This window comes from Papaver somniferum, unplaced genomic scaffold (genome assembly GCF_003573695.1).
Source record: "Papaver somniferum cultivar HN1 unplaced genomic scaffold, ASM357369v1 unplaced-scaffold_91, whole genome shotgun sequence".
In the NCBI taxonomy this organism is placed as follows: Eukaryota; Viridiplantae; Streptophyta; class Magnoliopsida; order Ranunculales; family Papaveraceae; genus Papaver; species Papaver somniferum.
In genome coordinates, this window is record NW_020652193.1 from 5,358 (window position 1) to 77,446 (window position 72,089).

The 72,089-nt window shown below is 37.1% G+C and overlaps 1 protein-coding gene and 2 long non-coding RNA genes across 4 annotated transcripts; 1 reads left to right on the forward strand and 2 right to left on the reverse strand.

Annotated features, from left to right (window-relative positions):
• Window positions 1-17,120: 17,120 nt before the first annotated feature.
• On the reverse strand, window positions 17,121-17,483 carry LOC113346062 (uncharacterized mitochondrial protein AtMg00810-like). Its single transcript, XM_026589660.1, has one exon. The coding sequence runs from the start codon at window positions 17,481-17,483 to the stop codon at window positions 17,121-17,123; it is 363 nt and encodes a 120-aa protein (XP_026445445.1).
• A 5,855-nt stretch (window positions 17,484-23,338) lies between these two features.
• LOC113346061 lies at window positions 23,339-24,135 on the reverse strand. Its single transcript, XR_003358381.1, has 3 exons — window positions 24,009-24,135; window positions 23,722-23,869; window positions 23,339-23,445 (listed from the first exon to the last, which is right to left on the reverse strand). It is a non-coding gene; the product is annotated as an uncharacterized LOC113346061 (long non-coding RNA).
• A 10,618-nt stretch (window positions 24,136-34,753) lies between these two features.
• Window positions 34,754-38,913, forward strand: LOC113346058. 2 transcript variants are annotated; one of them, XR_003358377.1, is made up of 3 exons: window positions 34,754-35,688; window positions 35,850-38,155; window positions 38,486-38,913. It is a non-coding gene; the product is annotated as an uncharacterized LOC113346058 (long non-coding RNA). The 2 variants fall into 2 exon arrangements; XR_003358376.1 differs by having other exon boundaries at window positions 35,850-38,913.
• The last annotated feature ends 33,176 nt before the right edge of the window (window positions 38,914-72,089 follow it).

A 72,089-nucleotide genomic window follows, 5' to 3' on the forward strand; every position in this document is an offset into this window, starting at 1 on the left:
TTCAGCAAGTTTGTGGATTCGGTTTTATTTTAGTTCTGGGAATGTTGTTTGGTTCTGTACTGCGTCATGTTGTTTCACTTGCTTCCTCTGTATTTTCTTGGCTGCAAATAACCTTTCTTTTTCTAGGCCTCCATAATTTTTGCCTAGCCATTGTTTGTTACGTATCAGCTGTATTTCTTTATGCAACATTCTGCTGAGTAAAAAGCAAAGCAATTATTCCTGTGATTGTTGATTATGATGTGTAGAAAGTAGAATTGGGTGAGTTCGGGAAAATATGATATTCTAAAAGGATACATGGTCATGCCATTTGAATATAATGGAGAAACTGGATGTTCCAGGTGATGTTGGACCATGAATGTTGCAAATTCTCTTTGTCGCGTCTGGCAATCACTTCCAGAGCGGAAATTATTAACTTCCCATGGGCCATGCCGTGAAGAGGGACTGTTAGAGAGAGGGTGGGTCCCACTCTTTAGCCTACTCCATCAAATCTGTCGGGTCACAAGGGACCTGCCCTTTCTTGCTGGACACACGGGATCCAGTCCAGTGTGGGGCTTTCCTCCAGTGACCTTTTTTACTGAATGGGGAGTTTCTCTTTCGGTTTTGTCTTTTACGAGGAAACTTCTAATTTGGTGCATGGGACCCAGTCACTTGAAGTAGTTGACGGTGTTGCGGTCTGAAATACAGAGACGGTACTGGGGGTGGCTTAGTGGTGCTCCAGCCACCCCCAAATCTCTAAAAAATCAAAAATCATATTTTCATGTATATTTTTTGGAAAAAAAATAAATAGCCCCTAGAAATCATATGTTTAGCCCGTAGTGTCATATTAGCCCACCTAGGCTTTGGATCCTGCTTCCGTGGCTGTCTGAATGTGACCGTCAACTCCCTGAAACCCTTGATAAGATATCCATTGATCGTATGAGGTTAATTATACATTTGTTTTTCACTTTCTAGTAGCATAACCGAAAAATATTGCTGTTGGCTCTCATGAAAGCAGATCCTCTTGAATTGATAGTGTCGATCTGCGATGTCATTTTTCTTAATCTATTGATAATTTCCAACTCAAAAATTAAGGATTGGAGTAACAAAATTGTGTTTAAGATGGAGTTCGAGATAAGTAGTAGTGAAAAATTTTGTTGGGTGAAAAGTAAACAGAGGAGAATCAACAGTGTTCTTTTGCTCCTCCCTCAACTACCTTTTTCAACACAAAATCGGTACATCCGACAACACTTTTTTCTGGGTATTACACCCAAGTTTTTGTCTTTTGTGTTGAGATTATTATTTCCACATTATTGGTCAATCTAAGATCCTGCAATTTATAATTTTTTGGGCATCTCCACTCATTGGCAATTGGTTTTGAGTTGGATGTTCGTATTCTAACTTGGTATCAGAGTAGGCTATTTATTCGACGAGTCTTTAACCACACCTTTACTCCGCGTCACCCGATTTAATTGTCCACGTGTTAGACCCAACGAGACTACACGTGAGAGACGTGTTGAGATTATTAGTCCCACATTATTGGATAATTTAAGATCCTGCGGTTTATAATCCATTAAACCTCTCTACTCATTGCCAATTGATTTTGAGTTGGATGTCCGTACTTTAACTTTTTTATAAAACTAATATTCAAGTTACAGACTAAAATGTCCGCATCTAGTTTAATTAAGAATCTCACTAGCTCTACCATATCAAGTAACTATAATGGACAAAGATGAACGAACCAAACTATTATGACATAAATAAAGTTGAATAACAGACATGGGTACACGTACTTCGAAATGCAAGTCTGCAACATAATATGACATGGACATAATTTGGAAATAGCTCGTGTTCCAGTAGAGGTAGGAGTGATCGTCATTTTCATGTAAATAGTAAAAAGGAAAGCGACAAAGGATTAAGGCTCAAAATTCAAATAACGGTAATAATCAATGGTTATGGAATCAGTCTCGTCCATTTACAAAACAATAATAAATAAACAAATGAAGATTAGTCAAAACCAAAGCTTAAAAAGAAAAACCAACTAAATAGGAAAAATAATCAAGCTAGCAGAAGCAAGAGAAGAAAAAGACTAATTCCCCTATGACAGATTTACATTTTTGTCAGAAAAAACTCGACGGTTCAATCATGTCTTATTCAGAATCAGCAGCAACTTCCATTGCGAATCACTATAATTTTTTGTATTTAATTTTCTTTAATTATTATTACTCTGATTAAGTTTTTAATTATCTAAAAAATTTCGCTTACTCGTATGATTCGTAATAATTGTTTTGGGTAGTTTTCAAGCTACTGATATTTTATAAGCGAAAGAATTTAGGTCTTACAATATCCACTTGAGTCGAATTTTTATTTCATCATTGATAAATTTCCCAACGCATGAGATTGGGTTCAAAATTACCCCGGGTAGTTTTGAAAGTTAATTAAATAAATTAATTATTGAATATACAACGGTTAGAAGTAGTGGAATCCGAAATCCTAGACCTATCTCTCTTTGGTCCACAAAATTAGTTTTCCTAAGTATTTTCTTTTATTAGTCTTAAAACCATATCTTCACAAGTTCGAGAATCGAATACTTTTCTTACCACTGTAAAAACTGCACCACGTCACCTTGGTCATTAGTCGTTTTCGATCTTCCCTATGTATTTAGAGTATCTTTACACCTTTGAACTGAAAAACTAACAATGACTTGCGTAATGTTAGAAAAGAACGATTAGCTATGCCAATTGTTTATCTCTTATGACTTCCATTTGCAGGTTCTTACTAATGTTTTTTTGTTTATTTTGAACCTTTAATAATTTGTTTCATTTCTTTGTTTATATATCTAGAAGGAGATTGTGGTGGATATAGTAATTACCAGGAAGGATTAAGAACTTGATCTCCAAAAAAATTTGACTTCCATAATTTATAACCACAAGTAAGTTTTTCATTATGACAAGCAAAGAAAACTGAGTAAATATTAGATTGATTTTATTTTTCTGGTCCGCAGCAAATTTTAGATTTTATATGGCATAGAAACCATAAATATGGCCTGCAAATCAGGATAAACAAACAGATAATAACAATAGTTTTAGATGAAACAACTATTGAAAATATCGATAATGAGGGTGCAGCTGTCACCAAAATCCACTTTTGTTTGGGTTAGCAACCTTCACATAATCTGCAGAGTTATAATGGCATTTAGGTTGTAACATAATCTGCAAAGTTAGTATGGCACGTGACAATGTAACTGCTTTTCAATGAATCTTATCCAAAAAATTATCTTTACAGACTCATCTTCAATAACACAGTTTGTCATATTAATTATAACCTTGCGACCTTTATCACAAATTTGACTTACTGAAAGAAGATTGACTTTCATTCCTTTGACATGATCAACATCATGAATTTCAGGTATACCTGATAGTTATAGTTCCTTTCTTGCTGATAAGACAACTACTTCCATCTCCAAAAATAACAGATCCTCCTTTGTATTCTTCAATTTTTATAAATCATGAAAGATCACTTGTCATATGCCTACTAAATCCATTATCCAAAAACCACTGGAATATTGGAGAGGTGGTTAAGGATAATTTTGGTTGCGATCATCCTTTATCCTAGGTTCACATCGCACGTTCTTATTATATAAATGGGTTTTAAGAATATACTTTGAGCATATAAACTAGTACAACTTGAAATATCGAATCCTATAATTATCTATTAATATTATGAAAAAATATGTTGTTGCCTTGCCCGCTTTGTAAGATACAAAGGAGTAGGTTCATAAATGTTGCAATTTTTTTTCTTTCTAGTGTTTGTAAACCATGACTAGGTCAATTATTTGATTAGTAAATAATACATGTAAAGTCAATAAAACATAGTTTCAATAATTCTATACTCATTATAATTTGATAGGCCATGCTTAGAAGACTTTTATGAGTTATATTTCCTAGGAAGTGCAAGCTCTATTATTGCAATCTATACTAATAATACCAATTGAAAAGAGAGATGGATGCAATTTTGGAACTCGAATTATAAATGGTAATAGAACCCGTAAACAATAATTACTAACTTAGGATTGTATTTATTTATTTTTATTTTTATTTTATATTTCTCATTATGAAAATCCCGAAATTATCTTTGGGTGGTTGATCAGTATTTGTGCTTTTCTTTGTTGTAGATGTTCCGATCCTACAGAAATTCAAGACTACGTACAAAAGCTACCAACTATTCAAGTATAATTTTACCATGCACCAAGCATATGCCGTAGTGAATCTTAATTTCAACTTATGCCAATTTATCTGCTAGTGAATCTCAAAAACAAAACAAAAAAACAACGTGGCAAAAAGGGTCCTTATTGAGATTGGTACCATATGAGCATGTCCTTACATATTGTCTGCCTACCGTGAAAATTTTGTATGAGTTTTTGCAACTTTAATTATCAAGATTTCGCAAACATTGTATTCAATGTCTTTCGGATAAATAATATATATATATATTCATAATTAAATAAAAGTTCGTACCAAACTTATTCTCAAATCTAATACATATGACAATAACAATAATATTGATATTTCTGGTTTTTAATTTGTCAAACTTAAGTATTTGTTTTTCAACTTAATTAAAAGTTAGTCAGTTGCCAAACTAACTTTCCAACTTCTCAAAAATAATTTCTAGTAACGCGTTTTAATATCATAAACAAAGTAAAAATATTTTATTCGCAAAAATTTGTTTTTCTTTGAAGTCGTTTTGAATATTTTTACTCATATTAACATTTACTTTTTGACTTTAAAAGCAAGAAAGCTAATTTTGCTTCTGGAATCCAAACAAGCCATAAATTTCATATAAGAAAGTATGTGGTAATCTTGATTGTGCTTTATTGAGCAAAGATGATTCATTGAAGCCATATTGCCACAATATTGTTTCATTCTCTCCTTCATACATTAACGACGACCTCCAGGAAGTCTAAGGTTGGTGAGATTTTATCTTAGTGTTTCTTTCCGGCGATTAAATTCATAAAATCTCTTTCAAATTTGTCTGCTAATTTTCATCTTTTAACTCACATCTTCATAAATTGTGTTTATCCATCTTTGGAATCATAATATTCAACAAATTTTTGATAACTACCAATTCAACTTAATAATAAGACTGAACAAAATCTCTGAATTTCTTTACATTCTCGCTACAAAATGAATTCCACTATTGACCTTGGTGAGCTTCCTAGGGTAAAACTGCTCTGGATATAAGTAATAGATCCTGATAGCCGTCAATCTATAAGAAAAAAAATAGTAAAAAGATGCCATGAATTTGAGACAAAGCCTTATGCAACTCAATCAAATATAATTCACCTGGCTTCATAATATGGTAGTGTTTGTCTTCTGAAAGACATGAATGGAGATACTCCTTTTCACCGTGCTGCGCGGACATGGCTAGTTAGTGGTATTAACATCATGCTTTGAACTTGTTTGAAATGCGCTGGAATGGTGTCACAAAAAAATGTGAGGCGGCTTGTCATTATGCTTTGACATACAACAACATTAAAGCTTTCAAAATATTGTTAGAATGGTGCATCACCAAAGAAGAATTTTTAAACAACGATGTTCGATATTGTAAAGGAGCTAATATTCATTATAGGACCTTGTTTAGATTGAGACTCTAAGACTCCCCTTGATTATGCGGTCATGACAGGGGAAAGGGAATATACAAGTTGTTCAATTATTACCCAATTGAATGAATTGGGACAAACTAATAAACCTAGTTTTTACATAAATAATAAAAGAGTAGAAATCTTATGAATACTTTGAACATTTCTAAACAAATATTTTTTTATCATATTTTTATTTATATATGTTTCTTACATAAGTGTGTTGAAATTAACCGTTTATCTTTACCAACTGAGACTCTATAGTAACCTTTCATATAAGAATATTTTTATGTGGACTTGTTGTTATTCCTATATAGAGGTTTTATCGTATTGGTTTCTGATTCATTTTTGAGTAGCGTTTGTCTTCTGAAAGACAAGAATTGAGATACTCCTTTTCACCGTGCTGCGCGGACATGGCTAGTTAGTGGTATTAACATCATGCTTTTAACTTGATTCGAATGCGATGGAATGGTGTAACAAAAAAAAAATGACTCGTCATTATTCTTTGACATACAACAACATTAAATCTTTCAAAATATTGTTGGAATGGTACATCACCAAAGAAGAATTTTTAAACAACAATGTTCAATATTGAGAGTGTGGAGACTTGATACTTATGGTTGATGGCTATGTCAAAATATTCAAGGAGTTATAAGGTCAACACTAAGGTATGTTTCCAATAATAAATCGAGAATTGACATAAATCAGGAATAATCCAAACTCAACTAAATATTCTTAAGGATTTACAAGAAGAATTAGAGAAGTAGTATGAAATCAGAAATGATTATTACCGTCAATTATCCAAAGACAATTTTTTTCAAGGAATCCGATCAAAGTACTGAATATTTTCATGGTCAGCTTCCAACTGGAAAATGATTAATATGATTCACTCTCTTCGGGAACCATCTGGCCTTTGGCTCTCGGAAAAAGACCATATAATTTATTCCCTTATTATTAATCATTTCTTCCTCGCTGGTTCTTCCCAATTTTCCGACATGGTTCTCGAACTCAAGTGAGTTTCGGTTTCAGGAATTTCAAAATCTTATTAGTTTCGCAACCACACATCTCATAAAGACATATCATTAAGAACCCAGTTCAATGCAGGCCTTTCTATCGAAGTAGGTTAGCCAATAGAAAATAAATTAGAAGTTTCGGCCTTTATCCCAGACGTGCCTTTGATCCTTGAGCAAGCGACCTTCACGAACTCACTTAATATGTTCGCAATGAAATTACATGGTGGTGTTGCTCTATATACAAAAATATACAAACAAAATAACATAAAAAATAAAATGGTACAAATTCCAGAAGCAAAGAAACAAGTAATCATATCGTAAAAAAGAAAGAGATGCTTATACCCTTATAATTAGTTATAAGTGGCAAATACAGGTTGCGAGGGATGCAAAATTCCATAGCCAATATTACTAATCGACTAACCAATAGGATATGAATTTCATATCTTAAAAGAATAAAAATGGAGAAATAAACTAAACTAACAAAATAATTCAGCGAGAAGGGAGAATAGGTAACCAGGGTTTGGAGATTCCACAATTTTATCTCTTAAAGAAAAAATTGAAATCATAAATATTAATTAATTATGTCTATTCCAGGTATTCAATGGTAACACCTATCAAATGTATAGCTTTCTAAAATATTACTTGTACCCATAAACATAACTCATCAAACAATTGTCCCAATCATGATTATCAAACAAGAAACAAATAATTAAAGTGAAGCTGATTAAAAGAATTAAAATTGGGTTTTTGCTTTCCAGAAAGTTGGTGAAGCAACAAAATATATTCTACGCAAAATCGATAGACAAACCTCAACAGAATGTATCTTTAATCTATAAAAACATAATACCAAATATCTTCAATTTAATCATTGTTTATGATTTCCATCTTAAAACCTTAATTATAAAATCTAGCAAATCATGGTTATGGATTCTTTAAAACCCATAAATAAATTACAACAAAAGAAAAACTAAACCAATAATCAAATACGCGTCACTGAAATCTAATCGGTCCCCTTCGTCCTCCCATTCGGCTAAATTAACGTTTCACGACGGCTCTTCTTTTTTTCTCTATCGTCTGAACCCCACCATCGAAGGTACTCTTGGACCTTTTCACACATTCCAGTAGCTGCGAGTAAGATGTAACTAAATTTGTGTCCGTCCTAGGCAGCTATTTTTTTCTTTTTGATTTGGTGTGGGCGGGGCTTTGCCCTGCCCCATGGTGGTGTATTTTTTATTTGGTGTGAAATATGTGGTTTTTATTTATTTTATTTATTTTTCTTTATGTATTAATTTGGAAAAAATGGTCATACTATGGTAAACCACGACTTCCGAATTGAATTTGGACTTCAATGAAATTCCAAACATGGAAAGCTAAGTTTTTCTTTTAAATTTGTAATTTTTAAGCCAATCATAAGTTATCAAATATCCTCACCAGAATGCTCGTTTCACAAAACTAAAAAAACTTGTTTCGACCGATAGATAATAAGGTTTTCCCACCATTCAACGTGGAGCTTTATTTATCAAGACCTTTTAGTCTTTAGATACATGTTCGACTTTGACTTCAAATAGGTGTCTTTAAACAAACTCGTAAAGTATAACTATTGTACCGTCCGTTTTCGTGATCCACCACCCCACCATATATTCGTCAACTAGCGGCCACTTCACACTTCTCACTAGATGCCATTCTAACTCCTTAAATTAAAGTGCACTGTGCCATGAAGTAATATCTTGATAGACAAAAATTGATTCGAAACAAATAAATTAAATTTTATAAATATAAGTACGTTATAAAAATACAGTGATTCCAACTTGTATGTAAAAAATAAAAAGAGACTACAAGCTAAAGTTACGCAATCTTCTATGTTTACGTATTCATTGACCTATTTGGGTATAATGAATATCCATCAATTCTTGGTTGATGTTGTTACAAAAATATCATTTTTTTTCTTCATGTTTTATCAATTAACACTAGTGAATTCCTATTTGCCACTTCCAAAAGTCAAAGTCAATCGGACTAAAATCTTTACATTTTTCCTTTTTTTTTTTTCATCGGCATATCAATACCAGTAAGAATCCAAGGCTGTTAATGGGGTACCATTTTTTTAGGGGTGTACCAACCCAAAGGAAAATACTCTTTTGTCCTATATACATCTTGGTACAGCCCCAAACAAATCGGTACCCCATTAACGGTCTTGAACTAAAGGGGGTGGCAAATAGGAAAGATATAAGTGGTAAATAGGGAAAAACATAAACAAAGCCAAACTCATTTCAAATTCGTGAAATAAAATTTGGGAGGACCGATCCCCTACCCCGCAAACTTGATGGACTAATTATAAATAGGGCTGCATATGGTTCGATCGTTTCGGTTTTTGGTTAAAACCTCTGACCTAACCGTGTATAGCACGGTTCTTACATTTGAAACCGTAGCCGAAGTTTTTAGTCTTCGGATCGGGTTTTAACCGAACCGACGTTATTCGGTTATTTTACGATTCGATTCGGCTTTAACCATAAATAAAATATCATAAATTTTCTGACAGAGTCTTAAATTCTTAATATACTGACACAGGAAGATCAAAAAAACAGACTTGAAGTTCAAAAACAAGGAGTCTAAAGCCTAGTTAGCAATTCGAGATATGAGAAACATTCGGAACGGCACATGTACGGGTATTATTCGTTTTAATGGATTGCAAATTCAGTCCTCTATTCGGTCAACCTATTATGATTCGGGGATAATACGGAACGACAAAAGTAAGTGTATAATTCGTTTTCGAAATCTTAATTCGGTAATATATAAAGAGTAGGGAAAGTCTTTCTTACAAATGATTTCAAGGTTTAAATATATTTTTTTTGTTATATCTGTAGCTTAATCAACAAAAACCATCTAGCTCAGTGGTTGCTTGTCTAGATTGTAATGTTGTTTTCGCTGGTTCGAATCCAACAAGTCGCATTTTTGAAAAAATCAATAGAAAGTGACTTTAGCAGTGGGCTTTTTTGAGTGGAGGCTTAATAGATGGGCCCATTAGAAAATGGGATGTCTAAAGATGGCGTGCCTAAGTCGCGTATTCTGGTATGGAAAGCCAAATTCGCGGACAATACGGCTTCTCCACAAAATTCACGAACTGGGGTCGTGGTTTCAGTTGGACGCCCGAATAAGTCGTTCCCGTGCGATACGCGAATGATTCGGTACTAACTAAGGTCTAAAGAATGACAAGAAGAAAAGACTGCAGTCCATCAGATATGATGCCAAGAAAAAAAGAACTCAAAACAAATGAAATGTTGAAAAGCAATATAAATTTTAAGTCAAAAAGGAAGAGATGAGATTTCATTATCATCTTCGATGATGGAATTATCATCTGGTCCATAGTCACATATGAAATCAAGATCAATAGGTTTCTGTAATCAGCTTTGTGTATAGAAGTGCCTCAATTGTCCTGGCAGATAAGAAGTTTCTCCATGGAGTAAGAATGCGTTTCCCCGTGCTGAATGCAGATTCAGAAGCAACTGAGGATACTGGTATTGCCAAAATATCTTTCTCCATGAATGATAGTACCCTATACTTGGTACTGTTAGCCTGCCACCAAGCCAGAATATCAAAATCCTTGGTAGATATTTCACAATCATCCATCAAATACCTTTCAAGTTCTGATTTTGGATAAGTACAATGGACATTCATTCTTCGTTTTTTCTTCCTCGACTCGAGCATATCCTTAATGTTTTCTTCTTGCACACAAAATACCATGTCATCTACACCTGCAACAGTTGTTGACCCAATACCTTCCTTTACATTAGCATTTGAATACATGATGTTGTACTCTTCATAAAGCTTTCCCATATCTTGTTTCACAACTCAAAATAGTTTTAACCCTGAATTCATCTTGCTCATACAAACATTCAAGATCAAACTTCGAACAAGACTCTTTTGCTCGAGGATCAAACAACTTAGGAAAAAAAAGAATAGAGTTCATGTCTTCGTACTCCCCTCAATATGTGTTGTACTTCCGAAACATGAGTTATGCCATCCTAGAAATATGATGATCTCCTTTAGTTGCTCTAAGACGAACCAACTATTCATGTATCAAAGCTAACTTCCATAAGAATTCATGTGTAGTAACCGGTATTGAAGTTGAAAACTTAACTGTAGAATCCAAGAAGATCTTTAAACATTTCACAAGACACCTAACATATGACCAGTCTGCAACATATGAATCATGATGACGAGGCTTGTTCTTTTTCTTCTTCTTTTTAGTTACATCAACTTCATATTTAGATTCACTAGATGAAGAACTATCAAAATAATCTTCACTATTAATTATAACACCATCATCAGTATTAGGTAAAGCCTCTTCGGAATTTTCTTTGAAAATATATATACTTATCTTGAAAGCTCTTATCTTATCTTTCGAACCTCTTAATGACCCTTTCATATGGAATTGCAGCTTCTAGCATTAGATATGTGCTATTCCATCGGGTTTTCACATCTAGAAAACCATTTTCTTACAATCAATCTTTTCAAGAAAAGCACGTTCTTTAAATTTGGCAAACCTAGAGGGAGAATCGGTAACATACTTTATTACTGATCTGATCCTTCTAATTGACTTGTGATTCAATAGCACTGCATCCTTAACAACAAGCGCAAGAACATGCGCATCACACCTCACCTGTTAAGAATGAAACAAGGAAATATCATAAGTTACTAAACCAGATGCGACATTATTTTCTGAAAGAAATACCATAACAACAAAGAAACAAAAAGGAAGACTAAACGACTGTAATTTATGTTCTCCTTGTTCAGTCAGGTATCAACAAGTAATCTATATTCTACATGCATGACATCATACAGAACAAAGTCCAATAGTAGAAAAGAGTAGAAATTGCAACATCTAAGAGAAAAACAATGCCTTTTAAATTCTCAGTTGTAAACTCAATATGAGGTCACATGATTGTTTGACTACAGAGACAACAATTATAAACAAATATAAACCCAATTTCTGGTTTAATTCTATTAAAGATAAATAATGATATGATTAACAAAACATATAAGCAAATCCTTAATCAGAAATCAAACACATATATGAGTATTTAAGAGACATAAATTTGTGGTTAATTATCAAGAAAAGCAACCACATAAATATTTGAATTATACATAAATAAAAGCAATCAACCTGCATGTATTAAGATCTAACAGTTGCTCATGTCCAATTCATGACACTTGTTTGGAGAAATTCAATTGCTACACTATTTGCACTGACATTGTCCAAAGTCACACCGAAAACATCTTCCATCCCCCAATCCAGCAAACATTTCTCTAGCATTTTGCCAATTTCCATTCCACTGTGATCCTTGATTTGGAAAAACACAATATGATCCGTTTTTGAAGCTTCCATTACACATATCCTTGTCAAAACCAACAACAACCAGTTGTGATGATTGTCCTGGCTTTGGTGGTGGAAACATTAAACTCTGTTGTCCCTTCAACTTCATGTTAGGATTGTCAGTACATATGGCTAAATGTGACCTCATGTTAGAGGTCCCATTTCCTCGAGAATGGGCTTGCATTTTCTTCTTGCAATGCTTACATTGTGCTTCTCTTTCACTGAGCCTTACAAAATCATTTCATACTTTAGATCTAACTTTCCCCTTCTTCTTTGGTTCACTTTCAGGTGCAGGGTCCTGTGTAGCCTGCGGTGTTGCTTGTGTAGGGTCAACTTCAGGTGTTACAGAAGGTGTCACTTCAGTAGACCCAGCTGCAGGGGATTAAGAGGCTGGAGATGCACCTGACATCTTGCTCGATAACGAAGCTGAACTTGATCCAACCATTACCAATTACAACCCCTTCAAAATATAAACAAGTTAGTTGAATTGGAAATTTCTGAAATGGCTAGAAAGTTCTTAATACAAGCACACATATCTATGTAATAAACATCATTTCCAAAATTTTAGCCATCTAACTCAATTTAGATTAAAATTAAACAGAGAGTCTTATCAAATCACCATTATCATCAAACTCAAATAAACTAAAACTCAAATAAGCAAGAACCTATACTATGAAACAAACCTATACTATATGAAGCAAGCTCAGATCTAACCCTATAAATCTCAATAAAAAACACAACACAAATAGCCTCAAACACATTTTCAAACAAATGGGTTTTCCAATAACAAAAGCAAATAAAAATCTCTGAACAAAAAGAAGAAACACTAGTTACCTGTTTGAAATAACCCACAACTTTACTTAATGAAGAACTCCATCTCCTGGTCCTCAGGGTCTTCTGCATGGAAACCAAAAAACATAAAAAATAATAATAACCCTAACATAAGAAAAATAAACAGAAAAATAAGATTGACAACAAAAATCGATTGATAAACAGAAATCAAACCATCTCGAAGTAGTGAAACCAGAAGAAGCCATACCAGAAGAATAATTAAAAAAACCCGAGAAATTGATAAAAAAAAAATCAATCAAAACTCAAAAGAATAAACAAGAAGGAAAAATAGAAGAGAAGAAAATTTACTAGATAGAGGTGGTGGTGCTCTTAATGGAGGTGGAGGAGAGGTGGTACATATGCTACTAGTGGTGGAGCCGACTGAGTGAAGAGCCGACTGAGTGAAGAGTGAAGACTGTGTCGGAGAGGAAGTGAAGAAGAAGAGAAGAGTGCTTGAAAATTAGGTTTTCGATATATAGTGTAGGTTCAATCTTTTAGATGGCTAGGATCGATCAGGATAAAAATAAATCAACGGTCTGAATTAATCGGTTTACTGGTGCGGTTTCGGTCAGTTTAAATGGTGAAACCGTTGACCGAGACGAAGATCTAACGGTTATCAAAGTTTAAACCGTGTCGACCGTTGGATTAACGGTTCGGCTTGGTTACGACTCGGTTTTGGTTTCAATGCGGTCATCGGTTACGGTGCGGTTCCTGTGCATGCCTAATTATAGACCATCAACATCTAACCATTTTCACTGAAATAATCACCCATATCAAACCCCGTGGTGGAAGGGCGTGGACCACCCACCTCTATCGGTCCATCCATCCCCAGCGCTGTCGAAAAAGATAATAGGCACCCGGAAAACGGGAAGGGCGTGGACCTGCCAAAGGAAAAATCCCATCTCAGAAAAACATCTAGAACTCGAATGATTGAAAAGACAGTACGACCCTTCTAGAGCTGCACATGGGTCGGACGGTCGGATGTTAGCTAATACCAACTACCAACTCAACTATAGCGGGTTTTATTTTCATAACCAACCCCGCACCCACAAGCATCTGACGGGTTTTTTGACCCGCCCGCTACGAGTCAGTCAGTTTCGGGTTTAAGCCCGCTTCAGGTTGTAGTTCAATATTTTCTGCAAGTTTTTCACCTATAATTCAATGATCATTCACACACACATGTTTTAAAGTTTAAACATACTTCTTACTTAAGTTATCTAGCTATGTTGATTGCCACAAGTACTTGCAGATCTTTCATCGGAAATTTGTCCAGATGCAAATAACCACTCTACCATAATGATTGGACGAAATTATTATGGTATTAAAACATAGCCTTTCAAAATTTGGAGCCTTAGAAGTAAGAACAACAACTTGGTGTCTTGGAGAAAATAAGAGAACATAGACAGTGGTACATTTAAAAAGTGACTAGATTATCATTTCTCATTTGACTAATTTATTACTCAATAATTAACCGCCCAATTGGATTTCAAAAAGAAAAAGATACTGATACTATATGTTCAGCAGAATCAGCACAATAGAGTCGTCGAAATCAATCAGACAATCTTAGACACTAGTGCCCAGCATACAAATTGCTCGTGGCGTATTTCTGTGACCCAAGTTCTTTCCCATAAACTAAATTCAAAAATAAAAAAGTGGAAAAACCCTTTCAAAAATTGTAAGTCATATACTAACAAAACCAGTGTTCGAGTTTAAGAGGTGGTATATCTGTACTGAATTGTTGTTGTTGGACTGTGGGTGAACAAGTAGACAAGTAGTTATCGTAGGTGAAGAAGAACTGAGGAGGCCGAACAGAGAGGAAGAGACTAGAAAGTGGAGAGAATGAGGGTTATCTTATCTACTAGTATCACTAGGGTTTCAATAACGGACGGTTATGATTGATTAGTTTTATCAATGGTGTACATTTAGCGGGTTTTTTCGGGCAAGATCGGACGAGTTTTAGCTAATACCAACTACCAACCCAATTATAACAGGTTTTTTATTTATAACCAATTACCAATCCGCTGCGTGCGGGTTTGGGTAAGTTGGGCTTGTCTTGTGCAGCTCCATATCCTTCGGACGTTTCCTCAAAGTTACTGAGAATGGAGAGGTAATTCCACTCCCACTGTCCCACATTTGAAAGGTACTACCAGTGTCTCGCAGATCCGCACTTAGAAACCAAAGTCCCCTTTCTCCCAAAATCTCATCTCAACAATGGCGGAAACATCAACTCACACTCTTCTTCCTATCAAACCCACGCAATCTTCAATTTCCAACAAAGGGTTAAAACTTGATTTTAGAAAGTATGAGTTACCAAAATGTAGGGGTTTTGGAATTCAGCAGAAATTTATTGTTTCTGCAACTAAAGATAATAACAATGCGGTTTCGACCACTGAATCTTCACCTTCTCGGGAGAGGTCCAGGTAAAATCAATTTCATTTTTGTAATTCTTATTGATGAAGATTACTCCATTATGCTTGAATTCTTCTGGGTATCATTTTTCTTTTTGACCTAGTTTTAGGTTGATGCTTCTGTTTGGGTTTATAGGATATTAAATTACCAAAAAATTGGGGAAAAAAGGGGGAGTAATCTTGGGTGGATTTGAGAGTGATGTTCTCAGAGTTTCCATTGGAGAATGAAAGATACAGTGATTATGTTACGAAAGTCTAATTACTGAAAGCTGAAAACTGTAGAACTGTAAATAGTCTTAATACTATTTGACACTTTGTTTCGTACTAAAGTATATTCGTACCAGCACTAATTTCTACTATGTTTTAGCTAAGACTGAGATTTCATTACAAATGCAGGACGTCATACAGTTTCTGTACCTGTTGGTGATTAAAATGGAATGAGAAACGGAATTGTTGGAGTATTTGCTAGAAGGGGTTATAATATTCAGTCGCTTGCTTTCGGTTTGAGTCGGGACGAAGCACTCTCCACAATAGTTGTTTCTGGAACTGACAGAGTGTTACATCATGTGGTAGAGCGGCTTCACAAGCTTGTGAATGTCTTGAAGGTACTAATCTCATCCCTGAACTTTTAGTTACAAATTTCTATGAGATAGTTATACGCAAGTGACATTTGCATATAAATAAAATAATTAAAAAACACGTGAGGAGAAAGAAAGAGTGAGGTGGTGCGATTCTTTTTGTTTTTTTTTGGTTGTTTTGGGTTTTTCTCTTTTTCTGCCGTCTTCCTCTATGGAATGACGACGGTGTTGGAAATGATTTTGGAATTAATGGGCTAAATGGGTATTGAATGATTTGAAAATGGGCTCACAACACTCAATGAAAAAACTGAATTTTTATTTCACTCTCAAAACTATAGTTGTACATACAACTTCTTACATAGACTCACTTTGATTCTCACCTTGCCACTAATTTTGGTTTTCACTCAATTACATCTTCCCCATGATGTCTATTGCGCTATTTATAGGATCTCTTAACCAACTCTTCACTATTCTAGTTTGGTCTAGAATATTCATGACTTATTCACTTTACAACTAACTAGAATATTCTAGAGAACTTGGGCTCTAATAGCCATGAAGTCTCTAGATGGGCTAGAGTATTATGGACTAATATACAATAGACTAGTTGGGCCTAGATAATTCTAGACACTTCTAAACTAAAATCAAGTTTACATTCTTAACAGCCGCCCTTAAACTTGATTTGAACCAACTCCAAGAATTTCTCGTAATTTGACGAAGACCTCGTGCTTTAGAGGTTTTGTGAATATTGCCGCAACTTGGTCTTGAGACTTTGTATATTTCAGTTGTACCTTATTCTCCGATATGCACTCTCGAATAAAATGGTACCGTGTGTCGATGTGCTTGCTGCGGTCGTGGAACACTGGATTCTTTGCTAAAGCTATTGCTGACTTGTTGTCCACAAATATTGTAGTCGGTTCTTCCTGCTCCATTTTAAGTTCTTCATTAAACTCCTTAGCCATATCGCGTGACAAACACACGATGCTGCTGCTGCGACGTACTCAGCTTCAAGTGGAAAGTGTGACGATCGGTTGCTTCTTCGAACTCCAAGTGAAGCCTGTATCTCCGAGGAAAAATACAAAACCAGTAGTACTTTTCCTTTCATCTAATCTCCGGCCCAATCACTATCATATCCAACGAGTTTGTACTTGTCTGATGACGAGTAAAATAAACCGAAATCAAGCGTACCTTTTAAGTAGCGCAGAATTCTCTTGGCAGTCTTCATATGGGTAACCGTAGGTGCTTCCATGTAGCGACTGATTAGTCCTACTCCGTAGAGAATATCTGGCCTTGTACAAGTTAAGTATCTCAACTTCCAACAAGGCTCTTGTAAAGAGTCGGATTGACCTTCTCGCCTTCATCGATCTTTGATAGCTTGATTCCGCATTCCACGGGAGTAATTGCCGGATTACACTCCTCCATTTTAAATCTCTTAAGGATTTCCTTCGCATATCCTTCTTGAGATATAAATATTCCATTTTCTTGTTGTTTTACTTCAAGCCCGAGATAGTATGACATAAGACCAATGTCCGTCATCTCAAATTCTCTCGTCATCGTTTTCTTGAACTCCTCGAACATTGTAGGATTATTGCCGGTAAAGATCAAATCATCAATATAGGCAGACGAGCAACATATCTCCTTTTCATCACCTTCACATAAGAGCATGTTCATGCGGGCATTTCTTAAAATTATTTTCTTGGAAGTACTTGTCGATTCTGCTATACCATGCTTGGTGCGCTTGTTTTAGGCCGTATAAAGCCTTTTTCAACTTCAGGACTTTTCTTGTCCTTACTTCGTACCCGGCGGCTGCTCGACATATACCGTCTCTTCAAGATGCCCATTTAGAAAGGCACTTGACGTCCATTTGATGGACTTTCCATTTTGGGCAGCTAGAGAATAATTAATCTTATAGTTTCAAGACGAGCAACAGGAGCAAATACCTCATCATAGTCGATCCCTCTTTGGTTATACCTTTTACTACCAATCTTGCCTTGTATCTTTCAACCTCCCCTTTAGCGTTTTTCTTGGCTTTGTACACCCATTTACTCCAATTGCTCTTTGTCCTTTCGGAAGTGTTACAAGCTCCCAGGTGCTATTTTCTCAATAGCCTTAATTTCTTCATCATCGCCTTTCTCCATTTTCACTTTCGGCTTCGTCAAAAGTTATTGGTTCACTATCTGCAAAGAGACAAAAAGAGATATATTGTCTCCGTAGATATCATTTAAACTCCTCGTCCGTAAGGGCCTTCGCTTGAGCTTTCATCTGCTGATGATGGATCATTCTGGTGCAACGCTGAGGGAGGAGGTGGTGTAGTAGCTGGAGATTCTGGTAGGTGGTTTTTTCTTCTTCTTCTACGATAGGGAGAAAATTGTAATCCTTTTCTTGAACACCGAATCCCAGATGCCTTCTTCATCGAACTCCACATCTGCTTGTGATGACCTTTCTATTGATTGGATCGTACAACTTGTATCCCTTGGATCGAGAGTCATAACCGATAAATATGTACTTGGCTCCTGTCATCCAGCTTCGTTCTAGCTGACTCGGCACATGAGCATATGCGATACTCCGAATACTCGTAATGTGAGACGCCGGGTTTCACTCCGCTCCATGCTTCTAAAGGAGTCATGTTCCACACGCTTTTTGTGGGACAACGGTTTATCAGGTAAACCGCAATCAACTGCTTCTGCCCAAAACTCCCTGGGCACTTCTTTGTCTTCAACATACTCCGGCCATATTGAGAATTGTCCTGTTTCTCCTTTCGGCAACTCCATTTTGTTGAGGTGTATATGGAACCGTAAGAGGCCGACGGATTCCATTGTCTTCACAGTAAGACTCGAACTCCTTCGAGGTAAATTCACACCTCCTATGTCTGATCTCATAGCCACAATTTCGAAGCCGCTTTCTTTCTCCACAAGGATTTAAATTTCTTGAAATTGGAGAAAACCTCCGATTTTTGTTTCAAGAAATAAACCCATGTTTTTCGACTAAAATCGTCGACAAATATGAGGAAATAGTTATTTCCACCATACGAGCTTGGCTTTATTGGTCCACAAACGTCGTGTGAACTAACTCCAGTGGCTTTGTGGCTCTCGTCAGTGTTTCCTTAGGAAAACTTTTTCTGAAATGTTTTCCAAGTAAACATCCTTCGCACAATTGATCCGGGTGGTCTATTCTTGGCAAACCTCTAACCATATTTTGTTTGGACAGTAACTTTAATCCTCCAAAATTTAGATGTCCATATCTAAGATGCCAGAGCCATGACGAGTCTTTCACACAAGCAGTCAGACATCTCGCGACGTCATTTTGAATGTTCAGATAGAACATCCTATTTCCCGTCATTGGCACTTTGGCAATTAGTTTTCCTCTCCTATCTCTTATGAAAAGACTAAGGTTTTCCATGTTCATCCTATAGCCCTTTTCTAAGAGTTGTCCCAAACTTAATATATTCATTTTTACGTTAGGGACATAATAAACATTAGAAATAAATTGATGGCTTCCATTTTTTAATCGAATCAAAATTTTCCAAGACCACTCACCGGAGTTTTCGCTCCATTTCCAACGTCACATTGCCGGAAACTGATTCATCAAGCTCCACGAATTTCTCCTTCGTGCCGCACATATGGTTGCTTGCTCCCGTATCAAGCACCCATGTACAGTTTTCATCATAGTCACCTCCTTTGCATGCCACCAACAAGGTCTGGTCTTCTTGATTTTCTTTACTAGCGTAGTTTGCTCTCTCCTCGACATTATTTGAAGAAGATCGACAGTCCGAAGCATAATGACCAAGCTTATGACAGTTATAGCATTCGACTTGAGATTTGTCATACCTTGGCCTATTTTGTTGCGCCATGAATTATTTCCTCTACCACGACCTCTTGTGGAGCTTGACCTCTGGCCCTCTGATCATCGTTATTTTGCTTGCCTCTTTCTCTTCCGCCGTAGTAGCCGCGTCCTCTTCCTCTAGCATTACTACTAGAGCTCTCTCCTTTGTCTTTTAAAGTAAGCTTAGCTTGTAGAACTTGTTCTACCGCTCCCTCTTTATTTCTCTTTCTCATTCTTTCTTCATGGGCTTGAAGAGATCCCATGAGCTCATCCACGGTCATGGATTCAACGTCTTTGGACTCCTCGATTGCAACGACGATATAGTCGAATTTAGGAACAAGTGACCGTAGTATTTTTTCGATCACACGACTATCACCCATGACCTCGCCATTTCTTCTTAGTTGATTAACAACAACTAAAACTCTTGAAAAATAATCCGATATTAATTCAAACTCTTTCATGGAGAGAGATTCGAACTCACCTCTTAGAGTTTGCAACCGCAACTTCTTTACTTTCTCCACGCCTTTGAATAAATTTTGCAAAATCTCCCATGCTTGCTTTGCATTAATAGCTCTCGATATCTTCTCGAACGACGATTCATCCATTCCTTGATAGATGAGGTAGAGAGCCTTCTTGTCTCTTTTTCTTGAAATGCGTAGCGCATCTTTTTCATTTTGCGGAAGCGCCGCTTCATCATCCGGTTCAACATAACCTTTCTCTACAATATCCCATGCATCTTGCGAGCCTAATAACGCCTTCATTTGAATACTCCAATTTTCATAGTTATCTTTGGTGAGTTTAGGTACATGAAACGGAAACATTTCACTAGCCATTAGAATCTTATGGCTCTGATACCACTTTGTTGGAAATGATTTTGGAGTTAATGGGCTAAATGGGTATTGAATGATTTGAAAATGGGCTCACAACACTCAATGAAAAAACTGAATTTTTATTTCACTCTCAAAACTATAGTTGTACATACAACTTCTTACATAAACTCACTTTGATTCTCACCTTGCCACTAATTTTGGTTTTCACTCAATTACGTCTTCCCCATGATGTCTATTGCGCTATTTATAGGATCTCTTAACCAACTCTTCACTACTCTAGTTTGGTCAAGAATATTCATGACTCATTCACTTTACAACTAACTAAAATATTCTAGAGAACTTGGGCTCTAATATCCATGAAGTCTCTAGATGGGCTACAATATTATGGACTAATATACAATAGACTAGTTGGGCCTAGATAATTCTAGACACTTCTAAACTAAAATCAAGTTTAAATTCTTAACAGACGGTTCCTCTCATTCAACCACCTCTGTCTATTTCCTCCCACCAGGCAGAGGGTTCTTCTACGGGGTTATTCATGTTCTTGATAGTTCTTCTGGTCAGTTGTTGAATCAAAGATCTAGGTCTGGGTTTGATCATACCCGTCCCCTAGGTTTGGATCTATTGTTTGGTCTGAATTTTTCTCTGGTGCTAAGCTTCAATCTCAACAGGAGAAGAAGATGTTCAAACAACCTATGATTATTAATGGTAAGAAAGTTGTTTCTTCTTCTTATGCTGATTATGTTGTTGGGTTTTTGTTGGTAAACGTCCTGCACTTATGTGGGTTAAGAATGTTATCTCTCGTATCTGGAAATTAAAAGGTGAATTTACTATGACTATTCATGGATAGTCTTCCTTTGTATTTGATTTTGAATTTGAAGAAGATATGATTATTGTATTATAACACGGATCTTTCCATATTTCTAGTCAGCTTTTTATTATTAGACCATGGCATAAGGATCTTGAGAAGGAGCTGGAGGATCTCAAGACTAGTCCAGTTTGGATTAACTTGAGAAAATTCCCACTCTATATGTGGAATGAAACTGGTATGGGTAATATTGCAAGATGTGTAGGTACTCCTATTATGTTAGATAAGCAGACTTTGAACAAATCTAGAATGAATTATGCTAGAGTCTGTGTTGAGGTGGATGCCAATTGTGATTTTCCTAGTTCAATTCCATTTTATATGGATGGTGAATTTGCTTTTGAGGTCTCTATGGAATACCCATGGAAACCTCCCATGTGTACATTTTGTCAGACATTTAATCACTCAACTCTTAAGTGTAAGAAATTGTCTGCTCAAGCTGCTAAAACTAAGCATGATAAAGGAGAATGGGTGGTTAAGGTATCTAAGAGAAATAGGAATAATGTCGAAAATAGACAAATAGAAGAGGGTGTAGTGTTTCTCATAATGAAGAGAACATTCCTAGATCTATGGATGGGGTTGAACAGTATGTTAATCTTCTAGAGAATAGAACTGAGGTACCAATAGAGAAGCCTCCTGCTGGCAGAGTTATTCAGACAACTAATATGTTTGAAGTACTGGGTGAAAAAGACTTAAATATTATGCATAATACATCAATTTAGGGCAAGGATTTAAATTCTACTAATTCAAGTCTTTTTAATGTTGATGGTGGAGGGGTTAGATCTCATTTTCACAAAGCTGGAGGGTCTGATTTGGCTAAGAAGGATTTTTCTTCTAAGGGACCTGACCTGAAGAAGTATGGTAGAGGTAAGAAACCAAATCTTACCCAAATTCATAATGTTTAAAATAGCAGTTTGGAATATTAGGGGGTTAAACGACCCTCTAAAACAAGTGGAAGTTAGTTCTCTTATTAGAAGTAGTGAGATTTCAATAATTGGCTTGGTTTAAACCCATGTCCAAAGTATTAATGCTTGTAGAACTAGAAATAAAATTATGCCTAAATGGCATTTTATAGATAATTACATAATGATGAATCTGGTAGAATATGGATTGGATGGAACCCTGATTCTGTAAGGGTGCCCTTAATCCATGCTTCTTCTCAAGTTATTTTTGTGGAGGTGGTTACTATTGGAAATATTTGTTTCGTGATTGCCTTTGTCTATGGCTATAACGATGTGACTCTCCGAAGATCTTTATGGAATGATATTACTGTTTTTTCTCAAACTAATTCTAAACCTTGGATGGTCCTTGGAGATTTTAATTCTTATTGAAGCCAACTGATGAGATTGGTGGAGATGAGGTTAGACCTTCCCATTTTCAAGATTTTAGTCTATGTGTCAAGATGCTCAGCTTATGGATTTGCCTTTCTCTAGTTGTTTTTACACTTGGTTCAACAAGCAGGGGATACTAGAATTCACTAGTGGAAAACAGATGTTCCGCGACCGTCAGGACAAGTCATATATACGAGTTATACGACCATTTCCAACAGTCTCTGTTGGGGTCTCTGATAAAGCGCCGCTGTTTTGTACGACCCTTAGCCGTGGGTCTCAAATAACGACGTATTTTAAGGGTTACGAGCTACAGACCCTTAGCCGTGAGTCTCAGATTTAAATTATAATATAAAAAAAATATAAATTCAGACTTGCTGAAATGCCTGAATAGCTAAAATCTGAAATAATCTGACTGGAACTCAAAGTTAAGTCAAATGAAACTCAAAAAAAGTCAAGTCAAAGTCAAGTAAAATGGAACTCAAATGAAATCCAAATTTAAACTCAAACTTGAGAATTCCACATTCATTCACTTTATCCATTTGGTTTAAAATTACACAAAAAAGATGAAATTTTGGCTCAATACAAAACATGTCCAAGCTAGGTAGCTAATAAGTTCTAACAACAAGATGCTAAACTAATAGATAATAATCTAAAAACAACATGTTAAACAACAAAACGATAAGCTCCTCCGATGACGATGAACTTAGCCAATACTTCATAAATGATATCAAGTAGAGCATCCATGTGTTGTGTCCCTGGTTCACATACGACAAAGAACGTCGTTCCTGCAACATACACCAACCACCAATACCATAAATGTAATGTTCAAGGTATAAGGATCATGTAAACAACAGTTGGCTCATTAGTCAAAATTAATATCTGTAGCTGACAGGGAAATCGAAGGCAGATACAAAGAAATGGGTTGAATCCTTTGGAAACTCATGTGTTTTTGTTTTTTGTAAGTAACGACATCACAGGGGAACAGATAGATCATTCTAAGGCAACAGATAAAACTCAAAATCAAATCACAAAAGGAGGTTCAAGTTTTGTTGTCAACTCACATGTGTGGGCAGGGGCAGCTACATTCCAATCTACCAGAAAGTAACACCAGCTACATTCCAATCTACCAGCTACATACATGCCGTCAAGATGTTCTTTGTAAATTCCATCATAAAGATGACAAATCTCCATAATCAGGTACAGTTTACCCTGCAAAAAACCACAAGTAGTGGATTAGGCCAAAAGACGACAAATCTCCATAACTGAGTGCATGTTTTCTCATAAGTGCATATTGAAGACTAAAGACAATAGGCTCTGAATTGAATACTGAGATTTAAGGTAGACTTACTCCACCATCAAAAGCAACAGGCTTGCCAAAACGACTCAATTCCGCCTCTAGTTCAGCAATACTTTTATTAATTATCGACTGGAGGCCTGGGATGCGAGACTTGATTACAGTTCCCAAGTGCTGCAAAATCGACCATTATGCATCAGTTTGAGTATGAAATAAACCAAAGCTCATAGATAACCAAGTATAATTTTAGGAACAGCCAGACAACACGAGTTTTCGCATTGCCAATCTTTATAAATTGCAACCTAGGTCACATATAACAAACCCCTGATATTAAAAATGTACGTTAAGATGAGGATGGTCTAAATCTAGACAACGAGATTTACAAGTTAAATAGAGTATACACAATCAAAAGAGACACTCTGACATTTTAAATAAATTTGGGAGACAATCCATTTAACATGAAGAATTCCTAGCTTATCATCAGTACCCAATGGAATTTATTTTGTATTTGAAATAAAAACCATCCATCCCAAGCCGTAACAGCCATCATATTCTATGGAGACATTCACAGTATTCCGCATTTTAAAGAAAAACAAGGAACCAATCCACAAGCTACGATACTCCTACCCTATACCACTTGAATATCATTGCAGTAGTTTGCCAAAATAGGACTAATCAATCTACCATATAGAAATTTAAAAGATAATCCTAGCTACCAGTTTGGACTAGCTAACACGAGGACACCCCCAACAGCTGCAGAACCAAACTCTATACAGGTGGTCCCCCAACATACTACTAATCCACTCAGGTTCTTTCCACATTTTGGAGTTTATTAGATGGAATCCCATGATTCACACCATATATACATCAACAAGGTTTACAAAATCTATACCCTGCAAAGTCACTTGCAATCCATAAATATCTGACAAAGCTCAGTAATATCAACAGACCCCAACAGAACCAAAGTGACCAATCACAGTTTGGAACAAGGTGGCCAACAAAAAACCCACCATTAACACTATGAATACTAGAACAAGGTGGAACATGTGTTTCGTAATTATTTACCTTTGTCGTGAGAACAGTTTGGACCATGCATATGCATTATAAAGTTGATAGTTCGAAACCCGGAACATCTCCGTCAGCTTGCCATAATAAATGACCATCACTTATGGCTTGGGAGTTTTCTTTACCATACACATCAAACCATGAATGTCTTACACAAAACGAAAAGATTCCTGCACAAGATCAGATAACAAAATTCAGATAGAGAACCGAGGTAGTTTTTTCCACGCAAATACTTGGACTATGGAACTAATTATTCTCCACATACCTGCCAAAGTTCAATCTCAATTAGTCAGGTATGTCTTTCTGGTCCTTGTATTTGTTAAGATTTGCAAGATGGTTTCTGATTATGTCGCAAAGCCTACAGAATTCAGTTGTTCTCTTGTGCTTCTTACAAAACTGGAAGACTCGGTGTGCAGTCATCATTACAATAGAGAGAAATATTACACTCAAACTCATCAAGATGAAAAATCAAAAATGCCTAAGAGATAAAAAGCGGTTGAAAGGAGGTAAACCTAATTAAAATATCAGATGGCTTACCGCGTAGAATGCTTCTAGTTTAGTGTTGTTACGGAGAATTTCGAGAACCATTCTGTAGGCCTCTAACCATAGAGTAACAAGCTCGCGGTCAGATATATCCTTTCCCTTCTCTCCACCAATATATCAGCATCAAGTCTTAGGCCTCTTATCCGCTTCCAAGTCATCAATGTCTAGAGCTTCTTCTAAAGCCTCTGCTGGGTCTTTGCATTCTCAACTTTCTCAGTTGAAAGATGCAAAAATGGTTTGATCACCTCTTCCAGAGAACCAACATTAACTTGTTGGCATACAATCTGGTACTGAATCAGTCCGTTCTTTGCAAACCGACCTCTCCTCATATCATACTTGTCTACAAGAAAATTAATTTGAAAGATTAACAAAGTAACACAAAAACCTAGTCAACTTGGATTAAAAATCATCATTCTAAGTCATATTGGAACTAAGAATAACATCATACGTAATCAAATACTAATATACGTACAACCACTGAAGTATTCATTTTATAACTATCATGTTGTTAAAACAGAAATCCCGTTACATTTGACATCAACCAAAACAAAATTACTTCGAAGAAAACAGAACGTGCTTGTACATTAACATCACCAAACCAGTAATCCTTTCACATGAATTGAGACAAAATCAGTTAAAATTAAACATATTACTTCATTACCTAGACCCTAATACATGATCAGTAGACTAAATCTAAACAAACAAACCCCAACTTCAGTATCATGAAAACAACTAACATCACCCAAATACCAAAATCAGATAAAACTTTTACCTGATGAAGATGTTCCTATAACTTAAGTTGTCTGACTGAAATCAAACAATAAATACCCGAAATCAAACAAATACAAATAATGGTTAAAACCCAATGAAGACACCAACTAAAAAGAAAATCAAGTTGAAAGAAAAGAAAAAAAAATAAAACTCAAATTTTGCACCTGATGAAATTTGTAAAATCAAACCTAATAAACCAAATGAGAAATCAACCTGAAATCAACCAATAATCGAAAAAAGCTTAAAACCCAACGAAGAGAATCAACCAAATCAACAAAAAATAAATAAATTAAAACTCAAATTTTGTACCTGTGAAGTTTGCAAAATCAATCCCTAATATCGCACCAAATTGAGAAATCAACCTGAAATCAACCAATAATCGAAAAATGATTAAAACCCAGTGTAGAGAATCAACCAAATCAACAAATAAAGTTATAAGAAAAGAAATAACGAGAACTTGAATTGAAACCTAATTGTACCTGATGTTGTTTGAAAAACCAAACCCTAACTTCACTAATGGCCAACGGTCTAACTACAAGATCGATGTTGTTTTTGTGCTGAAGATCGGTGTTGGTGTTGTTCATGGATGTGGTAGATAGATGATTTCTTTGAAGGTAGTCGGTGGTGGTTGGAGGGAGAGGGAAAGACAAGCTGAGGAGTGAGGAGTGAGTGTGAAGAGGAGAAAGATGAGGCGTAGATAGAAGGAGAAGATATCTTTATCCTCGATAATAACGAGGTCTCTTCTTTCCGATCCAGCCATCCATCTTTTGTCATGTTTTTCACTGATTATTGTTTTAGTTACTCTGGTTTTTCTTTGGTGGTATGAATTACAGGCATAATTGCAGATGGAAATGAGTGTTGCATCTAGAAATGGGTGCAAATGAACTGAAGTTGGTGGTTCTTATGGTGAAGTGGTGGCTGAGTTTGGTTGTGAGCTGTGGCTGAGTCAGGTGGTGCTGAGTTTGGTTGTGAGCTGTGGGAGTTTAATAACGGCTTAGTTCTGTTTCTAATCCCAGAATTTGGTCTAGTGAGATGTCTCTGGTTTTGTTTGTATGTTTGAGTTTATATAAGTTGCTCTGTCTGACAAGATCAAAGTTCAAGTACAGGGGAAGTATGGAACTGTGGAGTTGCTGCTGTGACATGGATGGAGGATATGAAGGAAATGGTGGTTCTGCTGAGAACGATCTAGAAGCAGGCATTGCCTCTCCTACAGGTTGCTTTCCAAATTGGTTCAACCTTTTCCTTACCAAATGCTGCAGCAATGGGTTAGGGTCACTTGCATCGACCAGGTAATATTTCGACTGCTCTTGCTTTTTTAGAAGCTTTGAATTCAGTACCTGCTTACCACTTATCGACCGTAGACCCATAACAGAGATTCCCTTACAAGCAATTGTAATATGCTTGCTTTCCATTAAACAAAGTTATATGTTAAAGTATTAGCATGTAAAGAACCGAAACTTGGAAAAGTTCGCAGGTACCAATCTTGTTTAATGTTATTAACCCAAAGATAAGCTGTTCAACATTACAAGTCACTCGATTTATTTTTTCATTGTTCTTGGCAGTTGTTTTCGGAGATTAAGACATGCCAAAGTTATATTGACCATGAGGGCCTTCCCAACAATCTCTGTCAATAACTACTACGAAGCATCACAAATGATACGTCCCAAGTAAATAATTTATCCCTGGTCAAGAAGCATCTATACTTCTTATCTTTTGAGGCCTTTACCTATGCTTTCGAATCTGTTGTGCAGTTGGGGAGACCATGCATGCTTCCAGGTAATACCATGTTATAGTTTGATCATTTCTGCTCTTCTAGTACTTTCTTAAGTTGGTTCTAATGAGAAAGTTTTATTTACAGGGCAAAAAAGTATGAAGGTATCTTGTGTTCGATGTGACAATGAACCTGCTCCTTGGACAAGGTTCTTTATTTTCTTTTCATTATGTTTTGGTTTCTTTCGAATGCTCTCTAATATAGCATTCCTTTTCTTGTAAGGATTACTATGTCTGTTGTGTAATAAGTAAGATGTCCAATGTCCAAACTTGATCTTATTTAAGGTGATATTGTTTTTTCCAGGTGTTTGAACATTCGGGTCGTGGAGCTGGTGCCTCTTGACCAGAGACTGGACAGTGCAAAGGGTTCGGTTTTGTCGTCTTGAAGATGCTAAAACTGCTCAGAGTTTGAATGGGAAATTCGACATTGCAGGGAGGATCATCAAGGTGGGCAACTACCTTTTTTTGTCTGGACTTAGGAACTTACTTACTAAATTTTTATGTATTCCCTTGTAATTTGATACTGAACAATAACAAAAATTCGTACTTAGAAGAATTTTGTTCTTTTTTGATATGACTTGATTGAATGTTATATAAATTGATTAAATGTGATTTGAATTGATTGAACAAGTTACTGTTGATTGTGGATGATGAATGCTGGATGATTGATATTTTGGCTGATTTCCGGCAGAAAATGAACTGCCGGTCAATATTAGTCAACATTGACCAATTTTGACCAGTCAAGGTTGACTGGCAGTTATTTTTCTGCTGTTACAAAAAAGTTCGTAACGGATTAAAAATGTTACAATCTGCCACGTAGTAACGGCTCTAAGCTGTTACAATATGCCACGTAGTAACGGCTGGACGACGTTACGAGATCTCTGTTACAAACAAAATTCGTAACGTCCCGAAGCTGTAACCACGTGGCAAACTCATAACGGCTCACACCTGTTCGAGGGACGTTACAACCCAAATTCGTAGCGGCCAAAAAGTCGTTAAAAAGTTTGTATACCCTCTTTTGCAACAGGTGACAACCTTTTGTAACGGCTCTTTGCTGTTACTAATCCCAGAATTTGGTGTAGTGTTAACTAAAACTATCTCCTGATTCAGTTTCACCATTAACATCTCTGAATTTCTCCCTTCAACTGATTTTTGTGCCGCCATGGTTTTTCCCATTTCTAACTTTCAGACCGACACAATAATGAGAAGAGAAGATATTTCTCTAGATTATAGGGTTATAATGAATGAGATTACTATAGACACCCACTTATTTGATATAGGCTACCCAATGACCATTTGGCTTGTCAGTTCCAGAGAACCGACAACTTAATTCTTTGACTCAACTGTCAGTTATGGGAAACTGACAGTTCATTCTTTACCTCCTCCTTGCGCAACCTAGCTTTTTTGCCATTTTCGCTCCAAGTGGCTCATTTCTCCTTTTTTTGCTTCAAACGACTCCATTGCACCTAATAAACTCAAAAGCAAACATAAGATACATAATTTACAAGAAAACTTGCAAAGAAAGCATAAACAATAGATAAATATCAAGCTGTTTTAGATGCCTATCAAATTCCTCCACACTTAGACTTTCCTAGTCCTCGAGCAAATCAAACAAAATAATTCTAAAACATACAAACAACTTCGTGTGTTATGGTCACACTTAGCATGTATAACAAACCTTTGAACCCCTAGGTGTCCCTAGTGGACGAGTTATAGTCTCGTGGGGTTTACTAGAGATATCAATGATTGCAGGAAAAAACCTGTTGCGAACCTAAATTTATGTATAAATAGAGCTCTACTCAGAAAGCTGAACAAACCACAATACTCGGAATCTAACTAATCACAAACACATGAAGATATTAAGAAGATGGATATAGAGATAAATGTTTGTGAATGTTAACTAAGGTGAATGGTGTTTCCCGTACCTGTCTGAAGGTCACTGCCAATATAAAACCTAAAAATCCTATTAGATTGAGATACTGGTTTGAATTCTAGTATCAACACTGCTGGCATATACACGGGAACCAGTGGTTGACAATCTTAATTCTAGATTAACTCAGCTGGCATATACAAGGGAACCAGTAGTCGATTTTATTGATAGAACAATAATAATAATCCGAGCCTTTGCAAGGCACAAAAGATACAGTTAATCCAAAATAAATTCCACAAGGAATGCAACATCTAAAAGCAAAAGCTGCTAAACAGACAACCTTCATGCTCAGCTAAAACAGAAGCCTTTGGACTTTCTCATTATCTAAAGCAACGATGTGTGCCTCAGTTGACGTAATGGCACCATTGCCATAAGGACACGATAGTAAATGCCTATCACGCTCCTTTTCAAGCTTCATATATGCTCGTTTAAGATGTTTGAGTTCTTCCCTATCATCCTCTGCCCGCGCTAGCTGGGGAAGATGATCGGACTGCCACTCAATAAGCTCGTCCTTCTGATCTCGAAGCAACTTGATCTCATTCGAACGAGTTACTGCTACCTGCTTGGCATTCTCTAACATCGCACGAATCTCAACAATACGATCTCAGTGAACATCCACATCGGTCCGAAGCTGAGAGATCTCATTCTCCAGACAATCAATCTTGCATTGACGAGAGCTCACATCGAGATTTGAATTGTAAATATCTCTAACATGCTTATGACCATTAATATCTATCCCCTCCCCCAAATGATGGACGGTGGCTATCAATAGAGGGACTAATTCAGAATTCAAAAACCTACCATTACGACGAAAACTTTAGACAAGGGACATACTACATACCTTCTAACTCCTTATCCCGACGAAGTGACAGAGACTCTTCCTTGGCCATATCCACAGCGAGACGCAACTGCTGGTTCTCGTGCGACACTTCTTTAGTCCTCCTCCTAGCCATCCTAGCCTCGGAGAGCATGCCTAACTCTCAAAACATGATTAAAAAAAAAGAAAATACCCGGTGCATAACACGAGCACAAATCTAGCATCATTTTAAGTCCCAAAATCCTATTGGGTCGAAGCCCCAATAATATGATTCATCTTTAGGAGACGTTTTATACCACCAAAAGATACCACAAAATAATACCAATTTTAGTACCAAAAACTACGATCAAAAAAAATACCAACGATTAATACCACCAAAATCCACCATCAAATAATACCAATATAGTACCAAAAACTACCACGAAGATACCACCAATTAATACCAAGTTTAATACCAAAAACTACCACCAAAAACTACCACGGATTAATACACTAAAAACTACCACAAAATAATACCGGTTTTACTACCAAAAAATGCCACTGACTAATACCACCAAAAACTACAACCAAATAATACCTGGTACCACCAAAAACTGCCACCAAGAAGTACCACCAGATAATACCGCCAAATGATTCCCACTTTGGTACCAAAAAGGCAAAAACACTTGTTTGCGTCGAGATAGAAGATATACAGTATACCCCACTAACGTCAATTCAAATCGATAAATGCTTATAAATAGGCGCTCACTTTTTGGAGTCTCCCACAAAAAATACCACCGATTCATACCAAGAAAAATACCGCCAAAAAGTCCCACCAAATAATACCACCAAATGATCCCCATTTTAGATATCAAAACCACTCGTGTTTGCGTTATGGCCCAGTAATCGGCAATTTCTTAACAAGGACCTTCCGGGGTACCTCACTCACTCACGTCAAATCAAATCAATGCATATAAATAGGCGCCTAAATTTCCCTTTGGAATCTACCAAGCTTACTTCGAAAACTTAATCCATGGGACTTAGTTTCCCGAGATAAAATGCACAGTCATCAGAATAGAAGAGCTCTATTGAGAGCCTAGTTAGCAATTCGGGATTCGGCAAACGTACGGAACGGCAAACGTACGAGTATTATACGGTTTTGTAAAATCCAGATTCGGTCCAAAATTCGGTCAACAGGACGTGATTCGTCAGTAATTCGGAACGGCATACGTACGTGTATAATTCGATTTATAAATGTGAGTTCGGCTCTGAAAATTCGGTATCTATATATAACAAATAATTTGTATTTATAAGGTCATAGACCAATTTTTATGCATATGTTTGAGTTATTTAAAGAAAAAATAAACTTAATATGATGATATCAATAATATATACAACATTAGTTATCCAAGAGGACGTCGTATGGTGGTTTAGATGCTTGGTTAGTGAGTTTGAGATCTCTCTCACCTTCACCTTCAAATCTCTTCAGTCGTTTTTGTTTCATAAAAATTATAACACGTCTAATATTCGGTCGTGTATGCTCGGAAGGCAGTAAAGCCCAAAAAGTGGAGTCTTTGAAAAGTAAAAGCTAAAGAATTTATGGCGAATTAAACGGACGTATCATTCGGAATACGTAAAATTCGTGAACGGTTCGCGAATAATCCGGGAATGCCACATAATACGCGACTTGGGTTCGGAGTTGCAAACGTACGCGAATAAGACGGTAAAATTCGTGATACGGAAAAATTCGCGAATCATTCGCGAATCATTCGCGAACTTACTAACTAGGATTGAGAGATGAGAATCGCCAGCAACGTCGACCACTTAGATACCTGTTGAAGTTTGAGTTCAAGTGGTGTTTGTATGTAACCTAGTTATCAATTCGGTATTCGAACAAACGTACCGAACGGCGTATGTATGTGTATTATTTGCATTCGATAAAGCTAAATTCGGTCAACGATTCGTGATGCGGGAATAATTTGGAACAATATACATACATGTATAATTTGTTTTGCATATATAAGTTCGGCACCCAAAATTGGGCTTATATAAAATATACTTATAGACATTTATAATGGGAATACATCATTTTGGCTTGAGTTTATACAGGGGTCCAAAGAATTTTCTAGTTCCATTGCTTCTATATACTAGCTTTTGCGCCTGTGCGCTGCACGGGTCTAAATGTTTACTTCTGCAAAGAACATCTTATAAAATAGAGTTACTAGATTCAGTATATTCTCAAACAATGAAGATATTCAGTTTTACACACCTAATATATAAACGGCCAAAAACTAAGCTTTATCTTCCTTAGCAGCACCACCAGCCTGTCCACCACGAAGACATTCAATTTTCTAAGTAGGCGACGCGACTTTAGTTTTGTCATACATCCAGTTTTCTAAGTAGGCGACCCGACTTTAGTTTTGTCATAGCAACACCATGAAGAGCTTCTCTTCACTCTGTATTTATCGTTAACATAAGAATAAAAAATGTGAAGTTAAAATTTCATATTGACCTTGAATGTCTCCAGCTTTAATAACAGGGATCCATTTATTTTAAGCAAACTATGTGGTAAAATTATTACAATATCAATCAAAATCAGGTTCATTCAAGAAATTGGTTGGAAGTCTGGTTACAAGCTCAACACCAACCCCCTTTTGAACAACCACACCAATCCTATGAAAAGGAAAATTCCCAACATGAACGTTAACATCATGACTAGCTATAAAATTACGCTGCCTCTTCAAAAAATCAATGGTTGAGTGTCAAAAGCATTCCTGTGTTTGCGCACCAGATAAAAAATCTAGCGTCAGTTAGTATTTGTTGGGAGATATATATATTTAAAAACATAGTTTTGTAATATCTTACCAAACTTATAGAGATAGTGTGGTGGTATTATTTTGAGCTCTCACTTGGGTTCAAGTCTCACCCCATGCATTTGGGTAGGTATATTATGTATATATATATCTATACTATTTATCAAAAGTCCGGGAGAGCGGGGCCTTGGGGTCTTGGGAGGTCTATTGATTTAAAAGTTAATTTTTTGCAGATTCAACTTTTGATTTCCGAAACGTTTTTGTCAACTTAATATTCTCAATTAATTTCATTAATTTCGTTAATTATATTCTAGCCGTTTTATTACTGTTATGGATGATTTTAAGTAGGCAGTTATTACTGATTTTATTCTCATTAAGCCGCATTGATTTCCTTTGAGTTATAAAAGATAATTTTTTTTGGAGAAGATGAAAAACTAAGGTTTTTTCATCTATTGAATACAGAGCAAGTGTGAGAAAGAGTAAGAGTTGGTTCGATTTCTCAAGGTGCAGAGAAATCGAACAAGAGAGTTATCAGCTGTTTTATCCCATAGATTTTCGACAATTTTGACTGCTAGCACAATCAAGAAGCAGAGTCACGAAATACCTTAAAAATAACGACATCGCGACTCAGTTATTTGAGATTTGATTTCATTATTGTTCATTGTTTCCAACAGTATTTCAGTTTCATAGTTGTTGGAAGGAACCATGCAAACAATTATTACAAAGTAATCATCAATGAACAACCAGGATATGATGACTAACGAAGAGGTGATATAAAGAGAAAGGAAAAAAACAAAGAAAAGGAGGCAGAGGTAAAAACCGTGATACTAAGTATACGTTAGGGTCTAGAAAAATGGTTTTACGCGAAGTGAAAGAGAAGTGGGTTTGAAAATACCAAAAATCGGTGGTGCGAAAAAACAAAAGGTTCCGGTCGAAAGAGGGATTCTCAAAGAGTTGGAGGTCTCTCGTTCAAGTGAAAAGTACCACTAGACCCTTTCTCACTTTTTCTCATTGACAAACCCACGGGTGTAAATAAAATTATTTACGGGCCCAAAGTTTTAGAATTTGTGTTTTCGTTGTCTTCTTCGTTCCCAAACTAACCTCCGGTATATTTTTCTTCTTCGTTTCTGTTATTTTAAGAAAGAGACATTTTATTCTGACCTCGAGAGCTCGATGGTCTGAAATTCAGTCTTTGGATGAAGATTATCATCTGTTAAATATGAAGATTCAATCTTCAGATATGATCACAAGATAAGTTTCTTCTATCATCAACTATTTGTTCTATTTTATGATTTTGAAAATTTTAAACTTCTGATTAAAACTCAATTTGTCAGTCTAATCTTGATCGGAGTAAGGATCTTTCTTCATCTAATCTGGATCTCTCTTTTGAGATAAAAAATTCGAAAAGAAAAAATAGAAATTATTTTCTAGGGTTCTTGACTGAAATTTAATTTATCTCCCTATTTTTAATATGGATCGAAGAAATTATAAATCCTTTTTGAGTTTAGACATCTTAATTACTGTTACCCATTGAATCAATTTCAATTTTGTTAACTTTTAATTTTCGAAAAGGAAATGTAGAAAATAAATCTATGGGTCTCTGCTACTAAAAGCGTAAGCGGAAGATCACTTACTAATTTGGACCCCCCAAGTTACAATCTACCAGAGTTATTTCTTGTTCATTTCACCACGCTGGAGAATTTAGGTTTTCTAAGAGCTCTTATGGCAACATTTTTCTAGTGAATTACAGGAAGAATTTCTTTTCATAAGATGGAATTTCTGGGAGATGCTGGAATTGTGGAGTTGTTGCTGTGACTAAACCATTTTTCTCTTGTGAGTCTTGTAAAAGCGTTCAACCCGTTCATACTTCGATAGATTATTTCCAGATTTTCGGATCGTAAGTATGTTGATTCGTAGGACCTTAATTATACAAAACATGGAGTACAACTAGGAATTGCTAGCTGAGGTAACTTTTGCGGAGTCTAATTTAGTTTCCACAAGGATGGAGGATAGCATGACGTGTTTATTTTATATTGTTGAACCAAGGTATAGCAAGGCTCATTTAATAACATGCTTGCAACAAGTTACATCTTTTCTGAAGCCTATTTAAGTTTCTTAACTATTTAAGTAATCGATGTTAAGCTATTTGAATCTTTTTTTTTTTTTTTTTTTTTTAACTTTGCCCGAATTTGCTGATCTTGTTACAGATCTTGGATATCAGGGAAGCAGTTCACAAGGCCTCTTTGATTTTTTTTTTTTGCATTTGGTACTGGATGATCGAGTCTTGGACATTCATTGGTGATTCGATTAGTCGTAACCATGTCCAGCTGTTTCTTTGAATCGAATGGAAAGTATACATTAACTAGATGCTATTTTGAGCTCTTTCCATCTTATGTAAATTTATGCAATTGATGTTGTGTATGTTGGTCGTGATCGTCAGTGTGTGTATTTGTGAGGTTAATGCTTTAGTGCCATACTTCTATGAGTAGATAATGTTAATTAACAATGGTCTATTTTATCATGCTGTTGGTAATCAAGAAATGAGCATCGAGAGATCTGTGTGGATGCATATTCCTAATGAGAAAATACAATTCCCAAATGAAACTCGTTTTCTAGATTCATTCTACATTTTTTGTAGTGGCTGCATAACCTGTTATTAGTTGAGAAAATGGTTGCATAACGCCACATTATGAAGCTATTAATTTGGTTAGACATTAATTTATGTGATTTCAGCTTGTCTTAGAGATTAGGGAAAACCATGGTAGTTGATGTTGACAATTATTTACTCGACAGGATGTGATGTACACGTCATTTGGAAAATTATTGAGTACATAAACCTATTTGATTACTAGTTGATCAAAATTCTCTTGATTTAGTTGTGTTTAGATAAACTTCAATATGTTTGTTTGATATGATATTTTATTAGGTAATGTTTAACTTTAATCCGTATGTTTGGTGATTTTCCTTATTTTCTGTTCGTTTTTTTTTTTTGTTTCATATATTTTCCCGTGTATGGCTTCTGTTGTCTTTAGTCAGATTTGGAATGTGGTTTTCAAGCTTTAAAGGATCCATTTCTAGATGGTGCATAACGTTTAACTTTAATCCGTATATGTGTGGTGATTTTCCTTTATTTTCTGTTTTTTTTTTGTTTGTTTCTTACATTTTCCCGTGTATGAGTATGAGTATTAAAGGATCCATTTCTAGATGGTGCGGACCTTAAAGGGTATGAGTATTAGAAGTCCTGCTCGTGACTCACAAACGAGTTCAAGAAAGAGCCCCCAAAAAGGAAAGACAATAGCGATGTCAGGTGAATACATTTTGGGGGTTTGTTATGCATAAAAGATTATGTAGCAAACTGAGATGGTGCATAGCATGTTATGCCGCCATCTTTAAAGGGTGCATAACAAGTTATACAGATTAAAGTAGTTGCATAACTTGTTATGCATTAAACTAAAAGGGTGCATAATCTTTTATGCACCCATGTTTAAATGGTGCATAACTTGTTATGCAGATTAAATTAACTGAATAACTTGTTATGCAATCATTTTGACTGCATAACCGTCGTGGTATTTCTGAAAATGAGTTGTTACAGTAGTTTAATTTATGGAAACTTGGCAGCTTTGTATGATAGGATTGATCTTTGCGCAAGGATAGTAGTTTTATTAGTGTGCCTTGCAGTTTCTTATTGTCCTATCTTATCGTATCTTGTTAGCTGTTTATTTAGACCATGTTGTTCTTTCGTTTGAGTTGTATCTTTAAAGGGTGCATAACAAGTTATACAGATTAAAGTAGCTGAAATTTATGAAAATTTATGCAACCTATTTTGACTGCATTACCGTAACAAGTTATGCAACCTATTTTAAAGTAACAAGTTATGCAACCTATTTTGACTGCATTACCGTCATAATATTTCTGAAAATGAATTTTTACAGTAGTTTAATTTATGGAAACTTGGCAGCTTTGTATATTATGATTGATCTATATTGAGAATTTCGTGGAAAGAAGGAACAGTAGTTTAAATATCATGAAGATGAATTTTTACAGTAGTATAACTTATGGAAACTTGGCAGCTTTGTGTGATAGGATTAATCTTTGTTCAATGCTAATATTTTTAGTAGCGTGACTTGCAGTTGCTTATTGTCCTATTTTTTTCGTATCTTGTCAGCAGTTTAGACCACGTAGTTCTTCCGTTTGGGTTGTTGATTTATGTATATGCATTATTATTCTGTGATGGCTTTTATACTCTTGCCTATAGCAAATGCTTTTGTAAAGTTTCTATCGTCTTTCAACTGTCTGCAAAAAGAAGGTGAGTATAAAATAAGTAAGAGTTCTGAGATTAATACTCCTTCTAGGATGTTGTCTATATCTCAGTTTTGCTTGTAATTAAACCTTGTGATGGTAGGTTGAATCTGGTATCGCAGCTCATGGCGGAACATCAACTAAGTACCCTCGAATGGGTTTGAAGATATAAAATTGAAGATTCGCTACAATTTATGACTTTTTTTGACTCCATGTAGGCTTCTTTCCTTGTAAGATGTGCTTTTCTTCTTCTGTAGTGACGATTGCATAACACATTACGCGGATTGAAGTATCAGAATAGCTTGTTATGCAGCAAACTAATAGAGTGCATAACATGATATGCATGCATCCTAGTAGTGTGCATAACATGTATACAGATAAAAGTAGTTGTATAATTTTTGCACCAAACTAAAATGGGGGTACGTAACAGGTTATGCAGCCATCTTTGAAAGGTTCATAACTTGTTATACAGATCAAATTATATGCAGCCTCTTTGACTATATAACCATGACAATCATCTTGAAAAAAAATTTCGTAACCCAAGTGATGCAGCAATTTTGATGGAGGTACTGGCGGCGGCGGACGGTGGTGCTGGTAGCGGTGACGTGCTGGCGGAGATGGTGGTGTTGGTGATGGTGGCGGTGGCGGCTGCTGTGCTGGTGGAGGCGGCGATGGTGGTGGTGGTGGAGATGGTGTGGTGGCGAGGCGGTGCTGGTAGAGGCGGAGGCGATTGGCGACGATAGTGTCGGAGGCACAGGTGCAAGTGGTGGTGGTAGTGATGGTGAAGAAAGATATTTTCAAAAAGAAGAGGATATGGAACTGAAGGCAGTTTTGTAATAAATGTAAAACATAAAGGGTAACTTGGTATTTTCACCATTTTTTATAATTTTGAATGATTATGGGTGCGATAGAATGTGGACAATATTTCGGGCCTGAGAATAAGATTTATTTTTGTATCGGGCCTTAGCTTAAGTTTCTACTCGTTCAAACCCCTTGGTATACTTTTGCAAAAATCTTGAACCATGATTTTGGGCATACTGAAATCTTTTTGGGAATATTGAATAAAGATAAAAAAAAGTTGTGAAATAGTAAATTCAGATAACCCCTTAACCCAAAATTTTTTTAATGACAAATCTGCTCTTTACATATTAGTGTTAGTAATATTGATTAGTGATTAAATATTTTGTTTAGTGATTAAGATAATTTTTAGAATTATAAAGGTTGTTTAGATGATTTTTTGGATCATGGTACGACGAAACAGGTTGAGGTTCGGCTCACATCTATGAGCCAAACCTACCAATCAATGAACTGTTCGTCTCACTGAATATGTTTGCTGCATGTGCCGAACCTATAATTTTCAATTTCAACCCTTTTGCTAGACACTAGTTCGGCTTATCTGAAAGTTTCATGGTAAGCCGAACAACATCCTGAATAGCCCGAAATTTTTTTTTATTGGTTCGGCTTATATTTTGAAAATCGTATGAGCCGAACAACAATTTGTTATTTTTTGGGTTAAAATATTGTTATTGGTTCGTCACATATTGAGAATATCGTAATAGCCGAACCTCGTAAATATGTTAGGTTCGACACACATTATGATTATCAAATACGCCGAACCCCTATGCATCTCTATTTTTGACTAGGTTCGGCTTGGAATTTCATGACATTTCATGCCGAACTGTTCATATACACCTACAGGAAGCTTTCGTGAAGAACAATTCGGCTAAAAACGCAACTCAATTTTGAGCCGAACCTAACACTGTAACCCTCATTTAATCGATGAAAAACAACAAATAGGAGATTGAGTTTGTAAAACTTACTTTCTTATCCTCATTTCCGGAGTTGGAGATGCAGTTGGTTCAATTTCTGGTTCAATTGGTGGTTGATTTTCAGTTTGTACACCTTCATCTTCAATTGGTTCTTCTTCTTCATGGATTAGAAGACGATTTGGTTTGCCTAGTCCCTGCTTTTCTTTGTACGAGTCATTATGTGGTTGAGTTTAATCGACGATCAAATTTTTACGAATCGACAATTAATCACGATGATGAAATTTTTTTTCGCAAGAAGGGAAAGAGTTCGACTAGAGGAAGAGGAAGAGAAAGAGAAAGAAGAAGAGATGTTAAGGGAAACTGATTTTGATTTTTTAGAAAACTGATTTTAGATTTTTGTATTAAGAGTATATAGGTAATTGAACTACCCATAGGGCACCCCTTATAAGATCATCCAAGATGGGACTATTGTTTTGTATGCCTAGAAAGATTTTGGTATGCCCAAAATCATGGTTCAAAATCTTCTTTAAGGAATTGCATGTGCGATGAGCTGACTGAATACTAGGCCCAGATAGAAAAGTGACTTAATACTGGGGGCTTCGCTCATGGAGGGCTTTCTTTGCATTGTTCGACGGATTCAACCCAATTTACACTGGATTCAGGAGGGTTTTCTTGGCATCACTCGTTGTATTCAACCCCGGCTACACTTGATTGGCTTTCTTCGCAATTCGCATTGTTCAACGTACACCGGAGGGGTTTTCTCGGCATCACTCGTCGTAATCAACCCTTGTAGGGGTTATCTTTATTGATCAAAACAAACAAACAAACAAACAAACAAAAACTTGTTGTGTTTGTCTTGGAGTTATCTTTAAATTTTCACGAAGCCTCCACACTCCACAGCCACACAACTAAGAAAGGAATGTTACTGTAGCTCAATAAACCACAGAAAACATGAGAACCATTTTTTGGGAACATGGTTTTATTAGGCCACCTTCCATATAGTGATAAGGGGTGTCCTAAAACGTTGAAATGACTAACCTATTCTTAGTCTAATTTAATTTAAAACCAATCTAATAACCACCTATATATAACCATCATCTTCTCCCACCACCACCGCCGATTACCACCACCACCTACGATTATCACCACCACCAACCACCGATTACCACCACCACCACCGTCGCCCACCACCGCCGATTACCACCACCTCCGATTATCACCACCACCAACCACCGATTACCACCACCACCTCCCACCACCACCACCACCACCGCCTATTTAAGAAATATAACAACATCAATGCAATTACAATTAAGTTCGGTTATTTTCCAACAAACCCTTCACTTTAATTTGATTTTGATTGCTTCAATCAAATAGAAATCATCAAAATAGGGTTTTAATAGGAGTTACAGAGCCATGTTCGGTTAGGCCGATTTTCCAAAAAACCTAGTTTACTAACCGAACTTCTTGAAAATGAAGAATACGAAGAACAGTTCGGTTCTATTGGATTTAAAACTAAGTCACCGAACTCTCTGTTTGGTTGTTTCGCAAAAAAATTTAAAACTACAAAGTAACCGAACTCCACCCTTATGAACGAAAAAAAACAAATCCAGTCTAACCGAACGGTGTCGTTTTGGCCACTATGTTGAGTTCCAAAATAACCGAACTTAGCCAATAGAGTTCGGTTTGTTCGCAAAAAATTTTAAAACTACAAAGTAACCGAACTCCACCCCTATAACCTAAAAAAAACAAATCCAGTCTAACCGAACTGTGTTGTTGTGGCCACTATGTTGAGTTCCAAAATAACCGAACTTAGCCAATAGAGTTCGGTTTGTTCGCAAAAAAAATTAAAACTACAAAGTAACCGAACTCCACCCTTATAACCGAAATAAAAAACAAATCCAGTCTAACCGAACTGTGTTGTTGTGGCCACTACGTTGAGTTCTAAAATAACCGAACTTAGCCAATAGAGTTCGGTTTGTTCGAAATTTTTTTGAAAACTACAAAGTAATCGAACATAACGCTGTAACTCCTAGAAATTCTATTATTAGAGAGTTCGGTAACCTGCGTGTTTGGAACAAGTAACCGAACTACAGCTTCAAATGAGTTCGGTTACTTGTTCTTCATATAAAGTAACCGAACTACAGCTTCAGGTGTGTTCGATTACATGTTCTTGACATATGGTAACCGAACTGGCCCAAATCTACATAAAAATTTTCATTTTGTTGAAAGTTTGAAGCAATTCAACCAACATTATCTAAGTTTGAAGCATACCCGGGTACCCAAATACCCTTCCTCCGGTTGTGGTTGGTAAAATCCATCGTTTTTCATGTTTTCCTTCTCTAACTTTACTCTCTCAATAATTCTACTTCTTTAAAAACGAAACATCTGATTTTTTAATCTCACTAATTATCTTTAACTTAATCATCTCACAATCATTACACTAACTATTATTAACACTAACTAATCATCACCTAAAATTAATCAGGAGGGTATTTATGTATTAATATAAATATCTAGATAAGGGGTGACCTAGATTTACTTCTAATGTCTTTACCCAAAATAAAATCATGGCCCCCCAAAAAAACCCATGGTCCCCAAAAAAATGGTTCAAAGATTACTCTCCAGTCTTTCCTACCTTTTTTTTTTCACCCAACTGGATCTGGACATTTCCTACCACCAAAAGGTCTCATCTATATCCTATATACATGTTTGGCTCATGGTAGAAAATGTACTTGAATTTTATTTTTCGTTTCGTAAGAAAGAAAATTCAGTTAATAGCAAAAACAAACTACAAAGTCACTTCCATAATGCTTCAAAAAAAATAAAATAAAAAATAAGTCACTTCCATGTTCTTTTTATGTTAACCAACTTGGCACATAAGTTTGCCATTCTCCTATACTAGTAACAAAAAGAAAACCTTATTTTGCTGTCTGCAGTTTTATTAGCATATTAATGAACAAAAGTGCATCAACAAACTAAATACTTAATACTATCCTAACTCCATAATAAAACTAGCACGGGTGAAGTTTACCCTTTCTTTCCCATAAGGCTGATGAGCATGGCCACGCCTTTTTATTGGCTCAGAGAGAAACTATTTGTACGCATTGGATAAAATTTAGTGGTGTGTTGATGTGTTAACGTGTGGTGTAGATCGGGTAGGTGGTGGTTACACATTCGACGGATGCCTCCTGTTGTTTGATGAAGTTTTCTATGGCTGAATCTGGAAGTTTCCCAAACTCAAATCAATGTGATTAGAAATGGATGGAGATGGAATGATAAATGGAAAGAGTTATGTCTCATGCGTTGGTCCGGACATACTATTTTTTTTCTCTTCTAATCTAATTTTCGCCTAACTGGTAGATGTTTGTGGTTCATTGGTAAACCGGAAAAATTGGTTGAATCTGATTTTGTGAACCCTCTCTAACGAGTGTTAGTGACATTTTAATCTCCACCAGTGACCGGATTCCGACAATGGTAACCGGATTATGGTGATGACATCAACAATCTGGCGACCCAGTTTTCACCCAAAATTCCGATTCATATTCTCTTAGCTTGGTAGATGAAATGCAACAATTTATGGTACGCATTGAGTCAATTTGTAGACAACCAAATGTGGAACCAATTTCATCGACCGAATCTGCTCATAGTATATTTGACCCATTCAAAAGGAAGATAAGTTAGCACCATCGATTATTTCTCTCGACAACAATAGGTATACATAAACACAATATCGTCATAAAAAAAAAGAGCATCACAAGCTCGAAGGAATATCGAAAACGTTCAAGGTTTATAAGCAACAATAGTACAAGAATGAGCAGATTTCAGATTCACGTGAAGCAACAAGACAAGGAAAATAATTCTTACATTATGTACAAGAGCGAAAAAAAATCAAAAGATTAAAGTTATTGAAATTTATGATATCGATATGATAGAAGTTGTGAATAATTTAGTATTAAATTACTTATCGCACGATATTAAGATATGTGTGGGCTTGAGACCCATATAGCTGGTCCTTAGAGTTGAGACCCATATAGCTGGTCCTTCCTGTAGGACCAATGTGGCCAGTCCACTAGAAAGACCCATGAGGTCAGTTGCTATTTTGAGACCTCTCAAGTTGGTACGTAGGTACGGTCTTAGGAAAGTTTGTCTTAGTTTCTTGAGTCCCAAGTATTGGTCTTGTATAAATATATGTGTGATCAATGAGAATAAGGACGGGAAATTATTATACCAAAACTTGATATGGCATCAAGAGTCAGTTGAAACTCTAAAACCTAAACTCGTTCACACCCTAGAAGATGGGAGGTGATACAAAATCATCCAAAGGGAAGAAGGTGGAGGATGATATGCATAAGAAGAACCCAGTATATCATCTGGGATCTATTGATGGTCCGGGAATCATCATAACACCAATTGTTCTAAAAGGAACTAATTATGATCAATGGGCTAGAGCCATGAGGAGGTCGTTGATAGCCAAGAGAAAATTTGGTTTCATTGATGGAACCATCAAAAAACCCGTAGAACAGATCAGTTGGAAGAGTGGATTGCGATTCACTCAATGCTTGTTTCCTGGATTAGTAATACGTTATAACCGTCGGTTAGGTAAACTTTGGGAGATTATGATGATGCGAGTTTGTTGTGGACACACTTGAAGAATAGGTTCCGTGTTGTGAGTGGAACAAGGATATGCCAGCTAAAAGCGTCATTGAGTGATTGCAAACAAAAGAAAACGGAAGGAGTTGCTGTGTATTATGGAAGATTGAACAAAATATGGGATGAGATGGTGACCTATATGAAGATACCCCAGTGCAAGTGCGGACAAGGCACTTGTAATATTGCAACTCAGGTAAGTATGTTAAGAGAAGAAGATTTCGTGCATTACTTTTTGATTGGCCTGGATTCTGTATACAGTTCTTTGCATGAACAACTGCTAGCTAGGGATCCACTGCCGTCAATAGATGTGGCATATCAAAAAATTGTCAACTCAGAGCGTCTGAGAATTGGAGATAGAGGTGTGTCTGCATATGTACAAGAGAATATAATGGCGTTCAAAATACAAGATGATCAATGTCTGAGCTCCTATGATCCTACTAAATACTGCAAACATTGCAGCAGATAAGGGCACTCCGACGAGGGCTGTTTTAAAATTATTGGATACCCTGAATGGTGGGTAGACAGAACAAAGAGTGGAACCGTATATGGCAGAGTAGGTAGGAATGGTGGAAGAGGTAGTTCTGGTGATGGGTTTGCAAACGGAATAGGAGGCAGAGGAAAAGGTGGCAGCAAAGTACGTGCAAACAACCTGCACGTATCAGCAGCAAACCAGTCTGGTGGCGCGACTTCTGCTGATGGGTCAGGCCTGGTGGGAGTTACAGCGGCACAGGTTCAGCAGGTGCTTGAGTTTTTGAATTCAAGAAAGTCCAATTCACATCTACAATGTAAGAAGAATAAAACATCCTGGATTGTAGACACAGGATCAACCAATCATGACACGTGTAAAAAAGATGACATGATAAACGTGAGAGATATTAGGGCATGTTCTGTTGGACTTCCGGATGGAAAATATGTGCACTCTGAGAAAATAGGAACTGTTATTCTTCCTGGTGGTTTGAGACTCGATAACGTGCTTTATGTACCTCAGATAACCTGTAACTTAATTTCAGTTACACAACTTATTGATGAGATGAGATGTAATATCCAATGTACTAACAGTTTATGTCTTATACAGGACCGGTTGACGAGGAGGATGATTGGAGTGGCTGAGAGACAAGGTGGACTATATATTTTCTGTGGTGTGCCTCAAGTCGAAATTCTAGCAGTAGATCAAAATACATATGAGCTTTGGCATCGACGTATGGGACATCCTTCAGAGAAAGTTTTACAAAAGCTACAAGGTGTGAGTAGGTTAATAAAAAAGAATAATGATGCTTGTGATATTTGTCCGCGAGCAAAACATCGTACAAGTAGTTTTGCTAATAGTTTGAGTAAATCAAGTTGTATTTTTGAGTTAGTCCATATAGATTTATGGGGTCCTTATAAGATACATTCATCCTATGGAGCTCAATATTTTCTTACAATAGTAGATGATTTTTCACGAGGTGTGTGGATTTATTTGCTTCAAAACAAAACTGAGGTTGACTGAATATTTCGTAATTTCGTTGCTCTAGTGAAACGTCAGTTCAAAAAAGAAATCAAAATTGTTAGAAGTGATAATTAAACTGAATTTAATGCATTGCGTGGTTTAAGACTAATGGGATAGTCTTTGAGACATCGTGTGTGGGAACACCTCAACAGAATGGAAGAGTTGAGAGAAAACACCAACATATAATGAATGTGGCAAGAGCTTTGAGATTTCAGGCAAATTTGCCAATACGTTTTTGGGGAGAATGTGCACTGACTGCAGCATACTTGATTAATCGTACGCCTACACCGGTTCTAAACAACAAAACTCCATATGAAATTCGGTTTGGGAAGCTGCCTCCATATAATCAGTTGAAGGTGTTTGGATGTTTATGCTATGTACATAATCAAAGTAGTAAAGGAGATAAGTTCGCAAGTCGACGTAGGAGGTGTGTATTCCTTGGCTACCCTTTTGGTAAGAAGGCGTGGAAAGTATATGATTTAGACACAAGACAATTTTTGGTGTCAAAAGATGTAGAATTTTATGAGAATCAGTTCCCTTATAGAACCAGTGTATCAGATAATTCAGTTGAGAGTGTTCAGCCAAGTAATGATGTGTGTTGGAGTGATGATGAAGAAAGGGAAGAAGAAGAACTAGTGCCGAGAAATGATGAATCACTAGATGAGACAGCTTGTGAAGTTGAAGAATTACAAGGAGTCACTCAAGAACAGCCTGAAGATAATGTGGCTGCTAGTAATGATGTCACGACTGACGTTGAATCAGAAGGTGATCTTGGTGAGATGGGTAAAGGAAAGCGTCAGAAGATTCCTTCTAGCAGGCTCAAGGGTTTTGTGAGGCACACGGTAAGAGAAAATAGTCCACCCCACACTCAATCTGCACAATCATCGTCCTCAGGTACGCCTTATCCTTTGACATATTATGTTAGTTGTGATAGGTTTTCTACAGTACATAAAAATTATCTTGCAGCTATAACTGCTGGGTCTGAGCCTAAAAGTTTCAGAGAAGCAATGAAACATCCAGGATGGAGGAAAGCAATGACAGAAGAAATAAGAGCCCTGGAAGAACAAGGAATGTGGGAATTAAGAGAACTGCCACCAGGAAAGAAGGCACTAGGAAGAAAGTGGATTTACACAGAAAATTATAATGAGAATGGACAGTTGGTACGATTAAAGGCGAGACTGGTAATCTTTGGAAATCATCAAGTTGAAGGATTGGATTATAATGAGACGTTTGGACCAGTGGCAAAGATGACAACTGTTCGTACGTTTCTGGCTGTGGAAGCAATTAAACAGTGGGAAGTGCATCAGATGGATGTACATAATGCATTTCTTCATGGAGATTTGGAGGAAGAGGTGTATATAAAGATACCGCCGGGCTTTGCCAAGGGTAACCCTAATATGGTGTGTAGGATTAAGAAATCATTATATGGTCTAAAACAAGCTCCTCGGTGTTGGTTTGCAAAATTGTCAGCAACATTAAATAATTATGGTTTTCGTCAATCATACTCAGACTATTCTCTTTTTACTATGATCAAGGGTAAGATGAAACTTAATGTGTTCGTGTATGTTGATGATTTGATTATCGCAGGTAATGATCTAGCTGCACTTAAAATTTTTAAGACGTACTTGGGACAATGCTTTAAGATGATAGATTTGGGAAGATTAAAATACTTTCTAGGTTTGGAAGTGGCTCGTAGTAAAAAAGGTTTCTACATATGCCAGAGAAAATATGCGTTGGATATTATCATGGAAACAGGTTTATTAGGAGCAAAACCTGCAGAGTTTCCAATGGAGACGAATCATCGTCTTGCTCTGGAAAAAGGTGATTTGCTCAATGATATGGAGAAATATAGGAGACTAGTTGGTCGTCTGATTTATTTGTCAGTCACCAGACTAGACCTTGCTTACTCATTGCATACCTTGTCCCAGTTTATGCAACAACCAAGACTGGAGCATTGGGAAGTAGCTCTTCGTGTGGTTAGATATTTGAAGAAGAATCATGGACAAGGAATTCTGTTGCGCACTGATAGTAGTCTACGTTTAAATGGTTGGTGTGACTCGGATTGGGAAAGTTGTCCTTTAACTAGGCGCTCTCTGACAGGATGGTTTGTTCTTCTTGGAGATTCGCCAGTGACTTGGAAGACTAAGAAACAACATACTGTTTCTCGTAGCTCAGCTGAAGCAGAGTAACGGTCCATGGCGGCAGCTACGTGTGAATTAAAATGGTTAAAACAATTACTTGGAAATTTGGGAGTACCTCATACACAAGGAATGAGTCTTCTTTGTGATAGCCAATCAACATTATATATTGTTAAGAACCCAGTTTTTCATGAACGCACCAAGCATATAGAGGTGGATTGTCATCTGATCAGGGATGCTATAATAAGGAAGATTATATCACCCTCTTACGCTCCTACCACAGTGCAATTGGCGGATATTTTTACCAAATCCTTAGGGAAATCTCAGTTTCATGGTCTTTTGTCCAAGATGGGCATTTGTGACCTGCATGCTCCGTTTTGAGGGAGGGTATTAAGATATGTGTGGGCTTGAGACTCATAGAGCTGGTCCTTACTGTAGGACCAATGTGGTCAGTCCACTAGAAAGACCCATGAGGTCGGTTGCTATTTTGAGACCTCTCAAGTCGGTACGTGGTACGATCTTAGGAAAGTCGATCTTAGTTTCTTGAGTCCCAAGTATTGGTCTTGTATAAATATATGTGTGATCAATGAGAATAAGGACGGAAAATTATTATACCAAAACTTGACACACGACTATATTATTTTTATTTTCAACCTAAATTTATTTATTTATCCGTGTCTCGAATAAAAAAAAATTACGGGGCAGAGTCATAACCATGCTATGCCATTTGTCATAAAAAGAATTTAAAAAATAATAATAATAAATGAAAAAAAAGACAGAGGAAACCTGAGTCATAGAAGACGACCTTAGCTAGCAATTAGGATACAAAAATACCAAAAGGCTCCCGATAACTTTAAATTTAATCTTCTTTTTGGCATAATGACATACCATGTTACAAATAAGTAGTAGTTTTTTTTTGGACCAAAAATACCAACTGATGGACATATCCTACCATCAAAAAAGTCTCGACTTTAAATACAGCAGAACACTTGCCCAACAAAGGTAGAAAATGTACGTGATTAATAGTTAGATGTTTTTGTGACAATGACGTGGTGTTATTTAAGGGTCAAGTTCAACCGTGTGACAGCTTATATTAATAGTTAGATGTTTTCCTGCCACAAAAATGTTACAAAAACACTTGTTTTTGTGTTATGGTAGGAAATGCACCTTCATATTTCTGTTGAGGTAGAAAATGTACTCGATTAGTTGGTAGTTTTTGCAACTAGGACTCGGCATTATTTGGGGCACACACAACATATATCAATAACCGTAGGAATTTCTCCTTCAAAACCCATACAAAAACACTTCGCTTAAACTCTTCTTCCATCAAGCACACAGAACTGAAATTGTATTGCTCTAGTTTTCAAAAGGGAAAACACAATGCATATGCATCAAAATCGGCACCGCGGTCCACTTCAGTTCCTGTAGGATTTTGATTTCAAGTGGTGGATGTCTGTGGTAGTAAACCTTTTAACTTTGAAGTTCCAGAACAAATCTTCAACCCCTTTCGATACTCATTGCATTTTAATGGGGTTATCCATCTTTGCTCTTCTTATCTCCTTTTTATTGCATTATGCGCCTTCAAATACTCTCAGAAACAGGTGGATGATGCTTCATATTTCGCTGGGTTGGGTGATTCTATCGGATTTAATATCATTCTTCTTCCTTGGCAGTGAACTGGTTGGTATACCTCATTGTATTGGCTTATCTTCCGCTTTCATTCTGTTAGAGATAAGAATGCAGCTGTGTAACTTAGTCAGTTGATTGAGTACACATTGAGAGTCATATGGCAATATTTACGGTCAGCTGAGTCATTGATATTTTGAATTTGTTTTCAGTCTTTGTATTCAGTTAGAGTCTGTAACTTATATAGTTTTCATTATCAGTATAAATAAGATTTCAAGATCTCCACAATACTTGTGGAAGATATTCACCAAATATACACTTCTAGCTTGGTATCAGGCTCTAAGATCCAAGTTCACCTTCCGCAAATATCCCAAAAACAATAAAAAAGTGAAGAACACACACAACTGTCACAGAAACATCTATGGCAGATACAACAAACGCTCTTAGACAAGTTCAAATACATCATCTTGTCACTTTGAAGCACACTGAAACAAACCACATACTATGGAAAGCTCAGTTCAAACCCATCTTAAAGGGTCATGGTCTAACTGGATTCATTGATGGATCAAAAGAAATGCCAGAACGCACTTGGTGGGCCCGAAGGTGTGTGAAAATTAAGCGATAAAAACGGGCCTACAGTAATACCGCAAGTGCACGGTCGTCGGTTGTAGCTCGTGCAAGTACGGGTCGATTCACAGAGACTGGGGGTGTTTGGAGTTTCTAGCTATTTGGGCTCTAAATTGCTATTGGGCTTCTAATTGTGCTTTGGGCTTAGTGGGTTTTTGGATTGACTGTGAACTTATGGGCTTTTGGTCTTTTGAATTGCACTGGGCCTTGGGCTAACAGTGACTGTGAATTGGGCTCAATGTCTTTTGATGTGAACTGGGCCGTTGGGCCTTAGGTTTCTAAACAGATACAGTGGGCTTTTGTAATGACTGGACTTGTAGCCCAGAATTGAACTGGACCTGGAGCAGCAGCAGTGGTGGCTTCAGCAGCAGCAGAAGCAGTGAACAACAGCAGCAACAGCAAGTAGTAGCAGCTGGGGGAGAACTGGCAGCAAGGCCAGTGAAGGAAAAGGGCAGAAAAGCCAAAAAGACCTAGTGCAGCTGGAGCTAAACAAGGCAGCAGAGCACTAGTCCAAGGTAAAACATGGATATTTACAATGGCAAAAGCAAACAGCACAAAAGTATTATGAGAAGGTGACAGAACAATGAAACTAAACAAAGAACAAAAGCAAAACAAAATGGAATAAAATGAAAGTGAGAAGGTGACAGTGAAAGTGATAAAATGTGAAACAATGAACAAGTAAACTAAAACAGCAAATAAACTACTAGGTGATGACAGTGACTGGAAAAGTGACAGTGACACAAAGAATGACAAAGAGATAAACCAAGGCCTAAGCCAAGGGCAGTGGAGATGAGAAATTAAGTTAATAGTGAAGTAGAAACAGTGAGACAAAATGGTAACAGGGAAGTGGCACTGAGGTTTTTGATTTCACCTCAAACTTATGCTAATCAATCTTCAATGTGACTCAAATTTCTGCCTCTTGTTCTTCCTATGGGATATCCTAATTACAGCTAAAATACTTACCAAAGTACTAATTGTCTGATTAAAGTACAACTAGTCAAAGGGCTTAGCAACAACTGTGCATGAGCTGCAGCACCATTAGTCACAAGTCTAGCCTAACTAAGTGCTTAAATTATGATTATCCTGCACAATTTCAGACCACAAAACTCTTCTCTACATATCAGTTAACTAGCATTCACATGAAGCTTCATCTTTTTCCTCAGCAAGGTGACAAACTAAAACATGGTAAAACTGAAATTAAAAGAAAACAACAACAATAACCTCACAGTAACAGTTAACAGTGGATAAAACAAGAGCAAAATATGAACAACACAAAGATTGGAGAGACTGGCTAATCCAGCTCTCCCAAAATCAGACCAAATGACACTGGCTATTCCAGCATGGTTACAACACACTACATCGTTTCCCTTTTATAGCTTACAACAAAATACCCAAATTTTCTACAAACCCTAATTTGAAAATCCCCAAATCAGCAGGATTAGGGTTTCGATAAATAAAATTAACTCACCCTATGATGCAAATAGACTCGACCCATGCTTGTTGATGTCCCTCTGATGCTCTTCCTGCTCCAATTGATGTACTGCAACCATAGCTCGAGTTGTTTCATCAACTCCACACCTAGGGTTCAGAGAGATGTGGGTTTGAAGAAGCAACTAGGCTAGAGAGTTGGGGAAAGTGATGGTGATTGAGGTGGTGCCGGGGTATGGAGATGGTAGTGAGGCAGAGGGTGGCAGTGGACATGGAAGAGAGGCAGGAGCAGAGCTCGACTGCAACTGTCGGGGGAAGAAGAAGGTTTTTGGGGAAGATAAGATCGATGGGAAGAAGGGAAAGGAGTGTTTGGGTGAAGGGTATAGGTTCCGATGCTAGGGTGTGAGGCGGGTGTATCAAAGGTTGATGATTAGCGAAGCGAAAGCGTAGGATGAAAAGGTGATGGAATGATCCAACGACGCGATAGAAGCGACCGTTGGATGATGAGATACAACAAAACTGACGGCTTCAGATGGATTTAGGTACTATAGTGTTTGACAGGAGCTTCGGATTTTGATGCACAATGATGAGGCGACCGTTGGATGATGATATGGATCCAATCTGACGGCTCTCATGGAAATGGGTATGGATAATGGAAATGGATTTGGGTAAGGGTTTTGGGTCTTGGGTATGCCAAGACCATATCTTCTTTAAGAACAATTCTTCCTCTTCAATCCCACTTCTCGTTGATCCGGCTCTTGCAAACATCATTCTTCACTTCCTCCTATCGAGAGTCTTTGTCGTTCCTTTGCTCTTTTCGCTCCGTGAGTTAACCAGGCTTTATTTAGTACCTAAAAATGCAAAATTAATTAAGAAAAGTATTTATTCTTGAAAACAACGAAAACACAGAATATGGGATAAAATGTAGAATTAATGCACAAAAGATGAGTTAAATGCCAAGAAAAATATATAGAAATATGCACTTTTTAGCACTCATCAGCACTCTCCCGGACAGTGATGAAATCAACCCTGCCTTCACTGCATATGAAGCACAAGATGCGTTAATCATTGGTTGGTTAAACTCAACCCTTACACCAGAAGTTCTCAGCGTTGTTGCAAAGCTAGATACTTCGAAAGCAATATGGGATGCACTGGAAGCTGAGTTTGCGCCTAAGACGTTTGCTCACCAGATGAATCTCAAGAAGAAACTGCATAACTTGTCCAAAGGTAACAAGTCTTTGAAAGCTTATTTAAATGAAGCTAAACATTTGTTTGATGAACTTGTAGCAACTGGTTACACAGTTCCTGCTAATGAAATGAAACAATCCATATGTAATGGATTGAATCAGTCTTATGATCCAATAGTTACTGTGTTGGGTACTGCTGATAATATGGATATCCAGACTTTTAAGTCTCATCTTCTTACCTATGAGATGCGTCAGGAGAATCAACTGTCTCAGGAATCCCAACCCATGGCAAATATTGTAACTACAAGTACAGCATCTTCCACCAGAAATCAACCAAGGATGAACAACAATCAGCCCAGACGAAATTCACCTCCAAACAATAACAATCGTCCACCTAACCAGCAACGTGGTTCTCCTCAATGGGATGTATACTGTCAGATATTCAAAAAAAGAAACCACACTGCAGATCGTTGTTGGTTTCGTTATGATAGGAGCAATGACAATCGCCAAAGGCCTGGAGAGGCTTATGTTGCCTTTCCTGACGCAACTAATACTCAGTGGGTCACAGATACGGGTGCGACAAATCATATGACTGCTGATGCTCAGAATTTGTGTATTCCACATGAATATGATGGACCTGATCAAGTGAGAGTTGGTAATGGCAATGCTCTACAAATAGCACACATTGGTAACACTGAGTTCAATTCTAAATATCGAAATTTTGCTTTAAATAATATTTATCATGTGCCTCAGATCAAAAAGAATCTGCTATCTGTTCATCAGTTTTGCAAGGATAACAATGTATATTTTGTGTTTCACACTAATTTGTTTGTTGTGAAGGACAAAATCACGGGGGCAATGCTGCTAACAGGAAGGAATGAGAATTGGCTATATGTGCTGGATAGTGATGGTGGCGTGCAATCACTTTCAACCTTTCTTTCTGCAAGCATTCCAATATGGCACCAGCGGCTCGGGCATCCAATGCTGAGCACAGTTTCTAGTATTGTCAAAAAAATTTCCCTTACAGTTCAAAATAAAAGCTTTGGCTTCTGTCACTCTTGTCATATTAGCAAGAGTAGGCGCCTTCCTTTTACTCCTAGTACTACCACTTATGATACTCCTTTAAGTCTTATTGTGTCTGACATTTGGGTTTCACCAAAAACATCTCGTAATGGATTTCGTTATTTTCTAATATTCATGGATGCTTATTCTCATTATACATGGATTTATCCTTTGGTTCAAAGATATGCTGTTTTCAATATCTTCTCTCAGTTTCAAAAACAAATAGAAAACCTTACAGGCCACAAAATAAAAATCTTTCAATCAGATAACGCTTTGGAATACAAGAAACTAACTACATATCTAAGCAACTCAGGCATACAACATCGTTCCTCCTGCCCTCATACATCAGATCAAAATGGATTAGCAGAAAGAAGAATCAAATATATCACAGAGAGTGGTCTAGCTCTATTATATCAAGCACATCTTCCAGAAGATTTTTGGCCAGAGGCTTTTACCACAGCCTGCTATCTCATTAACAGGACACCAAACAAGTCGTCTGATAGCAAAACACCACTTGAGTTGCTCTTTGGAAAACAACCAGACTACCAATTTCTTCGTGTTTTTGGTTGCTTAGCATATCCATGATTAAGACCATATAATGCCAATAAATTAGAGACTAGGTCTCTCCCCTGCATATTCCTAGGATATAGTTCAGCTCATAAGGGTTACATTTGTCTTCATCTACCAACCAACCGACAATATATATCACGGCATGTTCGCTTTGAAGAAAAGATATTCTCATTCTCTTCTTCCCTAGAGCGCACTCCCGAGGTAAGGTATGACACTCATGCAACCAGTACTGATATTTTTGGGTCTTCTATATTCCCTCACAATCAATCAGTGACAATGCAACCACAGCATAATGTACATCCGACTATTGTCCAGCCGATCACAACAACAGTACTAAGGGATGTCACCCCTCAGAAGACTCCTGCAACATCACCTGTGTTACCTTCACCTCAGGTCTCCCAAATCCAAAATGGCAATGAGTCAGCTGAAGTTGTAGATGCTCCTATACATACAATGATCACGAGAGCCAAAGCCGGGATTTCAAATCCAATACAGAAACTCTGTCTGACTGCGACCAAATACCCACTTCTTGATCAAGACTTCATGGAGCCTACCTGTTACTCTAAGGCTTGTCAAATACCAGAATGGTGTGATGCAATGGACGTGCAGATAAATGCTTTGATTCAAAACGGAACATACACCTTAGTTGAGTTCAAAGAAGGGATGAATATTGTTGGATCTAAATGGGTTTTTCGACTTACAAGAAATCCAGATGGCACAATACAACGTTACAAGGCTCGTTTGGTAGCAAAGGGTTTTACCCAGCAACAAGGTATAGATTATGAAGAAACCTTTTCGCCTGTTATTAAGCCATGTACAATAAGGCTGGTTCTGACCCTTGCAGTTATGAGAGGATGGTCTCTTCGTCAGCTAGATGTGGAGAATGCATTTCTCCATGGGGTCTTAGAGGAGGAGGTCTACATGAAGCAACCTGCTGCATATATAGACCCTAACTATCCAAATCATGTTTGGAAGTTACACAAATCTCTATATAGCCTTAAACAAGCTCCTCGAGCTTGGTTCTCACGCCTCAGCAATCATCTGTTAAGACTAGGATTTGCAGCCTCAATTGCAGATTCTTATTTATTTGTTCAACATAGAAGTAACTCAGTAGTTTATGTACTGGTTTATGTAGACGACATCATTGTCACAGGTTCTGACTCAAACATGGTTGCTAACTTAATTCAAGATTTGGGTAATGAGTTTGCAATCAAAGATATGGGGATATTGTCTTACTTCTTGGGGGTTGAGGTTTTGCAACAAGAACGGTCTCTAGTGCTCTCTCAAAGAAAATATATCTCAGATTTTTTGAGACGTACTAAACTGGATGGCATCAAGCCAGTTTGCGCACCAATGGCGGCTAATGCAAAGCTACACAAGGTGGGTTCTACAAAGTTTGAGGATTCCATTCTGTATAGGAGTGTTGTTGGAGCTCTTCAGTATTTGCATATCACTCGGCCAGATATATCTGTGGCAGTAAACAAAGCCTGTCAGTTGATGCATGAACCTTATGTTGAACACTGGGAGCTTGTTAAACGTATTCTGCGATATTTGAAGCATACATTAGACTATGGTGTCTTCATTAAACCTAGTCAAGATTATACTCTTTCTGCTTATTCTGATTCAGACTGGGCAGGTAGTCTAGATGATCGGCGATCCACAAGTGGTTACTGTATATTCTTTGGGGGTAATCTCATCTCGTGGAGTGCAAGAAAACAAAAAACGGTCTCCAAATCAAGCACAGAAGCTGAGTATCGGGGTGTGGCCATTGCAACTTCTGAGCTTGTATGGATTCAGTCATTACTGCAAGAGCTTGGAATTCAGTGTGCATCTCCAACTCTATGGTGTGACAATCTAGGGGAAACGTATCTCACTGCTAATCCCATATTCCATGCTCGCACAAAGCACATAGAAATAGACTATCACTTTGTGAGGGAAAGAGTTTCACGCAGACAACTGAATGTGAAGTTTATCAGCAGCAAAGATCAGCTGGCGGATATCTTTACCAAAGGCCTATCATCTCCAAGGTTCCAACTTCTCCGAGACAAGTTGAACGTCCGTCAACTCCGGTTCAACTTGAGGGAGGGTGTTAGAGATAAGAATGCAGCTGTGTAACTTAGTCAGTTGATTGAGTATACATTTAGAGTCATATGGCAATATTTACGGTCAGATGAGTCATTGATATTTTGAATTTGTTTTCAGTATTTGTATTCAGTTAGAGTTTGTAACTTATCTAGTTTTCATTATCAGTATAAATAAGATTTCAAGATCTCCACGATACTTGTGGAAGATATTCACCAAATATACACTTCTAGCAACAGACGTGTTACCATGATCATTCGAGAGTCCATTCAACCCACTTTGCTAAAGATTCAAGAGGGTTTTCTCGGCATCATTCAACGTGTTCAACCCCATCTTAACTTGATTATGGAGGGTTTCTTAGTTTCGTTCGCCCTTTGACCAACTGTGACCATAACGAGGCGGACGGTCTCCCTGTTTGACTACACTCAGTTTTAGTTTAATATACTACGTCCAGATGCCAATATGCGACATCTGTCTCTTTCCATATATTTATTATAGTTCGCTGCTAGTTTTTACTACCACTTTCTGTTTTAAGTTTTAACAAATACTCCACCTTCTGTTTTAAGTTTTTACTACCACTTTCTGTATCAATTATAAATCTATCAATGAAATCAAACAAAAAGAAGTTAATTAGATCTCTTCTCTGTTGTTTGTAACTCTTGTTTAATTTAATATAGATCTTAAATATTACTCACCCTTTTCTCTTTTATTTATTTTTTGTTCGATTGAGGTAAACAAAATTTAGGGATATTTAATGTTTGGTACCGGATAAATGACCAATACATTGCTTTCGTATCCAACATTTTAAATATTAAGAGTTGATACCTAGATCCGTTAAAGACTGTCAAGTCAAACGGTTGACTTAACCAAGTTTATAATTCTAACAGATGTTATTATAATGAGTCTTATATAAATTATAACAATGACTATGTACTAACGTCCTGTTATAAAGCTTCACCCATGTCCGAATCTGAACATGACACTTCAATATACGGCCAAAATTAAAAGTTTCTAATAAAACCCTAAAAATAAAATTTCGACCAGTTTCATATCGTCTTCTTCTTCGTGTCTCTGCAACTCCAAGAAAAGATTAAAAGTCAATCAACCAACTCACCGATTTCCATTAGAGTCTTTCGTAGTGAAATATCTCTCTTGATTCTGTTAGATTATCAAAGCAATCCACAATCCAAATCACCATTTTTTATTTTGTAATCTCAAACCCTAATATTCAATCCAAAATCAACATCTTCTTCTGATAAAAAAGAAGAAGATGAATTGGTAATCGACAGGGGAAATTTAACAATAATTGTAGTGAATTTTATGTCAAGTTTGTAGTGAACTTTTTTTAGGTTTTGATTCTATCTTTTGAATCTTCTCAGGGTTTAATCAACTAGGAAATATGGTTTGTTTATGAAGAATTTGGATTGTGGATTTGATAGTTGATTGAGTTTAGAAAAGGGATCTTGGTGGGGATAATGAATGTTTTGAATTGTATAAGTTGCTCTTCAATCTTTTATTTGTTGTGAAATGTAACTTGAAGTTTGGTGACTAATGTAAAATCATATTAGTGATCTCATCCTCTAAGCTTGCTGCAATAGAATGAACTCTGTGTAGGGATTTGTTAAATGTTTTATTGAATTGTTTTATTTTTGTTTAATGTTTCAGAATGGGTAGTGAAGATGGGGATTTCTGGATAACTAATGGTGGCATATTTAAGGAGTTGTATTGTTATGATTGTAAAGCTGGTATAAGTGGAGTGTTCTGTTAATAGTATGAGTTCTGTGTTACTGTTGCACCAACAAAGAAGACGAGGAAGGCCCTGTCTGCACCAACATCTGCATCAAAGAAATATACTGATATATACCACCATTGTCAAAGGACAAAGCAGCTGCTACTACACCATCTTCTTCTTCAGCTGGTTCCCGAAAAAAGAGTAAGACAACTGCACAATCCTCCTCTACTGCAGCTGATGTTGGTGCTAAAAGGAAGGTGCCACATCCATCTACTTCTTTTACACCTTCTACTACCTGTTTTAACCAGACTTATAATGGTCCTATTAAGATTTCTAGCCAAACAACCAACATTACTTAACCATCATCAAAAAGGGTTAGAAAGCCTAACTCTAAATATCAATAATTCCCCAAATGTTGGGTTCCTGTTCAATTATGTTCTTTTTGCATTTCTAGACCTATGAAGTTTTAATAGCAGACATACTAGTAGCCAGTTTATGTTTAAGAGTTTTCGCAGTCTTTTGTTTATGAATCTATGGTTTTAAAAAGTATGGAGACAATCATGGTTTTATTTCTTATTTCATGAGTTAACAGACTTTTGTTTATGAATCTATGGTTTGAAGTGATGTCCACTTAATGTGTAGCCGTTAGTTTGAATTGATGTCACTGATGGCACACGTGTCGCAATCCTAGTTAATAGGACACGCTGGTCATTTGTAAAAAATAAATATCATTGACTTGTTAAAACATATCCTCATCGCGACCGTCCATTCTGGAATCTTTGCCACGTGTCACATGTTTAGTACACGATGGGAAAATGCCCCAGAAGCCAAAACAGTCACCATTATGTCATCATATTTGTTAAAAGGGTATAAATGTCATCTTATCACACATGCGGATCACATGCTTCTGAATTTGACCACTTAACCATGTCTAACGGCAACTTTGACGGACTGAGGCATTTCGATATCATTTTGGAGCATTTTAATCTTTCGCCTAACGTCCGGGGTGTTTTCACAATATTAGGATCCAATTTGGGACATTTTACCACTTAACCCTTTCCCAAAGTTACGCGATTCTCCCATGTTTTGAATACAGGTTTGTTTCATCTTTTATTTCATTTTTTTTTTTGAAAAATTCATTGTTTCCTTGAATCATGTCAGAAAATAAATGTGAAAATCATATGTCTAAAACATAGGTGATTAAGTGAAATCACAATACTAGGTTTTACCGTATTCCCATGTTTGAGACTACTTGTTCACAGTAGTAGGTTTCTTAAAGTTGGGCTAGGCTTCAAACTCAATAATTGGGTTGGTGATGGAATTTTCCTCTCTTAGTGTGTAGGTACTAATATAATTAGTAATATTCAAGTTTTCCAGATGTCTAGACTCTAGATTCTTAATGGGATGGTGTGTCAAGTAGTCGCTCCTGGATTTTTATGATTCCTGACTTTTTTGGTGAACGAGGAGCTTTTCTGTCAGTTTTGTCTTACCCTGTTTTCGTTATTATGAAGAGCCTTTTGGTGGTTGTACTAATCGAGATTGTTAACATCTATCAGGTGCGGATTCAAGATTTGGAAGAAAGTGCTGAAATTAAGGGAGAGAGGTCTAAAATTTTACAACGGATGTTGAAAGTACATGTATGTATGTCTAAATTAGACTTTGTGCATGCTTGTATTAAGTATTGGAGGTCGTTTCACTCTGTACTGTGTCATTTCCTACAAACTCTTAATAACCTCTCCATGGTTGCAACAATGATGGACGTGGAATCACATTCTTCCCAAAATTTGTGGTAGCCAGACATTGGAAGCATAGTTTTAGTGCTCTAATTTCAGAGAGGAACATGACTGACTAAAGTTTTGAGTAACAATAGAAACTAGTTCCCTCATTTTGGTACTTGAGGACATGCATGCAGTTTTTTTGAATTTGCTGGGAAGAGCTTTGTAGGAGTATAATATCGCACACAACAATGTGAATGTGAAATACAAATGTTCCGCGCGAAGATTATCGCACAAAGCAAACTCAAGATGACGAATTAGATGACCTCAACAAAGTCATGAGTAAAGTATGATGTTCTATGCGAGGTGTAATCTGTGCGAGAGTGAGTGAATGTATATGAGCGAATGTAACGCACAATGATTCCGAAAATAGTGGATCTCTTAGCTGTCACCCATTGTAAAGAATCTTATATAAAAGGAGGAAGTCTCCATATGTAAAAATAATAATCTTAGAGTGAGTGTAAAACGAGAAATCAGGAGAGAGAAAGTAAATCTGAGAGCAATTAATAGTGTTGTAATACTTCTCTCATCTTGTAAACCGACTTAAATTTTGGTAATAAAACAAGAACTTGATGACGATAATTACTTAAAATAGAAGATAGAAGTATTGTGATGTGGTTATCAGAAAACTTGTAACTACATTTTTGGCGCTATAAACTGATAATCAAGAACATACTGCATTTTTTGGACCAAGAGGTCTGTACTGCTATACGAAAATGCCATTTGGATTGAAGAATGCTGGTGCGACATATCAAAGAATGGTAGAAAAAGTATTCGAAAAATGGATACATAAAACATTAGAGGTTTATGTAGACGATATGCTGATTAAGAGTAAAGAAGCGAAGAACCATGTTGAAGATCTGTGCGAAATCTTTGAAAAAATGAGAAAATTCAATATTAAAGTAAACCCAGAAAAAGGGGATAGAAGTCGATCAAGAAAAGGTACAAGCAATTAGAGATATGCCACCCCCTGCAACAATGAAAGATGTTCAAAAAATTAAATGGGTTGATATCCTTATTGGAAAGATTTATCTCAAGATCTTCGGATAAGTGTAAACACTTTTTTAATATATTAAAAAAGGGGAACAAGTTTGAATGGACAGAAGAGTCTGATAAAGCATTTCAAAGCATAAAGAATCATTTGGTGAATTTATCGATTATGCAGAAGGCAAAGCCGGGAGAGGAATTATTTCTCTACTTAGCATCAACATCGCATGCGTTAAGTGCAGTATTGCTACGCTCAGATGAAGGGATAGAAAAACCAATATATTATACAAGCAAGACGTACAATTCTGCAGAGAAAAATTACTCAAAAATTGAAAAGTTAAATCTCGCACTAGTGTATGCATCATTCAAGCTTCACATTTACTTTCAAACTAATAAAACCAAAGTGTTAACAAGAGTGCCAATTGAACAAGCAATGAAGAATTCCAAGAGGTCAAGAAGAGTTGAAAGATGGAATACGCAATTAGGAAACTATGAGATAGATTATGAAATTTTATTATCACCAAAATCACAAGTTATTGCAGAGTTTCTCGCAGAGTTCCCGTTGGAAGAAGAGAAGTATGTAGCGGAAATGATGGATGTGGAAGAAGAGTTTGGGAATCCTAAAGATTTATTAACTGATCCGAATCCAAATAGATGGAAGATATTAGTTGATGGATCATCAAATGGAGAAGGGAATGGAATTGGTATTGTATTCATTTCACTTAAAGGAGAAAGAATGGCTTATTCATTCAGACTAGACTTCACATCAACAAATAATGAAACTGAGTATGAAGCAGTTGTGCATGCACTAAGATTAGCTATTGAAATGAAGATAGAAGATGCGAGAATTACCAGTGACTCACAAATAGTGATCATCCATATTGAAGGAACATATAGTACAAATGAACCATCCTTGCAAAAGTATAAAAAATTAGTCTTGGATTTATCGGTGCGAATTCCAAGATTAAGTTGGAGACACATCGGCAGAAAAGACAATAGGATCGCAGATGCATTAGCATTCATACCTTCCATGTTATTAGACCCAGTTGCGAGAGATATAAAAATAAAAGCACTATTGTTACCATATATAAAAAAAGGAGAAGAGACACAAACAGATATAATGATGATAGACGACATGGAGGAGGAAAAAGAAAACGAAGATTTGGATTGGAGAACTGAGATCCATTCATATCTAGAAAAGGGAGAACTACCAATGAAAAGGTTAGAGGCACACAAGTTAAAGAGTCGTGCGACGAATTACGAATTAAGGGATGGGATTCTTCATAGAAGGTCATTTATTGGACCCTCGCTCAGATGTCTTACGCGAAAAGAAGGAATATAAATCTTGAAGGCACTACATTATGAAGATGCGGGTAATCATAGTGGAGGAAGATCACTCGCGTACAGAACAAAGATACAAATTTATTATTGGTCATACATGCATGAGGATGCAAAACAGGTCTCAAGAATATGTGAAGAATGTCAACGTCATGGAAAGAAGATACATGCACCTGTAACGATGCTAAATACATCAACAAATATGTGGCCCTTTGGAAAATGGGTAATCGACATTGTCGGACCATTTATACCTAGAACAGGGCAGAGGAGATACTTAATTGTCGGAACAGATTTTCACAAAATGGGCAGAAGTTAAAGCAGTCCAACACATTCGTGATAAAGACATCTTCACATTTATTTTTGAGAATATTATATGCATATTTGGTATTCCATCACAACTCTTATCTGATAATGGAAAACAGTTTGATGGTGAGAATATAGAGATGTTGCTTAATGCATTCAAAATTCAAAGCGGAAAATCAACTCTTTTATATCGACACAACAATGGGCAAGTAGAAGCAACGAATAAAACTATCACGAAAAACTTGAAAAAGAAATTAGAAGGTAATAATAAAGGTTGGTGCGAACAGGTGCACAATGTAGTATGGGCTTATAAAACAACAAGGAGAGAAGCCACAGGGATGTCACCCTTTTGCCTGACATATGAAGTTGAAGCAGTGTTACCTACAGAAATTATCATTCCAACAATAAAGAGAGAATCTTGGGAAAAAACTTAAGTGCAGATCTAATTCTAACAAAACTAGATGATCTATAAGAAATAAGAGAAGTCACTTCAAAGCATATAGAAAATTATCAACAAAGATTAGCCCGAGAATATAACAAACGTGTTAAAATAAGAGAGTTTGAACCAGGCGAGTTAGTGCTGCGGGAAATTCCGACATATCAGAAAGGAGGAGATGGAAAATTAGAAAAGAAGTGGGATGGACCCTATATAATAAAAAGGATAGTCGGAAATGGATCTTATGAGTTAATAGATCCACAAGGAAGAAATACAAGTCAGAAATTGGGTCGTCCGTGGAATAGACAATATTTGAAGAAATACTATCCATAAGAATCTGCGAAGATCATCGCACAAGATAACAAGATTGAAGAACGAAGTAATACTATCCGAGATATCAAATTTGGTTCAATATATAAGTTTGAATATGTAACTCATGAACAAGAAAATCTTTAAATCCAAGTAAGACTTTAATAAAAGGCAACATAAATGATATCCAAGTAAGACCTTAATAAAAGGCAACATAAATGATATCCAAGTAAGACCTTAATAAAAGGAAACATAAATAATATTTATTATCAGATTGGCTAGGAATCCGAATGTGGCGTGCAACCTAGTTCGCATATATGCAAGAGGAAAAAAAGTAAGATCTATCGAACGTCATAGTCGGAGAAACCTAGAATGATCACTCAGCAGAATAAGCGAAATGAGAAGAGGCAAAATGTAGGAGTATAATATCGCACACAACAATGTGAATGCGAAATACAAATGTTCCGTGCGAAGACTATCGCACAAAGCAAACACAAGATGACGAATTAGATGACCTCAGCAAAGTCACGAGTAAAGTATGATGTTCTATGCGAGGTGTAATCTGTGCGAGAGTGAGTGAATGTATATGAGTGAATGTAACGCACAGTGGTTCCGAAAATAGTGGATCTCTTAGCTGTCACCCATTATAAAGAATCCTATATAAAAAGAGGAAGTTTCCATATGTAAAAATAATAATCTTAGAGTGAGTGTAAAACGAGAAATAAGGAGAGGGAAAGTAAATCTGAGAGCAATTAATACTGTTGTAATATTTCTCTCATCTTGTAAACCGACTTAATTTTTGGTAATAAAACAATCACTTGATGACGATAATTACTTAAAATAGAAGATAGAAGTATTGTGATGTGGTTATCAGAAAACTAGTAACTACAAGCTTCGAGAGGCTTACTATGAAGATAGGTTTTGCAAGTGCGCCTGAAACATTTGGTGGAGGCAATATTGATCTTCTTTGAATCTCTTGATGTTCCTGTTCTTCTAAAAAATAATAAAGTTGCAGGATCTCTATTTCTTGTGTGTGCTTTTGCTTTATTGGGATGTTGATAGGGTTTGTGTTTTCTTAGACGCTATGTTGAATTTACAATTGTTTTGAGAGAATTTTGGACAGACAGAGAAATTCTTCGTTCGCAGATAACATCTATCTTGCTTTAGTGTAACTGTAGTAACTTCCACCTACCCACCTTCATATTGTAATTTCTAGAGGTTCCAAGTATTGAAGTTTTTTCTTCATTATTGTTAGTTCGCATCATGAATCATTGTCATATAGGCATCTAATTTGACTTCAGATGCATGCTAACGTGCCTAGCATCGAGGTGTCTGACATACATACTTTTATATTTTTGAATACAAAACCTTGTCTTAGCAGTCGGAACTGTAAAAGCCAAAGCTGCACCTGTGAAATACTGTAGTTCAACACATTTTTTTTTGTGGAAGTAATAAAGCACCAGTTTTTCTCACCTGCCCAACTTTCTGTATCTCTTGTAGGTTCAGTATATTTAGGGCCTGAATCCCTGAGAGTAAGAGAGATTATGCAAGTAGCTAATCATGTTCACCCAACTTTCGCATATCATACCTCTGTATTATTTCTTCTTTCTTCCAAAATCTACAAGTTTCTTCATTGCTTTTGTATTTTTGTTTGATTTATGCTTGGTATGAATATAGTGTCAGCACATGTAATCAGCTGGTCACTACTAGTCGTAGTTCAACAGCACAAGACCAGGAGGCAGTTTCACAAAACCAGCTGAAGTCCAGTCCAAAATAGTCTCCGCCTAATATGAAGGATCTGAACTGATTCTGCTTTATCTTATTGTAACCAATGTAACCATAACCTAGTATAAATTGAATACAGATTCTCCACATTAACTGTGGAAGATTTTCTAGCAAACATATCTCTTAACTTGGTATCAGCCTTCGATCCAAGATTGTTTCCGCTAGGAAAACAAACATCCAAAACACAAAAACCCAATAGAAACAGAGAACCAGAATCTTAATTAACAATGGCAGATACAACAACAACTTTGAGTCACGTTCAGATCCATCATCTTGTAACTTTGAAGCATACAGAGACAAATCACCATCTCTGGAAAGCACAATTTCGACCCATTCTTAAAGGGTATGATCTGTCTGGATTCATTGATGGTATTAAACCAAAACCCCCACGCAATCATCCTGAGAGTGAAGATATTAATCCAGCGTTTACTGCTTATGAGTCTCAGGATTCATTGATCGTTGGATGGCTGAATTCAACCCTCACACCAGAGGTTCTTAGCACGGTTTCTGAACTCACAACAGCGAAGGAAATCTGGGACAAGTTGGAGGATGAATATGCACCAAAAACTTTTGCTCACCAGGGCTGTCTCAAGAAGCAACTCCACTGCATGACTAAAGGTAACAAATCCTTAAAAAATTATCTCAATGATGCTAAACATCTTTTTGATCAGCTAGCTGCATCCAGCTACACTGTCACACCTGAAGAAAAGAAGCAGTGTATCAGTAATGGTTTGAATCAAACGTATGATCTCATTGTCACTGCTCTAAGCACTGTTGAAGGAATGGATATTCAAACATTTACCTCTCATCTACTCTCTTTTGAAATGCGAGTTGAACAACAGCTTGCACAGATTCAAGCACCAGTTGCACACTATGTTGCATCCAGTTCCAGTGCTAATACTAGGAATGGACCACGCCGGTTCAACAATAAATCTCGAGGACCACCTCCACCAAACAACCACAATCGTCGACCAATGCAGCAGACCAGGATTCCTGCTAATGGAGAACTAATCTGTCAAATCTGCAAGAAGAAAAACCACACTGCTGATCGTTGCTGGTTTCGCTATAATCAACGTAGCAACTCTTCAAACCAAGGTTTAGCTGCTTATCTAGCTTTTCCTGGTGATTCGTCTGGGGATCAATGGGTCACTGATTCGGGAGCTACCCATCACTTGACAGCTGATGTCAATAACCTGTGTATACCTCATGAATATGAGGGTACAGACACAGTCAGAGTTGGTAATGGTAACAATCTGCAGATTGCTCACATTGGTAACGCTGCTTTCACCTCTAATAATAGACAATTCTGCTTAACTAATGTGTACCATGTACCCAAAATCAAGAAGAACCTTCTGTCTGTTTTTCAATTCTGCAAAGACAATAATGTTTATTTTGAGTTTCACATGAACTTTTTTGTTGTGAAGGACAAGGCCACGGGAGCGGTGCTGCTAAAGGGAAGGAATGAGAATGGTTTATATGTGTTAGATGGAATAGGTGATCTAAGCAAAACCAATTCTCCAAAAACATATTTTTCTGCAAGTCTGCCTATATGGCATCAACGGCTCAGTCATCCCACGCTGAGCACAGTTTCTAAGGTTGTTAGTAAGTTTTCACTTCCAGTTTTGAATAAAACTTTTAATTTCTGCCACTCCTGTCACGTTAGCAAGAGTAGGCGTTTAGCTTTTTCACGTAGTAATACAGTGTATGATACTCCATTAAGTCTGATAGTTTCAGACATATGGGTATCTCCAGAAATATCAAGAACTGGTTTTCGATATTATCTCCTGTTTATGGATGTTTTCTCTCATTACACCTGGATATTTCCTTTGATACAACGTTCTAATGCCCTACAAACCTTTATGCATTTCCATAAGCAGGTTGAGAATTTAACTGGTCACAAAATAAAAACTTTCCAGTCTGATAATGCGCTTGAATACAAAAAATTCTCCTCTTATCTTAATCAATATGGCATACAGCATCGCTTTTCTTGTTCTCACACCTCAGCTCAGAATGGTTTGGCTGAAAGGCGTATTAAACATGTTACTGAGAGTGGTCTTGCCTTGTTGTTTCATGCTCAACTTCCCAAAGAATTATGGGCTGATGCATTTACGACAGCCTGTCATTTAATAAATCGATTACCCAAATCTGTAGCAGAAACTAAAACTCCACTAGAGCTGCTCTCACAAACAACCTGATTATTCTTTTCTCCGAGTCTTTGGCTGTTTAGATTATCCCTGTCTTCGACCATACAACTCTAACAAGCTAGAACCCATATCATTTCCATGCATCTTCTTAGGATACAACCCAGCTCATAAGGGCTACATCTGCCTTCACTTGCCAACAAATAGGCAATACATTTCCAGACATGTAAGGTTTGAGGAAACAACTTTTCCATTCTCTTCTTCTACTCTGCAGCACACTCCTGAGGTAAGTTCGATAACTCAATCTACCAGCACAGATATTCTAAGTTCTTCTGTTTTTCAGTCACCTTCACAAGTTCAGTTGCAATCACAGCAACCTTTGGCACCAATATTACAACATCATAACTCAACAGCTCCAACAGGAAGTGACCCACCACAGCTGTCACCTGAAGTATCCACTACAATGACACCGCATGCACAATCACCAACACTGGAATCCTCTGAAGTACAATCACAAGACCAGATGGTTCAACAGGGACATACAATGGTTACTAGAGCCAAGGCAGGTATATCCAAGCCCATCCATAAACTATGCCTCTCTTCTACAAAGCATCCATTACTAGATGAGGATTATATGGAACCTACGTGTTACTCCAAAGCCTGTGAAATCCCTGCATGGAGGAATGCAATGGACACCCAAATAAATGCTTTGATCAGAAATGGTACATATTCTTTAGTACCATATGAGTATGGTTTGAATATAGTTGGGTCCAAATGGGTGTATCGGATAAAAAGAAACCCTGATGTTCGATTCAACGCTATAAGGCTCGTTTGGTGGCTAAGGGCTTCAATCATCAAGAGGGTTTGGACTATGACGAAACTTTTTCTCCGGTCATTAAACCCTGCACAATTAGACTGGTTCTTTCCCTGGCAGTAATGAATCAGTGGTCTCTGAGACAGTTGGATGTGGAAAACGCGTTTCTCCATGGAATTCTAGAAGAGGATGTATTTATGAAGCAACCACCTGGATATGAAGATCCAAATCAACCAAATCATGTATGTAAGCTGCATAAGTCGTTATATGGCCTTAAACAGGCACCACGAGCTTGGTTCTCGCGTCTCAGCAATCATCTCCTCACTCTGGGATTTAGTGCATCAATAGCAGACTCTTCATTGTTTATTAAGAAGACTGACAGTTTTATAACCTATGTGCTGATCTATGTAGATGATATAATTGTCACTGGATCAGACTCTCTCATGGTGGATTCTCTAATTTCAGATTTGAGCTCTGAATTTGCAGTGAAGGATATGGGAACCTTGTCTTATTTTTTGGATGTTGAAGTGATACGCCAAGGCAGATCTTTAGTTCTATCTCAGAGAAAGTATGTGGCAGATCTGCTGAGAAAAACCAAACTAGATGGAGTCAAGCCTGTGTGTACTCCATTAGCTGCAAATATCAAGCTGCATAGAGTAGGTTCAGAAAAGTTTTCAGACCCAACTCTCTATCGCAGTGTTGTAGGTGCTTTACAGTATCTTCATATAACACGCCCAGATATATCGGTGGCTGCCAACAAGGCTTGTCAGTATATGCATGAGCCATATTCTGAACACTGGGAGTTGGTGAAGCGTATCCTTTCATATCTGAAGAATACAGTAGAATATGGGCTATTCATTAATCCTGGAAAGGACCATACTCTTCATGCATACTGGGCAGGCTGCCTTGATGACAGGAGGTTAACCAGTGGGTATTGCATTTATTTTGGAGGTAATCTCATATCCTGGAATGCAAGAAAACAAAAAACAGTATCCAAATCCAGTACAGAAGCAGAATATCGTGGTGTTGCTATTGCTACTTCTGAACTGATTTGTATTCAGTCTCTGCTTGTTGAGTTGGGTGTTACTTCTCCTACCCCTTCTCTTTGGTGTGACGATATAGGTGCCACCTATCTTACTGCCAATCCAATATTCCATGTATGGATGAAACATATTGAAATAGATTATCACTTTGTTAGAGAAAGAGTTGCTCGAAAACAGCTTCACGTCAAATTTATCTGCAGTCGGGATCAGCTGGCTGATATTTTCACTAAAGGGTTATCCTCTCCAAGGTTTCAATTCGTCAGAGACAAATTGAACATTCGTCAACTCCGTTTCAACTTGAGGGAGTGATGAGTGCTAAAAAGTGCATATTTCTATATATTTTTCTTGCCATTTAACTCATCTTCTGTGTTCTAATTCTCCATTTTAACCCATATTCTGTATTTTCATTGTTTTCAAGAATAAATACTTTTCTTAATTAATTTTGCATTTTTAGGTACTAAATAAAGCCTGGTTAACTCACGGAGTGAAAAGAGCAAAGAAACGACAAAGACTCCCGCAGAAAGGCAGCGAAGAATGATGTTTGCAAGAGCCGGACCAACTAGAAGTGGGCTTGGAAGGAAGAATTTGTTCTTAAAGAAGAAGCGGGCACAGAATTGTCTAAGCCCAAATTCTAACCTAAGTCCAAGCCCAAGCCCAAAGCCTGCCTAAGCTCGTAGCCGTCAGATTGGATCCACAGATGCATCCAACGGTCGCTTCATCACAGTGCATCAAATTCTGAAGCTCCTGTCAAACATCATAGCACCCAACTCTCATCTGGAACGTCAGAATTGTTGCATCTAGAATCCAACGGTCGCTCAAGATCTTCCTCCGTCTCGCCGTTAGATCGATCCATCATCTTCGCATCCAACGTCTCATCCTTGTTGCGCATCAACATTTGCTACACCCGTTCAACACCCGAGTACCCAATACCTATACCCTAACCCAAACACAACCTAACCCTAAAACTATCGACTTCACCTCCCACACCTCCGTCTGCATCAGCCTCACCTTCATCACCTGCTCTGCCACCAACTTCCTCCCGCCTCAACCACCGCCGAGCTCTCAAATCACCAACAACCCCATCATCCATCACTTATTCCCTTCTAATTTCAGAGACCTAATTCACCTAATTCACTCGCCTCTTCTCAGAAACCCTAGGCGTGTGAGTTTGGTAAATTAGGTTGAGAAATAACACAAATTGGAGGCATGGGTAGCATCAGGAGAGTCAGAAGAAGAATGGGTCGAAGTCAGAATCATTTTTCAGAGAGTTGGTGAGTTTTAATTCCACTTTTGGTGAAACCCTAATTTTTGGGAATTTTGGGGATTATGCTTGCATGTATAAATTGAGTGCTTGGGGTGTAATTTTAACTATGCCTGGATTAACCAGAGCATCAGTAGAATAATTTAGTTTTGTTATTTCCATGAACTGTAGCTTTGAGGGTTATCAATCTTTTCAATTCCATGATTCTCAATTCAAAATGCATTGTTAATTTTAGCTGTTCTGAACTCCAACATGTATTTAATTTGAGTGTGTGATTGTTACAATTTATATCAAGCTCCTGTTCATGTTTATGTTATGTTTTGTTCTTATGATTTGTTCTTAGAATAGTCTTATTTGCCCTAGCCCTGCTGTGTAATAATTTGACAAAAGCCTTAGAATGTTAAACAAGTTTAGGAACAGTTGAACTTAGTTTAAGCTGCAACTTCATGCTGAATTCACATATCTTTGACTAGTTGTACCTTAAAAAGACATCTAGTACTTTGTAAAGAACTATAGTTGTGCTTAACATTTCAATAAGAAAATGCATAGCATGAACTAGGGTGAAATAAAACCCCTTATTTCACTGATCTTCTTAATCCACAACTTCTTTCATCTTCATTTAGTTTGCTGTTTCTTGTCCTGTTAGTGTCTTGTTTAATTCTGTTAGTTCAATTCACTATTAGTTTTCATATCCTTGTTTAGTTAGTTCAAAGCTTAGAAAACAGTTTAGGAAACTTCAACTTACACACCTAGTCCCTGTGGATTCGACCCGTATTTGCACAAGCTACAACCGACACCGTGCACTTGCGGTTATAACATGTAGGCTTCCTCTTGCTCTTATTTTCTGTCCCCTTTCAAAGCCTACCAAGTTTTTTGGCGCCGCTGCCGGGGACTTGGCGCTGTGTGTTGATTTGTTCTTTGCTGTTTTGTTGCATTCACTTTCATCTTCATATTTGCATCATAGTTCATTGCATTTGCATCTTTCCCTGCATTGCATACTCATTTGCATATTGTTCACTTACTTCCTGCATCATAGCTTGCATCTTTACTCACTTTCTGCTTTGAGCCAGCAGGTACCTGCCTATCCTGCTGCTTTTGCTGTGGAGCTGCTGCTGCTGCTGCTCCTGTGCTTGTTGTACTCCTGCTCTCCTGCTGAGTTGCTGTGCTTGTGCTGCTGTGGTGCTCTTGCTTGTGCCAGGCCAAGACTGCTGCTGAGCTGCTGTGGCCCATGTTGCTGCCTGTTGCTGCTAACTGCTGCTGCCTTCTGCACCTGTTGCTCTGTTGTGGCCCTGTGAACCTGCAAAGCCTGCTGTTGTGCTGTTGCTGCTGCTGCTGATCTGCTCCTGCTGCTAGGCCTGAAGTGGTGTTGCTGCCATTCATAAGCCAAGCCCAACTGGGCCTCAACAAAGACAGAAGCTTAGGATGATCCAAATCCCAACTGGGCTTTTGCAACCAAACTGAGCAGCTGGGCTGTGCTTAAGCAAGTAAGCCTAAACCCATTAAGAGAACCCAACCTGTGGGCTTCCATTTTTAATTTGTGGGCTTGTAATAATTTTTTCCATTTTTCTGTTAGGTTTGTAATTAATTTCTTGT

What these genes read in the sequence shown, in the direction of transcription:
- LOC113346062 (XM_026589660.1), bottom strand. Translation starts at nt 17,483, where the DNA reads ATGAACATGCTCTTATGTGAAGGTGATGAAAAGGAGATATGTTGCTCG.